At 35.7% G+C, this 72089-nt stretch overlaps 2 protein-coding genes across 2 annotated transcripts; both read left to right on the top strand.

The window, feature by feature from the left end:
- The first annotated feature begins 15866 nt into the window (after positions 1-15866).
- On the top strand, positions 15867-46329 carry NOMO1 (nodal modulator). Its single transcript, XM_051218888.1, has 20 exons — positions 15867-15899; positions 17553-17942; positions 17984-18235; positions 19879-20064; positions 20383-20625; positions 21826-21924; positions 23415-23552; positions 24759-24956; positions 27781-27960; positions 28633-29016; positions 31071-31375; positions 32461-32818; positions 33340-33763; positions 34774-34863; positions 37155-37315; positions 37827-38040; positions 42577-42779; positions 43556-43713; positions 45120-45273; positions 46066-46329. Exons 2-19 carry the CDS (start codon positions 17568-17570, stop codon positions 45271-45273), a joined length of 4122 nt encoding a protein of 1373 aa, XP_051072709.1. The 5' UTR covers positions 15867-15899; positions 17553-17567; the 3' UTR covers positions 46066-46329.
- A 1318-nt stretch (positions 46330-47647) lies between these two features.
- MS3_00010511 (uncharacterized protein) lies at positions 47648-71209 on the top strand (the record flags this gene model as incomplete). The annotated part of the gene is made up of 6 exons (XM_051218887.1): positions 47648-47668; positions 52409-52526; positions 52576-52763; positions 66086-66296; positions 70109-70297; positions 70871-71209. 6 exons carry the CDS (start codon positions 47648-47650, stop codon positions 71014-71016), a joined length of 873 nt encoding a protein of 290 aa, XP_051072708.1. The 3' UTR covers positions 71017-71209.
- Between the last annotated feature and the right edge of the window lie 880 nt (positions 71210-72089).

Below are 72089 nucleotides of genomic sequence, written 5' to 3'. Positions count from 1 at the left end.
TTATACAAACATTATTGAACCTTGTGTATAACTGTATTTCTGAAGAAAGTGTGGTGTTTTTACGAACTAGTGATTTTTTTGTACTCGATATCTGTCTGATTTTGAATTCCATATACAATACATTCGTTTGTTCTCACTTGGTTCTACCTGACTTAAATTGAGTTATTTAAGGGATTTCTAGTTTTAATAATAATTCATATACTTCTAATTATCACATTGACGTCGCGATAGAGCCTGTGATGAAATAGTTGGACATGATTTCAAATTTTGATTGTCTTGAGCATTATATGGAAAGGTTTGAAATTTGGACTATGACCAAAGATGTTGAGGATGCTAATATTGTGGATCATTTCTTTACATTATTCGGAAAAGAAGCATACAGCTCATTAAAATCTTTATTATTCCCAGATAAGCCGATTTCACTTTCCCACACAACTCTCAAAGGACTACTACTAGATCATGTTAAGTGTACAAATTCCGAATGCAGGAGGAAAATTTCATAAAATGTTTCGTCAGGACATCGAAAATTCCACTACACCAATACGTCACACCAATCTGGTGCGTACTAAAGGTTGTAAAGATAATAATTCATTGAGGAGTTGCGAAACAGATCACGAAGATGAGCACATGTTCGGTCAATGTTTGTATTGTGGCAAGTTTCACTCATTTATTTCATGTGTATTTCGTAATGCTAAGTGCTTTAGATGTGGTAAAATTGGACGCATACAGGCAAATCGTAATTATACTGTTCATGTCTTTGTAAGTAATGCCAAATTTCGTAATTCCAATCCTATTGAGTTGAGTGTTCCTAATGAGCATTCGTTCTTATACACGATTTCGAAAAGCATTATTAAGTCAAATAACAGTTTAGAATTAAATGAAGCTTTGCTAGTCTCGCATAAATGTGGTTTTTGAATGAACTAATGGTTCCTTTGTACTTGTTGAATGCTTAATTTTGAATTCTAAATACAGTACATTCGTTCGTGCTTATCTAATACTTCTTGATCCAATTGCGTTATTTCTGGGATTCTTAGTTCGTACTATAATTCAAATACTCCTTATTATCACAATGACTCTAAAGCTAAAATTCAGCTAAAATAAACATATACTTCATGTGATATTTGTCGAGAAAGCTGGAGAGACTCTTATTGAGATGTAGTGACTCACATTCATCACGAGAACACGACTGGTTTAATAAAAACAATTATTATTATAACCAACTGTACCAGTGCTTGTTTTAATGTGCTTTTGTTTGACTGTGCTAATGACAGCTATATTTTGCTTCCATTCTTTTACACACACTTTGATTGTGACTTCGCGCGAATTCGGTTACGTTCTGTAACCAAGCTTTTATCCTGGCACGATCTCGGTATCCTTTCGATGCCACGAGATCGCCAGCAAATATATATCTCGATATGGTCCATCAATTACCTTCTGGTATTTGGCTTCTCGGAGATTTTATGAGTTTCTTTGGTTACGTCCAACCTATGCCTTCTGATTTACTTGGCACGTGTTTCTTTGTAGCGGTGTTCATAGTTAACCTCAACGCGACGCCACGCTACAGAGAAAATAATTGAAGCAACACAAGGAATACAAGTGAATCAAAGGAAAGTCAAAATCATTGTGAGAAAAAAGCTTTTAGTCAATCAATTTCTTATCGGGTTTCCCATGTTATTGCACCAAATATGGTTTTTTCTAATGATCCATATATTTCTTATGAAATTTCTAATAAATTTAAGGGAAATATGTTGAATGAACGAAACCATGGTCGAAAATCTTAAACAATATATACAGATGCTGATTTTTCTAATGATCCATCATTCTTCAATCACATACATAATAAATTTAGAAAAATATTTCAAAAGAACCAAATCCTGGTGATGTCATATCAAATATTGTTTGTCTTCATAATGCATTTATTTCCTGTGGGAAACTTGTCCAATACAGTGCACGAGTCTTAAATGAGCTAGAGTTTGATTACCATTTGGGTGATTTCATATCAACTGTTGTTTATCCATATCATAAGGTCTTTTTTAGTGAATCCTCTTGTCAAAGTGAGAAATATGTTTTAAATGAGGCCATTTTATTTATAACTTAATGATATGAAGATCCAACATCATTTCGCGGGGGAGGATAGTGTTGTTAAATCTGTGGTTTAAATTCTGGATATCAGTGGTTTCAGTACACCACCGACATGTTGACCATATACAGTTCCAAGACCCAGGTGTGTCTGTTTCATTTTCAGTTGCTGATTTTAATACTAATGAGAATATTCGAGATCATACAGAGTCTATATACAATACATAGTCTAACAGACATACAATGAACCTAAGGAGAAGACGTCCAATTGATTACAGAAACTAAGATTCAAATTTAAGTTGTGGTGATGTAGTGGCATTGGACCATAACCACACAATCCTCAAAGCTGAATACGAGATTACTCGGAAAATAGATATTTAATATTTAATGCGGAGAAATACTTAACGATAGAGAGGGCGCGAACAAGGAATCGAATGAGTTGGAGTTGATCGAGTGGCATGGCTCGGCCATGCAGGCGTAGTGTCTGCTGAAGATTACCTTATATCTTTTATTCATATTAAATATATTGTTCTTTCTCTAGCCTAACCTTGTTCTTCACCATGTATTGTTAGTTATTACGATACAGTGAGTTGATGTAGACGATGATGTGACTTCCACGTAAGATCTTATAGATTAGGCAGTTATATCATGACAAATCTACAATTTCAAGATTAGGTCTATTATTGGAGCAGTACTAATATCATAGTAGACCATAATTCTACAGTGGTTGTGGTGTTTGTATGAAATAATTATTCTTTTATCCGAGATTTGACTGTTTTTGAATTTCAAATACAATACGTTCGTTTGTGCTCACTTGTTTCTTTATGATTTAAGTTGCGTTGTTTTGAGGATTCCTAGTTTGAATAATGATCTAAGTATTTCTGATCAAGGAAACATGAAACGTTTCCTTTATAACACTTACATACCAATAAGCTGTTTGTAAATAATTATGCCAACATTCGAAAGGAATCTCACAAGACGTTTCTGTGCGGAAGAAATATTGTTGTGCGGGTGTCTCGGAAAACACGGACCCCGGTTATCCAGACTACGATATTCAAAATCGCAAGTTCATAAAGTCTTACTTGAAGCGTAAGGATAGATTGTTCCAACATGTGGTGCAATAAACGGACAAAAACGGTTGTTCAAGGTCTCGGCTACTGAAGGTGAGCTCCCCATCCTCCTCATTGGCGGTTGCCACTGTGAAAACATTTCGTGTCAATAGATATGAGTTGCTAACTAGAATCCACATTAATATAAACAGGTCACATGATGCAAAGACTAGGGACGTAAGCAAATGGCCGACCTTTCTTCATATGGACTTTGGAAAAATACGTGGGAAGGACAGGGGCGAACAAGTTGAAAACCCCTGTGAGGGTGAACTAAGTAGCGTCAATAATACTAATGTAATAGAAATAAAGTATGGGCATTTTCCCAATATACGGACAACAGGCTTAGAATACTCTGCATATCTGTGTTTTGCAACGACAGAAACACAGAAATGGTTGGTGGAGCTGCAGTTTTGTAGATCGTGTTTGGTTGCGCATTACATGCACGCTCAAGAGTTTAATAATCTTGGTGAATCTGCATCGTGGGTGCTCAACCAAACTTTTCGGCGCCTCTAGATGCTTACTTAGAGTAATCTACAAGGAGACCATAGTATTTTCAAAGTCAACACCTGTACACTGGAGGTGAAAGCTCAGCTGAAGCTCAGTTCTTCAAACTCATTGACGATTTTTAGTTATTCGAAAATGTGATGTTAGCAACTCGGTGTTGAAACAGGAAGACGCTGCCACACTTAGACTATATTTACAAACGAAGAATTCCTAATTGACAACCTTTCAATCCAGGCTGACCTGTGAAAAAGTGATCACGCGGTCTATGCACTCGATTTTATCAGTATATCTGACTAAAAGGAAGCGTAGGAATTCCAAACGTTTGAAAGTATTAGTTGTACAGGACAAGCTTCAGCAGGTGGACTAGAAGGTCTGTGGCGTGTGGTCAGTGGGATTTAGGGCACATGATCTAACGCTCTACAAACCAGTCCGTCCCATAAACGGTCCCAAAAATTACAAGCGACACACAGTCATAAGGAATCGCACTTTTCGAATGACAAGACTCAAAAGGTACAACTGGGCGGGAAATAACTTAGCAACAACAAACAACACATAAGTAAATCAGAGAAGCAAGGAACCAATGTACAAATCAGATAAAAGAAGACGGGCGTCAGTGTCAGATCAAGCCAATCTATCAACAATCAGAAAAACTCATTACATCTTTCCCTCCCCCAATCGGCAATATAAAACTGAATTTTCCCAGTTGTTAGTCCCCGATGGCCTAACCAACAACGGTTGTGACGATACTGACATTTTGACAAGACTATATTTTCAAGCAGTCGCATACAAAGTGTATCAACAGTAGCTTCGCCTGCAGTTCAATGTGAACCTGAGCACTGACTTGGTGTATCAGAAATTTCAGCATCTAAAAAAGTCACACTTCTCATAGCTTAGATATTGTTCATCCTCATATACTGAGGGAAAAAGCTTCAGTCCTGGCAAAACCGCTTGGCATGATGTTCTCATATTCGCTAAGCCGAGGTACTGTACCATAAAATATAAAACTGGCGCACATCACACCAACTCTCGAAGGAGCTCAACACTGATCCTTCAAGCTACATGCAGGTAGCACTTCTTTCAATACCCTTAACATTTATGGAGTACTTGATACACGGTGGTTTATTTGAGTACTTGTTATCCATAAGCTTCCTTTCATCCTAACAGCACGGTTTCAGGAAGTGTCTCTTCTGTATAACCAACCTGTTGACCACGGTAGACACATGGACAACCACACTTGAAGAAGAATTTTGATGTCATATACCTTGGCTTCTTACAAGAGTTTGATAGGGTTGATCATATATGTCTTATCAATAAGCTCAAAAGGCTGGGTGTCAATTCACTAATAACAGATTTGAAATATTCCCATATTGTAAATTTAGAACAACATATATAAGCGAACAATATTGTTTTCGATTAGATCCCCATCAGGCTTTACTCTAATATACAGTAATATTTATATACATATACGAAATTATTAAACCAATCAAGGCAGTTTATAAGTCAATGATAACAATGGAAAAGATTACATAATAAGTAAAATGTGAAAAGTACAAATTGATGGTGTGACAAGAGGTGCATTAGTTTTTGATAAGTAATAATAATAAAGGTTCAAATCAATGTTACATAATCTGAAATAGGTCAATGATTAGAAAAATATAGGAACTGAGATAACAATTATAAAATTATAAGATGACGTAATAAGAAATGTTCAGATAATTGGACCATGAAACGTACAGTTGAGAGAAAATAAGGTGGTAGGAGGGTGTGAAGAAAAACAATAAACGAAGAGAAAGTTAGAAAAGGAATGAATAAATAAATAAATTCATTTATTACTTAAGGCCAAGGGATAGATAAGTGCAAGATCCATTTTGAATGCTTTGTGTGTTTGTGAAAATCACTCCATGTATATACTTGCACTTTGTTGCTATTGATCCTCTTAGTTGTACATTGTTAACTTTTTGACTACATTTGAGTTGTTATAATTTATACTTTATTATAGTTTTTATTTTTATTACGCCTTCACTGAGTCTCCATGTTTCTTCCCGAACTGCACTTATGTTGTTTTACTTTATACTAAGTCTGGGCGACAGCCATGTTGGTTTGTTCCTGCTTTTGATTGCTTGAACTGTGTTGACTGGAATCGTGCATTTTGGTAGTGAATTGAGGCCCTATTCCAGAATTGAAAACACTGTGTTATAGAGCGACCAATTATTACCTTTTGAACGAATCTGTACGTGATCTATCCAGACAGGATAGAATAACAGTTATTTGTGGTGATTGGTAATTTTCTTGCATCCTTTATCAACTTTCTTGTTTATTATAATTTAGATTTGATCAATTGAACAATTATTGGTTGGATAGCTGAGTGGTTATATTTGTTTAGGTAATAATGTACACTTAAATTTATGATAAATTATAGAACCTTCATCTTACCCAATTACTTTGTTTTGGTTTCAAACGGGCGAGGGCGCGTATCTAACTCATCCAGACAGCTGTCCGGCAGTCCAAACCATAGTTTGGATCTTACAATAAGGGAGTAACAAATTTCTTCTGAACACAAAGACTTGGCTTGTTGGCTCGGATTCCTATAGCTTCTGCTATGTGTAAGAGACGAGATCGAACACCATAAGGAAAACTAGTGGGAATCCGATAAATAACTTTGAACGACTTGTTTCTGTCCACTATATGACCGCTATCGATCAAGTGTGATAGAACCGAGCTGCGTATTGTTTTGACGTAACCTTTTCCTAACCACGAAGGGAGGTGTTCACTAACTCGTTGGTTCAGTTGCCTGGTAGTGCGCCCAATATAGCTTTCTCCACAGGAGCAGCTGAATTCGCAGACACACATAGAAGTGTTATAATTGTTATCATTGACTACCTTGATTGGTTTAATAATTTCGTATATGCATATAAATATTACTGTATATTAAAGCCTGATGAGGATGTAATCGAAAACAATATTGTTCGCTTATATATGTTGTTCTAAATAACAGATTTGTTCACTTTATATCTGGATAACCTGAATTCCGGCGAAATGTCTTTAAACAAGTTGATGAACTGCTATTTCAAGAGGATCTAAATCATCTTCAAACTTGGTTGGATTACGGCGGAATTAATTACAACACCTTAAGGTACGATGTAGTTCATCTGAAAGATGTTGTAGAGTACGCATCCAACTTAAGTAAATCCCCTCTAAATGTATCACAAGTTGAAAAAATCCAGGAGTCTTTGTACCCTGTGGTCTGAGGTTCTATTCTAAATTAGACAAAAATGCCTTTTTTGCAAACCTTGCACTCGTAACGTTGAAACGCATTTTCGGTCAGTTCAACTGTTCACCTTTTCACTTAAACCTCAACAGCTGTATTAAATACCATTTAAAGTATGTAAATAGAGTGCTTACTTTCTCACCCAAGTAGAGTAATAATATGCTGGAGCGAACTCACAGGCGAGCCACGAAATCAGTACGGTGACTCAAATTCAAACCAGATGAATACAACCTCAAACCAATGAACCTCTACCCATTAGAATGATTTATGAGGACGCCTTTTACTCTTTACGCGTAGTCAAGGTCTTGAATTTTTTGCCAGTTGAGGTGATCTAAGAGATTTCCCAGGAGTATTTTATAGGTAACTAGATATATTCTTAAGAACTGCATTTCAGTCTTCAGTAATAAGGATAGGAGGTCTGTCGATCTATATTAATCCTTGCAGTTTGTAATACTGTGGAGGTCCAATCTCGTTTTGAATATATTAACAGATGGTGCTGATATTACGTGTTCCGGTAGGGAATTCCAGTAATTCACTACTCGGTGCGAGAAACGGAACTCCAGACGTAAACGGTTTGATCTCGGTTTTTGAACTTTTTTCGAATGTCCTCTCAAATGATCGGTTCTAGACGGAAGCAAAAGATAAGACATGTTAATACCAAGGTCATCGTTCAGTATACGATAAGCCAATATTAGATCACCCCGTACTCTACGGTAAGATAACGGAAATAAGTTAAGGTGTCTCAGTCTGTCTTCATAAGATAGGCCAGCTAGACCTTGTACCATCTTAGTAGCTCGTCGTTGGACTCTTTCTAGCATATCTGCTTCATATTTGAAACAAGGACTCGCTGCTTGAATCCCGTATTCTAAATGTGGTCGCACATAAATCCGGTATAATAATCCAAACATTTCATCATCTAAATACTGAAAAGACCTACGAATTGACCATAATACCCTATAGCCTTTTGCAGCAGCAGCCTTACAGTGACTAGTCGTTTTGAGATCATTGCTTAATATAACTCCTAAGTCTTTATAGTTTCTTGCTTTGGGTAGCACGAATCCACGTAGTGTATAGTGATACGATTCATCAGAGTTATTTAACTGCATCACTACACTCTTATTAGGATTTACTTCTAGTGACCACCTGTCTAACCATGCCACCAAGGAGCTAAGATCGTCCTGTAATACTATTCTATTCGACATACTATGTATGGGTCTCCAAATCTTTATGTCATCAGCGAAGAGTAGAACAGATGATTTTGCTACAGTTGGCAATTCATTTACATAAAGTAGAAAGAGAAGAGGACCTAGGATTGTGCCTTGGGGAACCCCACTTTTTACAGGTACCCACGAGGAGAGAGCCCCATTAACCCTTACCCTTTGTCTCCTGTCATGGAGAAAGTTACTTATCCAATCGACGACTGTGTTATGGATTCCAAAACGTTTCAGTTTGAATTTAAGACCAGAGTGTGAAACCTTATCAAAGGCTTTACCTAGATCTATGAAAATTACATCCACAGGAGCATTCCGATCCTTTGCCGCAGCCCACTCTTCTCGTGCAATGAGAAGGTTTGTCAAGCAAGATAGGCCTTTCCGAAAACCATGTTGTGCCCTGGAGAAAAGATTTTACCCTTCAACATAGTTTATAACAGCTATCCGAATGATTTTCTCCATCAGTTTCACAACTGCACTAGTTAAGCTGACGGGTCTATAGTTACTAACTAAATCCCTACTCCCAGCCTTATACACCGGACTTATTATGGCGTCTTTCCAGTCTCTAGGAAGTCTGGACTGTCTCAGAGACATGTCGAATAGTATCGCTAATGGTTCAGCAATTTCATTTGATATGGCTTTCATAATCCTAGGATGAATATCATCGGGACCACTGGACTTGTCAGGTTTGAGATGCTGAAGTAGCCTTAAAACAGTATCTTTCTCAATGACTACAGGATCCATCAGCGAGCCGCCACGGTCACGATGAATCATTAGTCGTTCCTCATTACCGATAGAAAACACTTTACTAAAATATTCCGATAAAGCTTCAGCTTTTTCGGCATCATTCTCTGCTAAGATTAACGGATTGTCTCGTATCAAAAGTGATGGAATTCCATCGCTTCTCTTAGTTCGCCTTTTTATATACGAGAATAACCGTTTCGGACTATATCTAGAATCCCTAACCAATTGTTTTTCGTATGAATGTCTAGTCTTGCTTATTAACGCTTTACAGGCATTCTCATCTTACAATAACTGGATCTGTATTGTTCTAAGCCAGTAGAGATGAACATATTCCAGTGATTCTTCCTTTTTCTAAGGAGTTTCCTGACCGTTTTAGTTATCCATGGTGGACTATTATTCGGTCTTCGCGGTACCAGGTATGGTATGAACGGGGACGTAACTAGTCTAAATTTACCTTTAAATACAGACCATGCTTCTTCAACTGATATGCTAGTATCTACTAACCAATCTGTCTTAGCAGCGCATTCCTGAATGGCTGATATGTTAGCTTTCCATACATTTGGGCGCGGTGTAACCTGATCGTATAACATGTCCCTAGTTCTAAACGCGAATGACAAAACAGCGTGATCGCTGTTTACTAACGGTGGAAGAATATTTAAGTCGACAATATCCTCAGTCTCATGAGTGATTACCAAATCCAGCAGAGAAGAACCCTGGTTAACACCAAAACGTGTGGGTTGGGATACATGTTGCACTAGTGCATGCTCCATTATTGTTATCAGTAACCTACTATCAAAGGAGTTTATAGATCCTTCTGTGGTCATATCAGTCCAACTAATATCAGGTGCGTTAAAGTCTCCTATTATCAAGCACCTGGTATTATCACTCCAAAGATGAATGTGCTCTAAAACAAAGTCATCAGCTAAGCAGATTGGGCTCCGATAGATGACACCTAGCATAAATGTACTACATCCTATTGCCAACTTACAGCTAATGACTTCACAAGTGCCGCTATCATGGGATTCGCTAGTAGAGGAGCGGATATTTATGCCATTGGCTATATATAACAGGACGCCGCCTCCTTTTCTACATCTATGTCTATCACTCCTGATGCAATGGTATCCGGATAATTCTGGAGTAATGTCTAAGTCATGGACTAACCAAGTTTCTGTCACTGCTACTATGAGTGGCTTTAACCTGTCTACTAGTGCTTCTAGTTCATAGAACTTATTTCGTAAACTACGAGCGTTGGCATATAAAACTCCTAAGTAGAACAGCCTATCCACACAGGCCTTGGTAGCATTCGCTTCCAAGACCTGACTATCCGAAAACCCACTAGTCGGAGATTTTCCTCGCCGTTTTGCCGACGGGTTTCAAGTTCAGCTAGTGCTTTCTTCCTTTTTATTCTATCTTCGAGAGACATGTCAGGTCTAACTCGGATGTCAGAATTGTCGTGACAACGAGCGCTACTTAACAAGAGATCCCGTTGCTTCTCCGATCCTAGGATTACCTTAAGGAGTCTGCATGAACGGGGTTCAACATTGTCCTCGGTCCTCTTGCCTATTCTTAACAATTTTTTGACCTGAACTCCTTTGGAGTTATCTGGTAAAATACTACGAATGTATTCTCCTAGCTTTTCTAAGTCATGCGCGTGTCTAATTTTCGGATCAGGGTCGTTTGACTCCAGCAATTTGCTCACAATAATATTCGATGTTATTAGATTTTTCTTCTCAGTCACGCCAGGATGGGTTTCACTCTTACCTTCAGATTTTGGTAGTGCAATTTGTGGCTCACAATTTGGGTCCACCAGTGAGTTACTAACTACCTGTGTACTGCTTACAGCTTTTTTCTTTTCGTTTCGTTTCCTACGTACCGTAGTCCATTTTTCATCCCTCATAACACTGGGACTATTTGGAACGGTGACTGTTTTATCAAGATCTTCGGTTCCCACTAAAGGTGCATTATTAACAATGTCAGTACCAGGTGGTACTACTCCCCCTGTTAATGTCAACGAAGATTCCACTTTTACGTCAGAGTCGGTTGTTTGAGGCGTCGCGTAACAGCAGGTACTACACTGACACATTCGTCGCTGTCAGTGCCCGTGTTGTCGGCGCATATGCCATCCTTCATTTTACAGGCCAAAGCCAACAGGCTCATAGCCTCCTGTATTAGTAATGCCTTGTTGGCACAGCAAAACATGCAAAGCCAATGTGAGTTAGGCTTCGAGCATCTTTTGTATGCGGTGGGACTTAAGCGGCTGCAATTAAACGCAACTCAATTTCGTAAATGTGCCCTTCAGCTTAGCAACCAATCAGAATGAAGCGGGAATTATTACGTCCGCCATCTTCGTAAGCAATGGCGGTCGGCTTCCTTCGTTCTGTGCTTCTTTCAGCTATTTCTTTTGCGTAGCTATGTAATTTAATGTCTCAGTGTGCCCAAATGCCGCAGTTAGTGTAATGTTCTATATGTTGGTGTGAAGTTTATTTCGAATCAACGATGTTTTCTGGGTTTTTGCTGTTTCTACTCAAGTCAATGTATTTCTTCAGGCAATCTGGCTAGTCTTGTGTTATAAAATGTCGGCCGGCTTTCTTCGTTCTGTGTTTTTTCCGCTATTTCTTTTGTGTAGCTACAGAATTTAATGTTTCAGTGTGCTAAAATCCAAAAGTTAGTGTAATACTCTGAACGTTGGAGCAAAATTTTTCCTGATTTTGCTTTGTTTTCTGGGTTTTACCTGCTGCTACTGAAGTCACTGTATTTATTCAGCTAAGCTGGCTAGTACTAACATAAGACCTTACGTTTTTAAACGACAATCGGTTATGTTTTACCTCGTTTTCTAGATATCCAAAGCCGAAGTTCGTTTTCGTTTAGCTATAATAATTGTTGCTGCCGCCTGTGACTAACCGTTCGCCTGTTCGTTCATAACTGTCCTTTATGATGTTATCGGCAAAATGAAAGGAAACAATCTGCGTTTTTTAATTTTCTTCAGTATTATCGACACTATTCCACTAACGAGTCAAACTAATACAGAGTGCCCAGCAGTAGGGTATATCGGTACTGATTTCGAAAGGACCCAGACTTCCGACAACTATAGATGAAGTCACAAATGCTACCAATCTATTGCAGAGGGTTTGTTATGAAAAATGTGCCATATAACAGTAATAGAGGGGTTGTACTCATTACTCAGTGAGTTAAAGCAAGCTTAACATTGAAAAGCCGGAAATCTGCTACCAGTGTCTAGCGTATGTTTGCTGTTTTGGCCATAAAAGGAAGCCGAAAGGTCATGATCAGGAAGTAAAAAGGCAATTAACTGTTATTAAGCTCACTTTTTTATAGATTATATTTCACCACTCGCAAATTTGTGTTTTCTTACGGTATGATGTCAACTGGTACCTAATATGTTCACTCTTACGATGAAAAGTACCTGCAAATTTTCACCTTCATATTCGAATTATTTTTGGACAACTGTCTTACAGTCTGAGTGCTTCGTATGCCCCGAGAAACTCTATTTCTACAACATTCGTAGTTCCAGTATAACTTTCTCACGCAGTAAGATCAAATTAGACACTAGTCTTTCTAAATAAGCCTTTTAAGCTAATATCCGTATTCTCTATTTCAGTTAATCGATGAAGACATGTACCACGTGCATCTGCTGTATACTGCCATTTTACTCCAATTCTAACTGTTATATCTTTTGAATAATAAAATTGCTATATGCTGCAAACACAGACTTATTTGTTTTGATGGAGGTAGGGGGGTTCATGGGATTTTCAACAGGACCGTATTAATATTCTCACTAAAGAGCTAAGCGAGTGCGTAAACCAGTGTAAGGTACCATACGGGGCGCATTTGAGTTACTAGTGTTTCATTAGTGCGGGTAGGGGCATTGCTTGCTTGTCATATGGCATTTTAATTAGAAGCTATAAGATAAGCAGGCACAGTTAGGATGTGTAACGCGTGTCCATCCATCAGCTGGCGTGACAACCCATGGTGGTTAGAATAAGCTATGAGAGGACCCGAGTCTGTAGGTCTCCCAAGGAAATGACGAAGATATGCATTAAATCACCTTATGAAGAGCGCCTCCACTCATTATAGACGTCTTAGAGGTGACCTAATGGCTTACAATAACCTTAACACTTCTGGACATCCCCTAAAACACCTAATTAAGCTTAGTCCCAGAAACCAGCGACACAACATAGCAGAACGGACTGTAGGCACAACTTCTACTCCTTAAGAGTTGTCGAATGCTGGAATTTTCTGCCGGCTGAGCTAGTCCAAGCGACTTCCCAGGGGTCCTTTAAGAGGCAAGTGGATCTATTCTTAAGGACTAAGTATAGTATCATACTACGACTTACCAATTTCTTTTTCCTCTTTTATTGTCAACATACCTAGTTTCCTGCCTGGAGGTATCGGTGATCCCCTGCTACTAGACACGGAAGCCTGTTAAGCGAAAGCTTCTTCTATTCAGTCCACAACCATTTGAACACATGAACTAGGTGCTGAGAGGCTCGCTTCTCACAAGTTTCTTGCAACGATTAAGTAGATAAAACAAAGTAGCATTAGATTCAAAAATTTATTCAAGAACTTTCATTAAGAATCGAATATCAAACAAAGGTTTAAACCAAGTTCCCGTTTAAAAGTTGTATTGGTAATGTTAAGCTGCAGTTTTTGTTGTTTTTTTCCAAACGAAAGAGTAAAAGAAGTCAAAAAATACTGGGAGTGGTTGCGAGACTAAAATGGACGTCCAGCATCCTTTTTATAATCTGCTGTTCGTTGGGTCTCCCGTAAACAGTTCCATAGGGCCATAGTTCCAAAGGCGGAACAGTTTTTAGGGTCTGTGAAGGCTCACTCCTGTTGCATTCTAAATGAAAAAAATAGTGATGGATTTAGTCAGAAATGTGGAATAGATAAATAACCAAATCACATGTTTTTTAGCAAAGAATTTATGCAGTTGTGAGTTACCTTGAGTTCATGAATATTATATAAGGTCAGCTACTATTACTTGCGCAAAGCATAACATGGGCTTAGTACCGTATTGCAATGTTTTTATTATTTTGCTCCCATTTAAGTATTCCCATGCATCTGTAGTGACTCACATTCATCACGAGAACACGACTGGTTTAATAAAAACAATTATTATTATAACCAACTGTACCAGTGTTTGTTTTAATGTGCTTTTGTTTGACTGTGCTAATGACAGCTATATTTTGCTTCCATTCTTTTACACACTTTGATTGTGACTTCGCGCGAATTCGGTTACGTTCTGTAACCAAGCTTGTATCCTGGCACGATCTCGGTATCCTTTCGATACCACGAGATCGCCAGCAAATATATATCTCGATTTGGTCCATTAATTGCCTTCTGGTATTTGGCTTCTCGGGGATTTTATGGATCTAGTTGGTTACGTCCAACCTATGCCTTCTGATTTACTTGGCACGTGTTTCTTTGTAGCAGTGTTCATAGTCAACCGCGACTCGACGCCACGCTACACATCTGTGTCTAGTTTAACAGGAAAACATACAAGCAGAGTTAGTGTCTGATAAACCAAAAGTCCCAGTTGTCAAAAAGATTCTTAACATTTGTCCACAGCCAGCTGCATTTAATTGAGACACAGAACACTCATCTTCTAAGACTGTATACTGCTGTTTTACGGGCAATCTTGATACCGATGTTATTGCTGAAAAAATTGTTTAATGACAGTGATCATGAAATATGGTCAGTGATAGATGTACAGTTTAGAAATAAACACCAAACATACTTATCGCTATCTTATAATGTATGACAGTAACAGCATCAAAGGCACGTTTTTTTCCTATTTTCAATCGGACTGATCTGAATTTGTATACACATTAGAAACGGGCAACTCTACTTACTAAACTGATCTGTTTCGTTACAGGCTTCAAGCACTATACTTAAGTATATCATAATTCTTTCAACTAAACTGAATTATACGACAACCAAGAACACTAAACTAAGCAAGTGTCATAGTTATTGTTTCACTTGCAAAGACATGTTGCTCAAAGAAGTTAAATGGACATAATTAAGCCGATAAAACCAAAACGCGAAATATAGGCCAGTTGAACTTACCTAAGAAAAAAAGAAGGATACATATATACTACTTTCATACTGAAGACAACAGGCAGTTGTTCATAGAAACATAGTTTACAGTACAACAAACCTTTCTTCAGTATAATCATGCACTGACAGTCTATCTGGAAACAATCAACTATGTGAATAAACTCACCATGACTTGAGATATTATCCCAGCGTGCAATGGACGTACAGTGTAACGTGGGCGGACGTGGCGAATAAAAATTAAAAACAGAGAAAAATAACTACATAATCTAGTTATTTAATTAAAAATACATTATGAAATGACAAAATCTGTGGTTACTTGAACGCACAAATGACAGTGTGCGATACATGAAGTTTACATGGTTGCGTTGCGGATAAGATCACCCACGTTAGCGGGTGCACATTTTGTGGAACCGCTTATAGCATTCGTCACACTGCATCCCCTCTTCCACAGGGAACAAACAGTTTGGTTGCCCACATTTGTGAGTCTTACCAACCATTGTAATTCGATTTAAAAGGTTTAAAAACAAAAATGATAACAATGTGAACACAAGTGTTAGTCAAGGACTAAAACAGGTACTCAGGACAAAATGTAGCAAAAAATTCAAACTTTAACCAAAGAACTCTTAGTTAAAGTCGACCAAGAATGCTTTTTAGTGCAATAAGTACCAAAAGCAAGTATAATCACAACAAGTACAAAATTCACTGCCCTTTTTGAAATTGATTTATGTTGATTTACATTATTTTTCTTTTATTCGTTAAAAATACGTAAGTTATTACCCGGATACATCGCTGATCCTCTGCTACTAGATACGGAAGCCTGTCAAGCGGAAACTTCCATTTTGCCCAGATCCGTTTGAACCATCTGAACATTTGGTACCGCTGCTTACAAGTGTAGCGCTACGGAGCACGGTAAGTAAAGGCTTGTGTTGTTTTGGTCGGGAATGTGGTCTCAGATGATCTTGTTGATAATACAAAAAATCGAGTTTAGGTTTACGCATGGGGGTTCCTATTTTCTGTGGTACTGTTTGATTAGAAGTATTTTGAGCATAATTAATTGCCATTTGAGGCTTTTGACTAATTAAACCAACATGAGCGAGCCATCTTCCTGCCACAGTGGTAGGAGCTAGTATTCTGAAGGGTGAATGACTGAAAATTGTAGTCAGAGCTTCTATAGAGTTATCACCTATAAGATTAAAAAAATACAGTTTTCCCTCATCTAACAATGGTAGATCCGGAAATAACTCAGTTCTGAATGTCTCGTCATTTATAATTATAAATTGTTCTGATTGTGGATGGTTCAATAAAGAGTTCAGCGTTACGGCAGCATGGTACAGTTATACGTTGTCTGAGTATTTTAGTCTTCAGACTAATCCAATAAAGATAGGTTTGAGCTAAAAGATTTGGTTACGAACAGATTTACGGTTTTCATCACAAACTGACGTATGCTATAATACCGGAATGTTATTTTGCCATGTAAACGAATAATTTTAGCGGCAACACTCAAGCTGCTAATTGCTATAATGTTCTTACTTTCTTGAATCTTGCTAGGTTATCAATAAAATCCATTCCTTATGATAGTGCTTCTTGAGGCCCAGGACCTCTTGGCATAGTGAATTCAGTGCTTCATAAATCCGTCCTCAGTTGTTCTCCATGGTGGTTTCCTCTCTGAGTGAATCTTGTAAGGCGTTGAACCCATTTCTGAGAGCTATCTTTGATTACGTTTTTCATTATCTCATAGGAAGGCTGTGCAAAATTTTTCCAATGCTGTTTCTGCAGTTGTCCAATTCTTCTTCAGCTTCAGTTCCATCTTGGCAGCCACCAGACGGTAATCTGAAGCTGTCAGTTCCCCAATTTTCTCACGTCCTCCATAGATCCGAATTTTTCATTTATGCAAATATGACCGACCTGGTTCTCTGTGGTGTGATCCATTGAGACCTATGTAGCGTAGTGTATGTATCTGTGGGGTAATGTAGTGCCACTTATAATTGTTTCGTTGAAGACACATAAGTTTACAAATCTATCTTCATTTCTTTCTCCAAGTTCATGTCGTCCCATGGTGTTGTTAATTCCGACTGGCATCTGGGCCCCCCATCAAGATGGTCAGGTCCTTTTCTGGGAATTTCTCTACGATCGACAAATCAGACTCCACTTGGTGCTAAGTTAGACATGACAAGTGTTGCACTGTTATTTGAACTTCAAACTTCAAGCATTTGCTGCGAAAACTCGACAAACACTAGTCTTCAGCCCATAGTCTTGTTTTAGTAATATGTTGAAGCTTTTCGCGTGAGATGTATAACATTTATACTCAGGGAAATCAATTTGGGGGTCACTTTTGTCTTTACCGTCACAGTAGTACCCATGTATTATTCACCTTTCAAACTGTTTCTTAGCTCCTTTTATTCACTTTAACATAATCTTTTTCAGGGTATCATATTGTTTCACGAACTAATTAGTAATAAACTATACTTAAACCATCTGATATTATCATAGCTTGAATATAATTATAGCCTTAGAAATAATGGAAGCTATCCACAATATTGTTATTCCTATTATTTGTTTTAGGATTTCAGAAGGGAAATGGTTATTTTGTTTGTCTCCCTGTTGTTTTTCCCGACAACAATATTAACGCAACACTCAGATACTGTGGTCGGCTGTGGTGGCTTTATAAGATGGAAAGAAGCTCATCCCGATTCTGCACTTGATTTCAGAAAGCTGAAAATAAGTCTGTTCTCAGAAACTACTAGCACATTAAAAGATGTGACCGATGTTCTCCCTAACGGAGCTTATTCCGTTCCGTTATATGATGAGGGCGTTTACAGGATTAGGTTAACTACTCCTAAAGGCTGGCATATTGAACCGTCTGATGGCTACCTTTTGGACCTGGAGAAAGATCCGAGGGCTTGTTTCAAAGATTTTGACTTCAGCATAGTTGGATTCTCAATTTTCGGGCAGGTGAGTTCTTGTTTCTCTTATCATTAAAAACAACTATTTAGGTAACTACTTCTGGAATGAAGACCGGGCCACCTGGTTTATCAGTTCGATTAACTGACCCTACCTCTCACAAACCAATGCTTCATAATTTTACACAGAATCAAGGTCATTTCATGATATCTCCTGTGACTCCTGGTAACTATTTATTGACCGTCAGCAATCAAGATCGTAGTGATAAAGATCATACAAGAGCATCTATCAATATTAAAGTTCAGTCTGATAGTATCAACTTGCCAGAACCAATCATTTTACTTGTAAGAATCTATTTTTATCGAACTATGTAGTGTGAGATAACTCAGGATATAAATCCCATCCATCATTTTAATAATCAGATTGTGCACATGACAAATCAAAACCATAATCGTCAAAAATGTGATACTATTTACTCATTCACTTGGAAGTGGATGACTAATTTTGTTTTTTTCTTATGTAGCGAGATTTCAGTCATGCCACCTGTCATCATTGTTATACATCTGAATTTAAAGGCTAGTAATAAGATACTTCCGAGGATTGTCAAAATAATGGATGCATGGCTGAGTGATTAATGATATGAGGTGACATTGCTTAGCCCAGTGATTGCAGCTCACATTACCGGATTATTTAATTGATCTTCCAAATGACCAGATATCAGAAGAAGAAATAACTGACCAACAAAACAGGCTTTTTATCCAACAAAATGACATATTTAGGTAATAAAGGTAAACGTGAAATCATTTGAAACTTGCTTAATGAAGATTTGAAGACTCCGTAGGTCACTGAAGTAGCAGTTACATTAAAACATGCCTGTCAAGTTTCACTCTCGTATAATGTATCATTTAAGGCATGATCGTAATAGTAACGCAGATTCTCCTTCGTAATCACGAAGTCCTTTGAACTTGGTGTTACACGGCTTTAAAAAATCCTTAGTTGTATTAACACTGTTCTGAGGTTATACTTTATATATTGCAATATTTGAATGTTGCTAAAACATGATGTGTTATTTATGTCAAACACTTGTAAGGATCCACTTGAGTTACAGATTTCCATTTTTTTGAACAAATACTCATAATGAAGATAGATAAAATCCGAAAGGATGGGGTGCTCTGATAAACATTTCTAGCACGTCCATAGGTATTGGAATAAAGAGGTTCCCAAAGTTTATGTAGGTCTTTGGTACACCTTTTAATTACAGACACTAAACCTCTCGGTTTATGGAGTCGGTTGCAGTTCTTAAATAAAGAAATCTTACTTGTCAGCCGTCTGTAAGTGTGCCTAAGTTTCGGAAACAGATAGAGAGTGAATATTTGGTTGAAACATCTGTGATCAGATGTGGAACCAACCTGTTGTCCCATGATTTGCTCCTAACGAGCCCTAGTTAAGCGTCAGATTATTAAAAACACTAATATTTTCGATTGGATCAATTCCTTTGTGGCTATCAAAAAATATGAGGAAGGATTGATAATGGGAACTAAACAAATGTCAAAAAGTGAGAAAAAGTAAAAATGACTAACTTTAGTGTTGCTAGTTGCTGCTCATGTGGTTAGATTTCTAAATTCATCTTGCTTGGAGTTTTAACTACTTTGAACTCTTTTTCAGCTTATTTAGTTGGTAGTAGATTAGATCTTGTGACGACTAAATAATGCCTGTCTTTTTTACATTACTTATTGATGGGAAGATAGTGTTTAACAATTGAGGAAGTATATAATTAGGAGTTCAGAGACATCTCACAGTTTTGTTTTAATTTCGTTCATTATTTTAAGTTATTTTCCTCGTGAATATGATGAAAAGTATAATATTAAATACGTCTTATCTAGTATCAAGTATTTTGTTGAATATAAATGCAAGAACGAAACAAATCCATGAACATCTTTATTTCCTGTTACTGTTAATTACTGATATGTTTATTCTCTATACTTAGGGTCATTTTCTCCGTGGACGTGTGACAGACTTCAGTCAGAATCCTTTGGTCGATGCAAAAGTTTTCCTGTTATGTGATAAAGATAAGACATTATCGAAATCCTCTACCACTCTAGACAAGTCAGTATATTCACATATAGTCGAAGCACTTGGTGAAATGCATTATAAATTTTTAACAATACAAGAGGTTAGAAAATACTTTTCAAGTTCTTTTATTATTCATTTTCATTAAGTTTATTTACAACGGTTGCTAGTTTCAACAATAAATCAAAGTAACTATCACATTGTTATGAGTTAACATCAATTAGATGTTACAGCACTCTGAGAGTTGAGGACCTAGCAACCAATTGTTTGTCTGTAAAGATGTCCGTTTACACATATTTTGATACCTTGCGTATTTTGGTTTAACAAACATCACAGTTACATCCAGATCACTAGTTGTTTTGGTATCCTCTATTGTCATACTTCTTATGATGACTATGAATATATTACGTTTTTATTGTAGTCTTCAACAGACTCAGATGGCTATTTTACGTTTGATCGTCTACCGGGCGGCAGTTATCTTCTTGTACCCTTATATACGCCTAAGAAGTCCGGGGTCGTTTTTTCATTTACTCCGAAATTCCTCCCGGTAGCAATGGAGCACACAGATGTGGATCTTGGGCCTGATACGTTTACATTGCAAAGCTTCAAACTTAATCCAGGACGTATCACGTGGCCGAACGGTGTTCCGATATCATCAGCTAAGGTAAAGAAACGTTCTTAACTCTATGTTTGTAGTAATTGTTTATCCAGAAACTTCTGTTCAACGCTTTTCTTTATCCATGTATTTACGTTTACAACAGTTAAGTCTTGGGCTATTATGTGAAAGAAACAGTTGCACGTGAAGATATGTTGAACATGGTTTGATATCAATAGTACTGATGTTGATTAATGCTTGTCATGATGTTTGATTCATTTTCAAAATATTGAGAAATCTGTATTCAGAAGTTTAAATTGTATTTATCGGTTTAGGTTTCATTTAAAACTTCACGTTAGGATTTACTCTAACTAGCAGGAAATTGTTTCACTTCACTTAACTGTGGGATTTGGAAACAAGGAAAATTATATTTTTCGAAAAATACCATTGTATTTTCCTACATGAAAAAGTTAACAATAGTTGTTATATCTGTTATTTTGTTGCCTTACCATGAAGTTATTTAAAAATCTTAGTTTAGGATGTAAAATCTATATTTTTTCCTTACGTGAACTCAAAAGTTTGTTACGTACAAAATTACTGTAATATTCTTCGCTTTGAATCTCGCATTTTGCTATTAAATTCTATCTAATTCTGAAATAGTTTTTGTCAAGCTCTTTCACGGAATCGTTCATACCAGTTAGTCATAATACAGTTGACTGCACAATAATCTTTTTTACATTTGTTTATGTGGTTATTAACGTCAATCTGTCAGTTACAACTTAGGACCTGGCATGTATGTTCATTGGTTCAGGCTGCCATACTCCATTAGCACAGGGAGATTAAACTGTCCAAGATATGGCTCAAGAAAATATAAGTTACTGAAATAGAGACAAAAAAGGTCATGTGAAATTCAGGAGTTCAGAATTTGCGGGAAGAAAAGAATGGATACACCTGCGTCATTGAAAACTATTTTGAGTCATATCAAAGTTTTTGACCATTACGTTAACGTCAATATTGTGTGATTGTAAATATTTAAAAATTGGCATATAAACTTCTCCATACCTGTATTTTTGCTGTATAGTATAAATATTGCGGTCACTGTTATGCATATTTATACAATTTTAAACTATGCACTATTAAATTTCTTGTCTCAATCCATAATGGCTGAGTTCAAATTTTAAGAATAATTGTCATTAGTTATCTTTATGTTTTTACAATATTGTATTTCATAAACTTATTATACCATGTCTGAATAATTTTTACATCTAGATTACAATTACTACTAATACATCACAACAATCTGTATTAACAGATGGTAATGGATTTTATCAACTGAATCACGTAATTGCAGGGGACTATAAATTTCAGGTATATTTTAATTACTTATTATTGACTTAATATAATGATAGCAATTTTAGTGTATGTACATTGTGAATTTAATATTATCTTTGCAATTAATCATTTTCACTTGGTATTGTTTTGCTTGTATCTTCCCATTGAGGTTTAAGACTGCAGTTGATCAGTCTGTTATTGGCATATGTGCATATTGTGTGTATGCTTCGATACTGCATTAATTCACAAGCTTTTATGAGCAAAGATGGATAGTAGCTAGCAGTAGAATCCAGGACGCGCGTTTCGTCCTACTTGGGACTCGTCAGCTGTATGTACCTGCATCTCAGAGTTGATGTTCACTCTGGAACTCGAACCCAATACCATTCGCTTCAAATGCCATCGCGTTATCCACTCAGCTACTGAGTCCTGATAGCCACTTGCTTGTGCAGTGGGGTGAATTTAAATTCACTTGGTATTGTTTTGCTTGTATCTTCCCATTGAGGCTTAATTAGTCATTTTGTTTAGAATTATGTTTCTTCTTGTGTAGTGTTACATAATATAAACTGTCCGAAGAAGAAATGGACCATAGAAACTGGTTTTATTAGTAGTAATAGTATAAGCTATAGGTACGAAAAGTAATTGTAAAAATTATGGTAGCTACATAGTATGGGAGTTATTGGTGAAATGAGAGAACTATTATAATTTGGATGAATTCGCGTACTATCTGACACATATTCTCAGAGTTCCACTTTTTAGAAACAGAATAGCAAGTGTTTAACCTCTAATTTTTTCTTACTATATCTGCTCTCAAAATTCCATTGGGGAATCTAAGACATATCAAGTCAACCAGATTGGGTTTAAAACATTAACACTCTGTTAATATTTGTCTAGAATCTCTCTGTGTCACAGATCAACTTTAATTCAGAGGAAGACATATATTTGCGTTCTCACTCAATAGTCTGAAGAGATGGCGCTCTTTAAAAGACGCGGGTTTTTTAGTTAGGTCTTGTGCTGGGAGTGCGCTAAGTTAATTTAACACGTATGGTTTTCTGTCCCTGTTTATGTTACTTCCATTCGTTGTTTTAGTCGAAATAAAGCATGGCTTAGGTAAGATTTATTATATTTCGAAAAAAAGTTTTAAACCTCTGGCGGTAGTTACCAACAGTGTTAACAGTTCATACTGTTCTTATACAAGTTTCAAATTTCGATGTTTATCTAGAGATAAGGTGTATAATTCAAGGTTTTCGTCCAACGTAATTTAAACACTATCTTGTTTATCGATTGTCTGATATCGTCGTGGTGTTGGTAATCCATTTGCCAGAACATTTTTTCTGTGTTTTATTGGTTGAAATATCAGGATTTGGAAAAGATATTTCCTTTCAGATCTTGTAACTTGGTTAGAAAAAACTTACATGTACAGTGAACGACATCTCTTATAGCTTTCAGTTGGTCTTTAAGAAATACTAATATCATATTAAAATGTATTCCATTTCATTTGTATTTCGTTCCAATCCTATCAATCATAGGTCGAAGTAGAAAACGCTTTCTTTGAAACTTATTCAATAAATCTAAATCATTTACTAGAATCTCTTCCCAACTTAGTTCCTGACAAGGTTTCTGTATGTGGAAACCTAATCCTAGCTGATACATCATCAGATTTAAAAGTAAGAATACGATCCATTTATTGATAAATTTTTTAATTGTTTACTTATTACTACTGTGGTGTATGGTACTTGTATGGATTTGAAGTAGGATCTCTACTGACAGAAGAGGAACATAAGGAGGAGAGAAAGCAAATTAGAAACAGTCCGAATAGTTACAAGAATGAGAGAACGATGGAGCTTGTAAAAGACTAGTCAAGGAAGATGTAAATTATATATTCAATGTATTGTTTCCATATTTTGCAAATAGTGTGATTTTGCTGAATAAAAACTGCTTTACCCTACCCGAATCTTCGTTCATTACAGTACATGTCATATCATTTATGATTCTTTTTGTAAGTAGCTAATCTCTCATTGACTTATCAAATCCATCACATTATTTGAGTTTGCCTTATAAACCGTTTCTGTTTTTGCAAAACAATGTTCACTAAAAATTGTGTTTATCAAATATTCAATGGTGGTCGTAAGTAGATTTAATTTCGTAAATAGTTAGTTGCCAGATATTTCTTCAAAAGGTCTGTCTGCTAAAAAGTGTCTTATGAACTCAGCTCTCCAATCCCATAGTACGGTCGAGGGTGAGGCTATTCTTTACAAAATTAAAAGAAGTGAATGACCGCCTCTTAAAGAATTGGGAAAACGTGATTCCAAACTAATGGTGCACATTGGCTCCAAAATCTTGAGGGAGAAAATGGTGTATGATTCTATTGTTGGACACCGGCTACCACGAGACTGCATCTGACGTCACTCCATCGCCTTGTGAACTAGACATCTGAGTCAAAATCTTGGTGACTGGCCCCCTCGAAATACTACTTTTTCGGTTTGGGCACCCGGACAGTACTCTAGCTCACACACAAATTTAGTGGTGACTAATTTGTGTAGGACATATATATTTTGATGCTCCTCTGTGCTTATGTTTGTGTTTTGATAAATAAATAAACTTTGAGTAGATTCCTACATAATTAATTTCGTTTCTCTCACATCAGCCTTATAAAACATTTAATTTTCTGGAAATGTGCCAAACGGCATCAATACCCTTCTCACGAGAAGTGTGACTTACATAAGGTCGTACTTAGAAAATACGTTACGGCAACTTATTATATATCAGGGATAAAAGTAAATTAATGTTTTAAATTGTATGACGAGAATTTTGTTAAGTGTGTGTAATCATTGCGTTAATAAATTGCTGAATTTTCATCTTTATTCTTACAGCTTAAAGTATACATCGTTGTTCGTAGTGTTGACAACAATTCTGAAATCAATCGAGTTGAAACAAATCTAGAAGATGGGATATTCAAATTCTGTGCTTTTCTTAATCCCGAACGTTATTCATTGCATCCAGATGTTTCACTGTTTGGAGTAAATCAACATTCTGATAAAATACTACGATTCACTCCTTCAGAAATAATGGTGCGTTACCATAAAACATAGAAGGATATTTGGTTTTCAGTGTTAATAACATCAATAATATTGTGTGTTATCATTATATTCAACCTCATAATGGTAACTTATGATTTGAGTACTTGATGGTCTTCACGATTGACTAAAGTAAAAAATTTCGGAATCATTCGATCTATAAATAGTCAGTTAGTTTTAATAGAAAATAAACAATCTCGCTCCACAATGTTTTATTTATAATATATTAGTAACTTTAAGTGTTATATTACGTGGTAAAGAGATATAATCGTGTTGTTAGCAGTGAGACTTACAACGAAAATGATAAAATTATATTGTTAGTCATAAATGAAACTTAATTGGTGGAGTAACATGAATTTATTATATTTCATAACTTCTTATCAGTTGCAGATAGCTTAAATCGACAGGTACATCTAGCTAACATCTCGTAAATAGGGCGAAACGCAAGTTCTGAATTTCACTGCTAGCCACCATTCATTTTTGCTTATAATTCTTTTGAATTGATGGCAATATGAATGGAAATAAATTGTTGGCAAATGGGTAATAATCAAAGCATCCAGTTAACCTCGTAAGTAATTGTTAGTGGAATTTGTTCTTATTTTAGGCTATAAAATACCTATAAAGAGATAATTTAATCAATAAAAGTTAAAATAATATAATTATCTTATCATGGCAATGAGAGGTTTACCGCACTTAATGTCAATGGCCTTTGCAAAAAGGAACAAAAGTAATTTTCCCTGCTTGCTAGTTATTTTAGACGCCTTTGTGATTTCCACGTTGTGTACACCACCCATTGTATATCTAGTAATCGCATTTGTGACTACTTTGCATTCATTTCCGATGTTAACTTGAATTTTTATGTCAACCGGGTGTTTTGATTATTACTCACTTGTTAACAATTTCTTTTAACTCACTATAACTTCACTCTCATTTTCATGAATTTATCTTCAACATGTAAATACTAATCGCTCTCAACCCTTGTTAGCCGTTGGTGCACCAGACTGAAGATCCTGATTTTCGTTCCCGCGTGCGGTGTCGTCGATGTGCACTGCTGTGGCGTCCCATACTAGGATGAAACGGCCGTTCAGTACTTGCAGGTTTTCAATCGTGGTCTAAGATTGATCGGTTCATGATTTCAATGAACCTTAACCGTCTCCACAATTTTATACTGATATTATTAAATATATTGTCATCTCTTCTTTTTTGCTATATTGCTTCGTACTGAACTTCATTGATCACGGTATATAAGACACTACATAATAATTTAACCAATGTGAATTTGGGCCATTTTCAGCTGATGAGAAGCCATGAGATATTGTGAATTCATATTATTTTGTAAATCTTGTTCTTCTCACTTTATTTATGTACGTGTCTTGATAAAGCAATCCATACAACTGTTACTGTAGCTCAATTACTAGTTATATCTGTACAAAATATGTAACACTGTTCGACCACCCGATTGGTATTTATATTTCCAGTGTAGAGTTGTGAAGATTATTGAATTTCATTGAAGTAACGAACTGATCTAAGTTAGATCACCATTGAAATCTTGGAAGCACTGAACGGCCCTTTCACCCTAGTATCGTAGTAGTGTACATCCACGGGAATCAAACCCAGGACCTTCGGTCTTGCGCACTAACGCTTAGCTTCTAGAGCACCGATCCAGCATCTAGTACTTCGTAGTTTCCAATGGTTGTCTAACTTAGATCGGTTCTTGACTTGAATGATATTTATGTGGCTGAAGTGGTTGTTTTCTGTGGTTGAATTTAATGAAAAAGTTGATTGTAACCAATTGAATGTGCTCACAAAAGACTGGTACTAATTAGCAGAAACTTACTATAAAGACCGTAGAAGATTCATGACCACAATGAGTGATTATTATTGAGACTTATATGTCATGGTAATACCGTTATCTCTGACGATACAACCCTCTAGGCAATGAGATTGTTGAATAAAATCTACTGCAATATCTGCATCAAGTTACTTAGTGCACTAAGCTTTCGTACTAGAATCTGACTAATAAAGATTCTATTGATGAATGCATAAAATACATTTATTTGGAATTATACGAACTTATTGTGGCTAACTAACATCAACTCGTGTTAGCGAACATGTACTGTAGTGAACAAGAACACACAACCAAATGTGTTTTGATACAACAGTACAGGATATCGTGGTAAAAACTGAAAACCATTCAGTTATACTTCATCTGCAAAACATCTATCAATTGTCTCGGATTTTATTGTTCCTTCGTTTCCACGTCATTGATTCTCTGTTCTCGTCCTCTTCTATTGGGTCTTCTTAACTCACTATCGCCATACATTTCACTTCCGACTGATAATACATACTACTTATATCTGTCGACACCAGTAGCGCACACCCCAGTATAACATCCAATGTTAAAATGTACTTGTAGGTTTTCCTTGACTTTGTGACGTTTTTAACTGAATAGCTAAATTACCATTAAATAATATATCTATCATAATATTAATTGTTTTCTCAATGTACAGAAAAGATTTGAAATTGTGTGAAGATTTTGCTTTATCTAACTCAAGTAAATTTAATTAGTCTATACTTCATTGAAATATGAAATTATCAACTTAGATTTGTCACCACATGCATCAGCTTTTATTTATTAATATTTTTCTATCGGATGTGCCTAATTCATATTTCATGAAAAAAAGGCTATTGAAATACCCATGGGTTTTATTCAGTCTGTATATTGCTCGTATCAGCATCCAAATATTGTAATCTTTTACATCATAGAATGCTAATACAATATGAAGCTATTGTTTTAACATTTATTTTCTCTCTCTAGGTTGATATAACTGGTTCTCCTGTAGTCAATGTAACATTTTCTCAGTTTCGTGCTAAATTGTTTGGGAGAATTAATTGTTTACTTCCATGCGCTTATTATAAGACACCGGTTTATGCTCAACTGACTTCACTGCACTCAAATACAATTCAGCCAAAACTATATGAATTTATACCTAGCAAAGTAAGTGATAACAACATTTTCACGAAATGTTTCTTGAGAATCTAAAATAAACGGTTAAAATCACTCCGATCCGTTTGCATGTTACTTAGTATCGATGTTGTAATTAGCTAGTTATTCACTGGCCAACCTCGATAGGCAATACTTAGGTAGCATAAAAGCAGATGCGTAGAAATATAAGTGGAGATGTACTAAGAAACACCAAACACAAAGTCGTTGACCTTAAATGTGTTGAGAAGTGCAGAAAAGAGCTTGAAATTCGCGAAGCAGTCATAATTTATGGTTGGGAAAGACTCGAAATTGGTTACCTTTTCCTGCATCAGTACATTAATTTTTACTGAGCGGTGGATTTTGCTGGTTGATTTCAGTAATAGCTTAGTGGTTAGGACATTAGACTTTCAGTCACTAAGTTTCAGATTCGAACGCCGCTCCACCCATTTCGGCTTTGGCAGCATGGCAGTATCATTAGCCTTTACACTTAGATTATGGCTCATACTCAAGTGCCTGGTGAATGTGTTCATTAGTTTTTTTTACAACAGTTGGTTCGTTTCCCTTAATTGATGTCACATTCATTTGAAGTCTGTTGTTTCAAGGTTTGACTGAAAAAGTCACTAAATTCATGTACCGGTGAACTCACGTCTGTTAATTGTATTGTCGTTTTGTTTTGTTACATAGACTGACTTGCATGTAGCTTTTTTCAAAGCTGAAGAGATGCTTCCAGGTGATTATGCTATTCAGGTTGTTTTCTATACGGGCTCTTCACTTACTACAATAGACAGTTGGTGTTGGGATCACCATGAAAAGACAGATAGTGGGGAATTTCAACCGATTGAATCTTCCAAGAGAATTCTTCATATACGTTCTGATGATTTACATTATGATAATGAATCAGCTCTTGATTTTCGTCAAACCGGGTTTCTTATTCCAGTACAATTTGAATTACCGAATTATGTTACAAGAGTGCCTACTGTGCTTTTGTTTGCTTCAAATTACTTCAAGGAAAATAATACGACAGTTAAAAGTTCCATAGTATGGAATTTAACTAAAACATGTAACAGAGTAAGTTAATGTTCGCACTTTAATCTCGTTTCGCTTCATATTTATATTATCTTTTTTTCTGTGTAATCTCAAGCAATACTCTTTCTTCAACTATAAGCTGTTCATTTGTTATATTCTATCATCAGTTATTGAAATAATTAATCTACTCAACTAGATTTAAATACTCAGTGTCATGCCGTTGTCTTGCAGTCACCTACTGTTCAAATTGGAGTTAGTGGAGGTTTTTAGCCCGAGAACTCACAAAATCAACTGCGTACAAACTTTATTCAAGACGGCAAAAGCACACTGCAGCTTGGAAAAATGAAGAAACATCCTTCAAAAGAACGGCTATTCTCACAACTTCATAATATATTAAACCAACAGAAGCAAAATCAAGTACAGAAACCAACAAACGGATCATCCTACCATGCATAAAAGGCATATCAGAAACTACAAAAAGATTGTTGAAACCTTTTGGAATAGGTGTAGCACGTAAACCAACAAAATCAAGGCAACCAATCCTACGCAAACCAAAAGACGAAATGATAAGAGAAAAACCGTACATCATCTACAAGATAAATCGTTCCAATTGCGAAAAACACTACATCGGACAAGGCGGACGCCCTCTTCATTTTCGCCTACATGAACGTCAACTAGCGGTCAAACGCCACAACATATCCTCACTTGTATCGATGCATGTGGACAACTGTGGACATATATTTAACTGGGAAAATGATGAGGTCTCGAATAGAGGCAATTCTAAAAGCACCAGAGAATTTCCTAAAGTTTGTCACTCAGGTCAATCAACAAACACATTGAAATCGATCCATTTTATTAACCAATCAGAAAGATTGTGGAGAAATAGAGGACCGAAAACCAAATCATTGGGAGATACAGTCAAAATAAAGAAGTAAACAATGACAGGTTTAAGGTCAACAATAACCAATCGAAGTCGAGGTGTCAGTTACATGTGGAAAAATCCGAACACCTAACTTCTACCAGACGTTTATGCTGATGATGTTGTTTAGAAGAATAATGAAATTTTCATGGCCGAACCATCCAGCTCAGAGGACGAAACCTAGCCAAAATTACTCAATTTAGCCTCTACATACCAATACTACTTAAACGTTTCATAATAGTCTAGTTATACTACAAACTAATAATCGTATGTAGAAAACAAAGAGCTAATACAAGAATTATATGGAATGAAGCTGTATTTTATCGTGCAAAAATTTTAAGAATGAGAAGCAATTTTTGTTACTGTTTACAGAAATTTATTTATTTATTTGAACACATAAATATTGGTACAAAGGAGGCACCGAATACATATGTGCCACACAAGTCACTTGATTTGTGTATGAGCTGTGATATTGCCCGGGTACCCAGACCGAAGCAGGTGGTTTTCTTAGTAGATCACTCCCCGAGCCTCCGACCTAAATGTCTGATCCACAAGGCAGTGGAGCAACGTCAGGAAATGCAGTCCCATCGTAGCCGGTGACCAACGATTGGTTCATAGGCCATTTGTTCCTTTAAGATACTGGAACCCATGTGCACCACTGGTTTGGAATCAGGGTTTCCCCCCCTAGGAGGATTCTTCGTGTCCACCAACCCGGTTAGATCGCCTGACATCCGCTTATCGTCCTCTCATTTTTATAAACAATAGTAATGCCCCGAGAAGGCAGTGAGTAAGGCTTCCTTAGCAGTAGCTGTATACGTGTGGCCATGTGAGAGCATTTCGAGAGGGAGAAAGGACTCTCTCCACTCTCGGTCGTTCCAGGGCATTTGGGGGCTTACAGAAATTAGTATAAGAATTATATGTAATACTGGAAAAAATATTGATCATCCACGAACAAATACTTTTCATAGACATCAACTACTTTCTGATTGCGTTCTTATATATTCACCTCAACATTCCATGACGTCAATATATATATATATATTTGATCAGTATTCAAGTGAATAAACTCATGAATTCAATATTTCATGTCAAATGTAACTTACCGCAATATTATTCGTTACCTCGTTCTTATACTCAATTGAAGATTTTTTTTGAAAAATCTTAATATTTTTTTCAGATTTGTCTACCTTCTCCTGAAAAAGTTTATAAAATTAGCTTATCTAGCACATGCACTCGAGTCAGACTATTACAAGCCACTGAAATAAATCCATCAAAAGATTGTCACCTTACACTTAATTCTAGCGCTAGGATCCGCATCGGCGTAGAAGAACTGCCTGTTGTTATTCATCTAAAACTCGATGAAGTGGCCGCAAGATTTTTCGATGATCTCAAGGAAGTTTTCGATTCTCCTTATTCATTCCAAATAGAAGATTTTACTTCTAATACATCTGTAACACCTCGATCAAAACTAGTTGAAACATTGTAAGTGATTGACTTAATCGTTTACATTTCGTAACTGTACACTTTATTACTCAGATTAAATGTTGTGGTGAAATAATCCTGCGTGCAGGATCGTAGATGCGCACCGTCGATGAGTCCCTTACTAGGACGAAACGGCCGTCCGCTGCTTCTAGATTTTCAACGGTGGTCTAGCTTGAATCAACTCATGAATTCAACTATTAAAATAATTAATTACGTATAATCAAACATTATGATACGCAATATTCCAGCTTGAAGTACCTCAGATTTTTAATATTTCAATCCCCAGGTGTTTCGAAGAATAGTGTTCGATAAATCAGAGGTAGTGTATGATTTTGTACATGAGAAATTCAGTAGGATTAGCGAGGAATCTGTGTAATACAGGTTTAAATCTCCTGGAAAGAATTAGTTTTCTCAAGGCTGCAACCACGCCTTGCTCTCACGAAAGCTAGATCCTGCGTTTACTACCCACTACTTGTAATGACCACCTAACATCTCAACATTGTTCATGAGTTATTCAGTCATTGAGAATTCGATCAACTCAAAGGATTGAACAAATGTGACATTGGTTATTACTCCATCTTCAAGCAATCAAGTTAATGAAGTCGATTGATGTAGTACTTCGCCATATGCTATAGCTCATTAACTAGTTCTATAGTAAAAAGCACACAGTAATCTTGCTTAATTATGTTACATTTTTGACGATATTCTAGTTCTCATTTATTTTAGCCTACAATGCAGCTCGAGAGTGTTTAATTTTAGTTTTCTCGGATACAGACATACAAGCGCTCATTACAAATTACAACTGGATTACATTACACAAATGACCAGATTGTTTTCATTTTATAAACCACATTCCTTATAATTCCACTGAACTTGTGTGTTATAAGTATTCAACGTCAACGAATTTTAAATACGTGTATTTTCCTGTTATATCAATAGATGAAAACAGTATAATACATCTTATTTTTTCATAATTTTCTAGTTTAATGAATTAATTTGTCATTTTTAATTTTCTTATGTTATTTAATGATATACACAAATAGTGATTCGAGTGTTCATAAACTTTTATCTTTTTCACTTCATAGTTGGTCTAAATCATCTCAAAACATCGAGTCGGTATCTGCAACAGGAGTGTTCTGGCTTAATATCAGAAACACAATTCGCGTTACTCCTAAATCACTGAATTTAAAGCAAAATCATATGGTTCATTTGATAACATATCCGTCTAGTCAAGATATTAATCTTCAATCCGACTCTGAACAACAACAAAAACAAATTGATGATATTTCATGTAGTTTAACTATCCCTATAGTTAACCCCTCTAAATCTACTGTAAATGATGTACATACATTATGTTTATCACTTTTTGTTGGACAAAATGTTGAATTCAGCCTCACGATCTCTGTCAATCTTAGGGGTCGTATCGATCCGCCTACTGAGAGGGTGAGAGAATATTGCTTATTTTTAACAAATCAACACTTATAAGTGAATTTCACTTGTCTTCACTGTATTGTGTTCCCTTGTCCTGTTATTTTAGTCGTTCTATTCAAAGCATAAATTAACTTAAGTTATAGATCAATCTCCGATGCATCATTGCACCACTGTCTGTTGGCTTATCAATCAGTATTGTTCATTTCTATATGGTTTCATTATGATCGTTTACAAGTATGTTTAAGGATCTCTTTACTATCTCACAAAGTGATTATTGTAATAATAATGTTAAGTAAATTATTTACGACTGTTCCAGAATGCAGTAAAGGAATCTGTCAATAAAAAGTTGTCTTTACATTTATGTGTGACCGATTTTTATGTACTAATAAAATCCTCTAAACTAGGACAATTAATATATGGTTAGTTATCCGAAAAAATGTAAAATGAAATCTATCTTTTTCTTCTAATGATTTTGTTGACATGACATTAATTTTCCTCATTTCTAAGTTTTCAATAATTTTCTATGTGTTTAGGTTAATATTGAATTATTCAAGAAATTGCCTCAAATGTCAGAAAAGTCTCCAACTTCTGTCGAACACGATCATCTCTTACTACCTGTGAATAGTGAATCCGAATTGGTAACTAAAACAGAAAAAGAAACTAACTCATCTGAACCAATTGCAGTCACTCAGTCGGATAGTCAAGGTTTATTCTCTTTTAATGCCCTACCTTTAACAGATTACGAAGTATTCAATATTAAATCTATATTTGAGGTTTCTAAAATGTATCAGATTTTATTATCTAAAGCTGGTTACAAGTTCGATATCATTAATAAAACAGATGTAAAACACCAATTGACAGGTTTCGACTGGTATGTAAAGTCAACTAGACTTTCTCTTGTTGAAGTGTTTGTCTATAACTATCCTGTCTCAGAGGATTCACGTCAACCATTACCAGGTAAATCCACTCGTTTCTGAATATTTAATGATGTTTAAAATTTCACTCCTTTGTGTGTAAAACTATTTTTTCCAGTGCATATACCTAATGTTTTCGGTCATAACCATTTATGGGTACAGTTGTTTTATGTAGCAGCATTAATTGAAAATAAGCTATTGAAATTTCAACTAAACCTGACAGTTTAAGAGTGTGTTCATAGCAGAATATCATTTCGAACCTTTATTATGCTACTTATAATTAAACCACAATTATTGACAATTAAAAAAATTGAGTCTTCACTAATCTTTAATTCATACTAATATTAATACTATGTTCATATAAAAAATAAGATGGGTTCAATTTAAACCTTAAAATAACAGGTCTAAAAACAGCTTATAATGTGTTTTCGTTGTTAAGCCCCAAATGCCCTGGTACGACCGAGAGTGGAAATGCTCTCACATGGCCACACGTATACAGCTACTGCTAAGGAAGCCTTACTCACTGCCTCCTCGGGGCATTACTGTTGTTTATAAAAATGAGAGGACGATAAGCGGATGTCAGGCGATCTAACCGGGTTGGTGGACACGAAGAATCCTCCTAGGGGGGGGAAACCCTGATTCCAAACCAGTGGTGCACATGGGTTCCAGTATCTTAAAGGAACAAATGGCCTATGAACCAATCGTTGGTCACCGGCTACGATGGGACTGCATTTCCTGACGTTGCTCCACTGCCTTGTGGATCAGACATTTAGGTCGGAGGCTCGGGGAGTGATCTACTAAGAAAACCACCTGCTTCGGTCTGGGTACCCGGGCAATATCACAGCTCATACACAAATCAAGTGACTTGTGTGGCACATATGTATTCGGTGCCTCCTTTGTACCAATATTTATGTGTTCAAATAAATAAATATTTTGTTAAGCGCTCATTATTCATTGTTCATAATACTAATAAATTTTGTTTTGTCCTAAATCATGACTGATAATGTTCAAGTTAGGATTTTAGTATTCCTGATCAATTCCTTTATATTTCAGCTGTATTGATTTCCATTATTGGAGAAGGACATCGTGCAAATCATTTAACAAATGATGAAGGCGTTGTACGCTTTGTCGGTTTATCTCCTGGTATGTTCAGTTTATATATATATATTTACATATTGTTTTACTCGTATGTCTTTTGTAGTTAAACTGAATGGTTTTCTTCATCTTACCAGTTAAACCTTCAAATGCTTTTGTATTATATTTTGATGGGCATCTTTTCAGATGTCTACGAGTTATGAGTAGTTATGGAATTGTTACATATATGGTGTTAATGTTCTGAAACTAATTGCTTTCTTTATGGGGGTATACCGATTTAAATTTTCTTAGAACTGTTTCATATTATTTTAGTCACCATCAGTTTATGTTGCGTTCTTCCTTTCGTTGTACTTTTTTATCATTACACTTCTCTCAATTTAACACAAATCAGAACAACATTAGGGTTGAGAACTTGGTTTAGTCGGAATGTCCAAGCGTACAGTTTGTACAGAATGTACATAAAAAACATCTAGGACATTCTAGGTACATCCACCAATATACCAATAACTGTATTAGGACTCTACACTAAATGTGCTGTGATTAGCATTGTGTCCATCAGACAATTTAGGTTTTCTTATAATTGTTTATATCTAGTTAGTCTTGACTGCTCCTTACTTATTGACTCTATTATATCATCAGTCTTATTGCTTAGACTTAACAATCGGAGACCACTACAGTTGTCACAACGCAAGGTTAAAGCACAGAGAACTAATGCAACGGGAATTTAGTGACTTCCCGAAAACACTATTCCATGCACGTCTTAAAATCATACCATCATTAGACTAAAATTCAGTCATTTACATACTAATTTTTACACACAAAAGACAATACATTGAGTTACTATTTGAAAAAAACACTAAACTTAGTTCGCACCTGTCATCCATACTGAAATTCGTAAAGGACTAATACAAAAGTATTAACCTAAACAATGTCTTCTTATCCCGTCATATCAACAATGTCTGTTTATTACTGTATCATTATTTAATCATGGTAAAATGTAAACCATAATTATTAATAACTCCGTTCAGTTTGGAACTACATAAACACTTTTAATTCTTAAATTATTCCGTTAGAATCACTGCTTCAATTAATATTATGATGAGTAAGCTGAAATTCAAAGTGATGCGATACGACAAAACAGTGATTGGTTAGAGGACCAAACGCATGGATTTGATTCCTTCGTAAATCCACATCGTTATCATCATGTTTAATTTCTTTCATTCGACTAATAAGAACTGTAAGACTTCTGGTAATTAGACTGATTACAATCTATTTCGGTAGTATTGAAAAATATAAACATCAGTCTTTTGGACGTTACTCAGATTTTATGACGAAATAGAAAGCTTTGTTTCCTGGCTTTATAATAGATGCCACTTTTTTGTATCTGAGATCCTATTGTCTCTTGCCAATTCTTATTTTTCATGTAAATTCTTAAAATTACTCTGTTTTCATTCTTACCTTTAATTATCTGAAATTAAAATCGTACTTTTTATATCGTCTAATTTATTTGTTTCCAACAAATAACCACTTATGAAGTTTATGTCCATCTCTGTCAATGTGAGCAGTCTTATAACTATCTTACATGTATTGGCCCTGTTAAATTCGTTTTCATTTTGTCTTTATTCTCCCCTGATCTGATTCTCTTTTATGTACCACTTTATATTACTTACTAACATTCAGTAACCGGTCTCAATTCTTATACCTTTTGATGAGCTTATAACGTGTTCTCTTCATCCGTGACTGTGTAAAGTTTTAGACTATTTACATATACCAACATCATTCAGTTTATTTATAAACGTAACTGCATTTTTTTTTAAATGCACACAACATACACTTTTAGTTCTATTTTATCCGTTGAACTTTTTTTTTAGTGTTACGCTTTCCATATTTGATGTTCTACCTTCTCACTTTGACATTCCCTGCCATTGTAATTTAGATACGCTTGTTAGCTGTCGTGTATTGTTATTATTAACTCTATGTATTTTTTTTAAGAGGCGGTCTTCTCTGATTGTACACAAACTCAGTGGATATTTCAGACTTCTTACCAGTTGGGGTTTGTATACATTCCACATATTTTCGTAATAACGGTACCATATTAGCAGAATATGTTGTGATTTTTGTCACCGTATTTTACCTGTCACCCGATTGTGTGCTTAAAATCTCGATAATATTTTGCAGAATTTATTTAAATAAAATAACGATCTTTCCTGTTTAGCTTGATGGTTGGCTATTTTTTATATGATAATTGTAAAATGTAACATAAAGGAAAAGACTTTTTTGACCATCTGAATTCCGTTATTTCGTAGATTTTTAAAGTGTTCTCCTACTCCACACTTTAGGACAGTATTATGTACGTCCAATGATGAAGGAGTATTCATTTACTGTTAAATCTCCTGATCAGTCTGAATCTGGTCAAGCTATTCCTGTGCAGATAGAAGAAGGAAAATCGGCTGTCATCATATTGTCTGCACTTCGAATTGCTTTTTCCGCTTCAGGAGTTGTAAGTCAGTAATTTTTTCTCTTCGAGTAGTTTGAATTTAGAAACATAAAGGTTAACTATTTATGTCACTGCTTAATGTTCTTAGTATAACGGAAAACTGGAATAGTAAGCGTTTTCTGCTAACTGTTAACCTACTTCATCGCTTGAAGCTAAATCTTCTGTTCAAATCAATACATACTAGCAACAAGGAAATCAAAACATTAAGTATATTAAAACCATTGACAACCAAAAATAGATCTAATTAGCTGGTCCGTTATTTAAATACAAAATCAAATCATGTACACTTTGCTAAGATTGTGAAAAAATGCATCCAGTTTTGTGTGGAACACAATGTCTTCAATCAAGCCGAACTTAAAAAATCATCCATTATTACACTTTATCTTTCAATTGTTGACTGAATTGTAAGGCTGTTATTCCACTATGTGATTAGTAATTGTTATATATTTTAAGTTTGTATTTTTGTTATGTTTGTTTATTTTCTGAACCTTCACTTTAACTTCGGTACTTAAAGGTTACTTCGTTAGCTGGTATCCCAGAATCTGGTGTTTTAGTTGAAGCTTCCTGGTTACCTGGAACACAAAATACTGTACATAACGATTTGTTGCACTTAAAATCAAATAGCAACATGACGTGTCAACTTCGATATGATCAAATTAATATTATTCCACGGGAACAATCTGTAACGGATTCAAATGGCAATTTTCGTATTAGAGGTCTTATACCAGGTTGGTTTAATAAGTCATTTTTTCACTCCCCCTCACGTTTTGTTGTAAAATGTGTACATTTTACACATAATGTACCGTTAGAGACAACCACTGGAACAGGTGTACATAAACTGATCCCTGAAGTTATAGACGTTATCACTTTATTTAATTACGGAAATTCCATCAGTTGGAGCTAGCTGCTACCTTGACGCGGTGGTCGGGCTTGCCTATCGTGATGACCCGACCAAGCTATATTGGCTGGAACATATGTTCCTGTAGGTTCTACCATGCCAGGCAGGTCGATTGGAGAACGGTAAGACTAAAAGCAGCAACTCAAGGTCTGAGGGCGAATTCGTACTGCTGACTGTAGAGGGCTGTGGCAGCAGTAAGGTGTTTCCCTCAGACCATCAGCATCTGCTGCCTTCCCACAAGGAGGGGTGGGGTTAGAAGAGGTCGATCCTAAAAATGTCACACCTCACCTTACCTCACGGATTTCCGTCCCCGAGGATAAGGCCCTTTGAAGAACGGAGCTAACACATTAAAAACCTCCCACGAAAGGGCCGTGTGCGACCGGCCTCAGGCAGTTGTCCCTTGGGCTCTGCGGTCACGCTCCGAGGCTGTTAAGGCCAACATTAATCCAACTCCCTTTTCAGGTTCCTCAAGAAATATCTTTCCACAGTGTTGGCAGCCGGGAAGTGATATCAGCCCTCATACACGTAACAACACACGAGACCAAGTTGGTCACATTCAAATCCTTCCTACACCTCCTTATACCTCTCTTATCTCCATGACTAACCCTTCTCACGTCCCTTCATCACCTCTCACCGCTAGGGCAAACGACCCGAGTCCTAGGGCAGAACTAGCTCTCTTAGACTGGACCCCAGTAGACAATCGTTTGTGCGCAGTCCGACTGAACAGAACAGTAAGGACTCGGAAAGATAGGGACACTCTTCGTCGCCTCTGCCTATCCTCCCACTGACTGCAGCTCAGATGATGTTAAAGATGAGTTTTACAGAAAACTTTCCGACTTTCTCCGGAAAGATAGGCGCTGTGATGTAGTAATAGTGGCTGGTGACTTTAATACTCAAATTATATTTATTTATTTGAACACATAAATATTGGTACAAGGGGGTACCAAATATACATGTGCCATACAAAACAATGAGAATTTGAAGAGAAGGAAAAAAAGGTAAGGAGTGTAAAAAAGAACAATAACGAACAGATTGATGTAAGGTAGTGTAATAATAATAATAGTAATAATGGAGGAACGGAAAGGTACAATCAGAAGAAATCTTCCAGTTAAGGAAGACACAACAACTTTTTTTTATGAAGAAAGTAAAAGAAGGTTACAGCAGGATCGCCACTGGCTTCTATTCTAAGCCATATTTGATTACGTCTCTAGCCACTGTGTTGCACCATCTCTAGGACCCCAACCACGGAGTCGTGAAGGACCAACACAAGCCAGACCTCTGCAGCTTTCTTTTATACCACGACACCATGTCATACACTGACCACATCTTTGCTTCTTCCAACCAGTCCAAGAGTCGGCAAGTAATGCACAACGTGGAATTCTCTGGGACGACATTCGTAGAACATGTCCAGGCCACCAAAGTCGGTGTTTCAAGATGGTGACACCAATTAGATTTTCGTCTCTGTGCCCGAACACACGATGCCGGACCTCTGAATTACTAACATGGTGTTGCCACTGAATGTCAGCAATCCTTCGGAGACAACGATGATCAAAAACAGAAAGTCGTTTAACGTCCTCTCCTCGGAGAAGCCAGGTTTCACAAGCATAGAGCAAAACTGCTCTCACCGACGCGTTGTAGATCCGACCTTTTACAGCCAGACTAACATCACGAAGGCGCCAAAGATGGCCCAGATTGGCGCGTATTTGTCTGCGTCCTACAGGACGTAGGAAAGACACTGCAAGGAAACTTCTTAGGGCCCTACTTAATGATAGTCAAGCTAAGAGTATATTTCAGGAACAACTAGAAAAACAGTTAGGCAGCCATGTAGGCGAAGCCCACCCTGAGGCAGCATGGAATGATATCCGAGAAGCTGTGGAAAAAGCAGTGATATCTGCTAGTACGATAAACCACAAGGTTAGGGAGCAGCACTGGATCTCAGCAACATCTACCGCACTGATAGATGCTCGAAAACTCATTCCATCTGGATCTGAACATAACGAAGAGCGGAGTCAGCTCAAGCGCAAGCTGACAAGAAGCCTACACAATGATCGCGAACAGTGGTGGGTAGCGAAAGCAAGAGAGATGGAAAAGGCAGCGGCAATAGATAACAGCAGACAATTGTTCAGACTTGTTGAGGAAACCGGTATTATGAACCCAATTGTTAGTGAACCAATCTCAGAGAAACATGGACATATACATTCTCAATCCAGGAGATTGGATCGATGGGCAGAACACTTTAGGGATCAGTTTAGCTAACCTTCATCCACACTTCGGTTTCCCACAATCTCTAGTCAACCTGAATGACAAGTTAATGTAGGTCCTCCGACTGTTTACGAAGTTGAAAAAGCTAAAGGAAATCTGAAGCGAGGGAGAGCAGCAGGCCCTGACAGGTTTACTCCTGAGATTTTTAAGGATGGTGGTCCAGTATTAGCAGTGAGATTAACTGAGGTCTTAGGTAGAATTTGGGAACTCGACGTAATCCCATATGACTGGTCTCAATCACTGATTGTGCCAGTCTATAAGAAAGGACATAAGTCCTCTTGTGACAATCATAGAGGAATCAGTTTGACAAATATAGTATCTAAAATATTAGCTTCAATAATACTTCGACGCCTAACTAAAGCTCGTAAAGAGCAGACTAGGGAAAACTAGGCTGGTTTTCGACCTGGACGTGGTTGTATAGACCAGATATCCACACTACGTCAAATCCTAGAACATAGACACACATTCAGACGCACCACAATGGTAGTGTTTTTCGACCTTAAGGTGGCATTCGACTCTGTTGATCGTGAGGTTCTATGGCAGTATTTGTCACTGAAAGGAGTACCAAAGAAGTACATCCACCTTATAAAGGCTCTCTACTCGAACACAACTGGTCGAGTGAGAGCTTATGGAGAACTGTCATCAGAATTGATTACCTCAAGTGGTGTTCGTCAGGGCTGTCCACTCTCCCCATTCTTGTATAACTTTGTCATTGACGTACTTTTAGAGATAACACTTTCCTCATCTAAATTTACAGGAGTTGAACTTCTACCGGGAGATTCACTTGTTGACTTAGAATATGCTGATGACATAGTTTTATTTGGTGAAGACGCTGACAAAATGCAGAGTCTTCTGACCACTCTAAGCAACAATGCAAGCATGTTCGGGATGCGATTCTCCCTCTCGAAATTTAAAATGTTGCTTCAGGATTGGGTTGCATCGACACCCGAACTAATGATAGGGAGTGAAGTAGTTGAGCGTGTCGATCGCTTCATTTATCTTGGAAGTGTCATCAGCCCTTGTGGTTTGGTGTGTGACGAAATCTCAGCACGGATACAGAAGGCTCGACTAGCTTTTGCCAACTTGCGTCATTTATGGAGTAGGTGAGATATCCGTCTATCAACCAAAGGACGGGTTTACTGCGCAGCAGTTCGTTCCGTCCTACTTTATGGCAGTTAAACATGGCCGGTAAGAGTAGATGATATTCGTAGGTTACTAGTATTTGATCATAGGTGTCTTCGAAGCATTGCTCGTATATCCTGGGACCACCGAGTAAGTAACGCAGTTGTTAGGAAACGGGTACTAGGTAAGGATGGCAAATCAATTGATGACGTAGTGAAACTTCATCAGTTGAGATGGCTGGGACACGTGTTACGTATGCCCAACGACCGACTGCCTCGACGTGCGATGTTCAGTGGTATAGGAGAAGGTTGGGAGAAAGCTAGGGGCGGCCAGACCAAAACATAGCACAAGTCCATGAAGTCGCTGACAAGTGGACTGAGTCATGTTGGTATGTGTAGACTACCTGGTTGGGGACCGCGAGGTGATAGCAACCGATGGTTAGAGACCCTGAATGACATGGCTCAAAATCGTTTGCAATGGCGCAGGTGCATCCATTCTTTGTGTTCTCCCAAATTCTGATCTCCTGAATCCGTCTTGTCTCTTTTTTTTCTCTTCCCAAATTTATTTCACTGGATTATACTCCTTGAATAACATCTTCAAACCCTAATTTTCCCGATTACTACTTATATTCTTACCACCTCCACCACTACGGGATTCGATACGACAACTGCATCTCTGTGCTAATGTGATATGGCAACTCGAACTGATGTACGTACGTACGAAGTTCTACGTTGTTACTGACTGACTGACTCGGGCAAAACTGAAACTAGTTTTCTCGATTGTGACTGGCTCCTTAGTAAGCAACAACACACCTAGATGATTTTGTAATCATTACACTAATCTGATTCATTTTAGCAATTATTGTTGTAAATGGCCATTTTCATCTAATTTACAATAAAATGGTACACTTGTTTTTTTATTTTTGCGCTACTATGTTTAAAGATGGATAAACAAGAAATATAATGTAATTTATTTTATTCAGGTTGTGTATACAGGATCTCTGTACATATAAATCCTAATATTTTATCAAATCTTATATTGGATCAAGTGACAAGGGAGTCAAGTAAACTATCTTCTCGCAATGATGTTGAACATGCAGTTCCTGATCATGTAAATTTGCAGATGCTAACCACTGACACAAATGGACTACATTTCTACATAATTCGTCACCTTTGTACTTCTTTGGTATGTTTGATTCTAAAGCATTTCTTGTTTAAATATAACATTGAGTGTATCCAAGATCTGTACTTCAACAGTATGCCTATTTCATGTAACTAATATGTTATCCATTTATTTCCTATACAGCGACTCATCGCTGTTATTCTTGTTGTCCATATTCCCTTCTATAGACGTCAGTTAAGATCGGTCCCAATGGACGGGTCAGAGCAATATGGTCCGTAGGATAGATCAGTTGGTTTTAAATAGTGTGTTATCTTACTGACCGACCAACCCTACAACGCTTCAAAAATATTTACTTTTCAATTTGTTAATATAACTATCAAATCCACTGAACGAGTATAAAGAAAGGTTTACGACATCAGTCGGAATTTTTTCAGACGTACTTAACCATTGGTGTTTTCTGCAAGTTCACCTACTTCAACTACGTTTTCCTTTATTATACAATGTGCCGTAATTTTAACATTATGCTTTCTGATTATGTTAAAAGAGTTGTAAAAAGAAAGCTTACCGAAAACTCTTGTGTTTCTATATAAGTTCTCTAATATTTAATACCACATAATTCTGATTAGCTTCGTCTTATTGGATAATGTAAGTACAAAAGTATGAATCCAATAGGTATTTTCATGATTTGCTGAAGCATAGTTCGACTGTTATACCCAATGACTTATGTTTTAGTCTTTTACGAATGGTTCAAAATTTTATGAACTAATTGGTACATAGTAGTAATTCTCTCCTATTTCATTACTCGAAATTCTTTTTTTTTCTCTCCGTTTATCCTATAGATTACTGTTAATGTCCAAACTCCTGATATTTACCTGCCTACTTTACGATTAATCGTATTTCCTGTTGGTCATCCAGAAAATATTGTTGCTAAACATGACTTCGGTATAGATTCTTCATTATTCAGTTTGTCCGGATCAAAACTTATTCCAATGATTGGGTGTGTTAACAAATATTTGTATATCCATCCACTTTATCTTAAACTTTTGTGCGTATCAATGTTACAATGTAATCTCCTCTTATTGTTTCATACCTAGCTAGAGCAATCATTAAAAGACATATTTGCGTGTGCTCCAAATAAACTCCATGCTTCTTATATTCGTTTCAGTCTAACAGTGTTTAGTAGGTACAGGAACTTAATACGTGCTATAAAAAACTTACAGAATGCATCTACGTTATTTTGACTTATTTTTGATCTCCACCCTGACTTAAGTGACGTGACACTGACGTATTCAGATCTATGTTTTCTTTCTATTGACTAATATGTATTTTTACTTTGTTACGTTGTACTATTTAAACTTATTTATTTATTTTAACACATAGATATTGGTACAAGGAGGCACCAAATACATATGCGCCACACATATCTCATTTGATATGTGTGAGGGCTGTGATACTGCCCGGGTGCCCAAACCGAGGCAGGTGATTTACTTAGGAGGCCACACCCCGAGCCTTTGACCTGAGGGTCTGACCCACAAGGCAGTGGGGCATCGTGAGGAGGTGCAGTCCCATGGTAGTCGGTGACCAACGATTGGTTCATACGCCATTTGTTCCCTCAGGATACTGGAGCCCATGTGCACCATTGGTTTGGGATCCGGTTTGAGCGCCGGACATTCGATTTTCGTCCTCTCAATTTCGTAAACAACAGTAATGCCCCGAGAAGGCAGTGAGTAGGACTTCTCTGGAAGAGGCTGTATACGCGTGGCCATGTGAGAGCATTTCGAGAGGAAGAGCGGACTCTCCCCACTCTCAGCCGTACCAGGACATTTGGGGGCATTTAAACTTAAATACATTTAATTTGTTTGTCCTGTCAAAACATGGCTTATATTGAATCAAGAAAAGTTAAAATGTCTTATTTTCTACTCATTGGAATTTTACATGTATATCATTATTTTTATTATTGACTATCTACTTAATCCTCAGTTTATCTAAAATTATCAGGTCATACCTTGATAATCATACCAACATGATTACAGTCATCCTTCTAACTTATAATTAACTAGTTTCTTCATTCATTATAAGAAATGTTACCTTACAAAATCATTATTCTATACTACCCCATACACTGTTACTACTTCTGCTACTATGACATATGTTTTAATATCGTGTGATAACGTGAACCGTTACACCTTTGTATTAGACTCTACTTTACATAAAACTGATTCACTAGAAGAAGTATATATCAGTTAGTGTAATTACATTCAAAGAATTAATTAGTTATACTTTTTTTTTTGAATTAGATTTTTCCTCACATTAAATCACCATCATTTACAACCAAGCTAATTTATAGTTTCATTAATGCCTGAATAGTAACGCTTTTTTTTTTTTTCTAAATTTATTTTATAGACGAGAATATGTGATACGTTTAATATCAGATCTTGAACCTAAGTTTTATATCAATGCTAATGTACAGAATATTATTTTCAAACCAAAATGGAATGTTAGTGAACATTTTAATTTTCAATTCCATCCTAAACTACGTACTACACTAAGTGATTAGGTATGTATTGTTATTCATAGTTTGTTTGTCTATTTTTTTTGTTTGTTAAAATGAATATTTAGAAGGATATTGCTTCATCTAAAATTTATTCTTTTTATTTCGTAAAGTACATAAATGTAGATTGAATGTTGTTTTTAGATTGTCTTTGAATGTAATAACTGAAGAAATATGTATATCATACTATCATTAATAATCTTTTATTCAATTCCTCTAGATAAAAAGAAATTCTAAAGTACAATAATGTTCAGTGTTTTAGAAATTGTTTCTGTTAAGATATGACGTTGTATGTGATTAGTACATCTCATTGAATAATTTGTTTTAAAAAATTTTTATAACTGTTTCTTCAACATAAAGCATTAGACATGTTCTACAATATTTGTTTCACATTTTCTTAAATCTATTATACGTCTCAAACGATACAAATAAAAGTTGTAGAGAACTGCACATAATGTTTGTTGTTGTTGATCGACAGTTTTCATCTATAGTTTTCGATATTGGGTCTTTCTTAGTAATACACAGCTACTTAATTAGTGAGAGATATAAAGAATGAAGTTAGTGTCATTCAACCACTAAACAATCCTCCAGTTTGTATGTTTCTTTTTCAAGGGAAATATATTAAAATGCCCATGAAATCTTTTTTCAAAGCTTAAAGCATTACACAACAGATCATGTTTCTAATACATGGTTATTACTGTTTAAATCATTGACAAAATAAAGTACATTTCCAACGATCAATGTTAGTTTTTTTTTGTTTTTCATTGCAAATTTTATGTTATTTTCACGATATTTTAGGTTAATATCTTCAATAATGGATTGTCTTACCCATCTAATTGTCGATCTATGCCTACTATTTGTATGTTTCTTACCTTGTGCTTAATAAATTGTTCTTTTTTTCTGTATAATCTGGTTATTTTTTCTTCCGACCCAATATACGTGTGTACAAATATATGAAACTTGTTTTATTTTATCAAATAATAATTTATAACTGTCTAGTTGTTCTTTATTGTTGTAAAGTGTGTGCGGTAAATATACGCATGTGTATAGTTTTCTTGCGTTCACTCATTTTTTCTCCTTTTAACCTGAGTGAATTAACTACTTGTGTTTTATTGTTCAAGCTATATTGTTTATCACAAGTCTACTTATCAAACATAACTCCATAGTCTATCATATTCATTAAATTCGAATAATGGTATGATTGAAGCGGTTTATCTGTTTTTTTTTGTGTGTGTTAGAAACAGTTTCTTTCTTATGATAAATAAATTAATGAAAGAAGTAAATATCTTGCTTAGGTTGTTTTATATATTAAAAAGGAAACTGGCTTTTGTCTACAGATCGATTCCTAGTGAAATCAGGTGTTTTTTAGGAATAATTTACTGTACGGGAGGGTTTAGTCTTGGAGCTTTCATCATTCTTCTGAACGACATCATCAGCACAAACTTCAGGTAGAAGTCTTCCATCAAAATCGTCCACCTGAGCTACAAAGCTTCTCCATTATCTCAAGACTTACTGTACTCTAGCAGACACTACTTAAGTTATCGACAAGTAGATGATCATTTCAATCAGCAATAAACATTACTTCAACTATTGTCAAGGTGCACCTGTTTTTCGTCTATTTACTTTAACATTAATCGTCGCATGTACAAACCAAAATTCTTGCAATAAATTAAGTAATAATCCGACCTAATAGTTAGACCGTTCACGCATGAACTAGCAAGTTTAAACCCCGTTCGACATCAGTCTGATAAAACTGATAATATTGCCAGGTCACACACATAGAGTGGGGTTCAAAAACAAGTAATCTAATCCGTATCTGGTGGGTTTTAGACGGTTAGTAACATCTCTATGTTTATCAGATTAAATACACAGAAACCTTTGTCTTGAGTACGGTGATCTGGAACAGTAGAAGGTGATTAGCTGCGTAAATAAGTGTAATTTATTTAGAGTAGAATAACAGTTTCAACAAAGTTGTCTCAGATGATCTAGCTGAAGGCATCATAGAATATAGTCTGTAGTCTAACCTAGTTATTACAACCATTTTTTTAACACTAGATATACGAAATAGGACATTCCATTCCTCAGCGAGTGTTTTCTGTTATCGTAAAAATCATAACTGATTTGAGTTAAAAAACCATACGAAGATGTGCTGAACGCGTATATTCAGACCGTGTAACATACCAGAGATTTAATCGGTTACTTGTGTTGCTCGATTGCAGAATACTACTATTCACATACCCGAAGTAATTAAAATCTAACATATTTTTCATAAACAAAAAATCTGAAACTCATCTTGTATAAATAGTATATTTTCAATAAGTGTTTGATTCAATTATCTTTCTGAAACTACTTACTTCATTTTCTCAGATCGTAGGATCACATGGCAAGAAATTATTCGAAGGTAACGTTCGCCACATATTCTTGTGATGTGATTATGCGAATGAAGTTCTGAGTAGTCGATAAAAAAGTCGCAATGATATTAATCCCCCTGCTGTGTATTGTAACCATCGAGTTCTTCGGTTTTCTCCCGACTTTATTCCGATAATTTTAATTTTCTCCTTATGATACGACAGGGTACTCAAAATATGAGATACAAAACTAAGTGATAATATTCCAAAGAGACAATTGTAAGAAGAATTATGAAGTTCATTGATGAATGAGCAAAATAAGGACTCCGTCCAACAACTTTATTGAAGAAGACACAAGCAAGATAGATTTATTTCAGTTCAGATTGTTTGTCTAACTTAGGTAAAATACCTAGTGACCCCAATTGTTAGCCATGTTTGATAACGCTCAAGCTACTGATTTGTATAACCTTTAGGACTACATCTGATTATTTGTAATGACTGCCTTTAAAACCTCATTCTGGCTTTGGCACATAACACGATAAAATGACGTACATAATCAATACCCATTTTCATTGAGTGATACCTGTTACACTGTCGTCAATGCTTCCAGATAACCATTGTGCGACCATAGAATAACGTGAATATGACTATTAATAATAAGGAAAATGAACCACTTTACGTGCTGCTCGTAAAAATATCCAGTTAGACCGCGAACATACCCATAGTAATCTGATTCTAAATGCCACAAACAAACATGTAGGTTGAAAAATAATAAAGGGCAGCTCATCTTGAATACCGAGTTGTTATTTACTCTGAGGTAAACGATAGGTTGAATCGCTGAAAACAGTAGATATGATGGTAGTCAAAATCCTTGTTTCCGATGCCCCCTCAGTGTCAATTTGTATACAAACAAAAAGATGTTAAAAAATCACATTCTATCAAAATTAGATAAAAGTTGTAAATTGCTTTAACCAATTTCTAAGTTGGCGGTTTCAATGAATAAACAGCCGTTCCCATACTAAATGTTCCAATCATTTCAAATGTGCAGAATAGCATTTTATACATTGAGAAGCGCGATGTAGTTCACACAAATGTTGAGAATAGTATATCATTCACTGTCACATAAATTTAAAGCTTTAACCCAAAGACATCTCTACCACAATGGACATATGTAATATTTTGTCGACTACATATAGCAATTATGATTTAGTAATGTATCACAAAGAAAAAAGTGTTTACATGTGACTCTTTAAAATATTTCTGTCAGGAGTAATCAATAATTTTGACTATCTTTAGAAAAGACTAACTTATTCATACAATCATAGTATACATTACTCTCAATTTCATTGAATAGGTAAACACAACTAATTATGAAGTAAGCACCTCCAATATCAGAATACATCATTATTGTATTTATTATCAATCATTTCAAATAATAACCAAAGTGATTACAATCATGACAATCACAAAGAATGAAAAACAAATAATTTCTCATAGTCTCTCATTGATTACTCTGTATAAAAATAGAATTAGGTAGCACACCACAATGAATCCAACTAAATATCAATCGATTCGAATTGATTGATTTGCAATTTTGTGAGTGATGAAATGCGGATTATTCAACACTGTGACGAATTCGATAATTGCAACAGAAGTAATAAAAGTACTATTTCCCAACATGTTATGACAAGCTCGTATCACAGAATGAAATCTACATTAGTTGGAGTCCCACAAAACTGGTGAACTGAGTGTTACAATTCGGAGAGTGAAATATGTGACACTACATTCATTCTGCTGACAATGAAATAATCAGGTGAGTTGTCTGAAAAGCATTCTTGTGAGATGACTTTATAAAAGTATGTTGGGAGTGTCGAAATTACTGGTTTCAGTTGAACAGATCAGTCACATGTGGTACATGTAAGTAACATCCACACTTGAGTGACTTTCAAATGTAAAAGTACTAGTGAATAAATAACCAAGTCGGCCTGCTTGAATATCTGGGCTACGTGTTCCTGCCATCTGGTTATTTTAACAAGTTATCTGTTACCTCGTTCGTTTTAATACATTATGCTTATTATTCGTATAACCTATTCAGATGCGTTTGTGGAAATTTTGCATTTCGATATACAATTTACAAAAGAGCCCAATCGGTGACATCGTGATTTCTGGCAATATTCATGGAAAAGAATATACTTTAATTAGATGTCAATCCCTGAAACGCTAACATTTAACTGGCGTCCACCTAATGTTTATCGCACGGTTCGATTAAGAAATAATTTTTAAAAAAGTAGTTGAATTACTTTGTCCTGAGAATTCTATTTTGTACCAAAAATATAATGTTAAATAAAGTCACTAATTGACTGTTTCGAACACTAAGTGAATACAGCATTACCGAATAATCTTCGAATTTTGTCATAAAAATTTTCATTGGAACAGATTTGAATCTCTATCCTCTAACATATGAGCTTGACAATACAAAGCTTTTCATTTTGAGTAATATTGAATCATGTTTGTTTGGTGGAAATTTTATGCAGTCCTAGTGCATTCTTCACCTAAAATATAAATTTTTGTGCACTAGCTGTTCTCTTTCTGATATTCTTCATTTCAAAGGCTTCTTTAAAAGAAAATATGATAGTAGTGATCATTGGTGAACATGTCTTTAAAGACCATATCACCTAAGCGAATTGAACCATACTTGCTTCTGTTCTATTTTTAAATGCAAATGGTGTTCTTTCCCAAACTAAACAAGTGATGTATGACGAGTAAAATCCCTGGCATTGAAAAAATAACTGTATTCGAACACTAATAATTATCACTGAATAGATTCATGCAAGCGAATGTTCAATCTCAGCCAAAATATATTTGTATTCAAATAATATATCCACTAATTATAGCAGCTTGATGTTGTAGATCACCAACGTAGATGATCTATGTCGAATGATCAGAGGCCTACTCGAGTTAGATGGGACTGGTGTGACGGACCAGCTAACTTCGAATTCACACCCCGCGGTCAATATCTAACGTGGATTACCCCTTCGACGTATCAAAGTACTATGGCTGCTTTGAAGACCGTATAACACAAAGGACGTTATTATGGAAATATATTAGTAAGAATTAGTACAGAGACCACCACCGTATGCACCAGTCCATGACATACGATTAGCTGATGTGCTTTGGTTATCCTTGACGTGGAATTGTGATCTTTTTGATATTCAGTGACCCAACTGCCGAATGATTTGGCTAGGGCTCAGTGACATTCCACTGGCCCTAAAACGTGTTTAATCGATTTGACTAGGCTTCATATAATTGTCATTTAGGATCTGCAGTGATATCATTATGTTCGAATAATTATTATTACGGTGTCAATTTCTTATCTATCTCATGAATATGTCATTCCATCATGATAACAACTGGCAAGTTCTAACCTCTCATGTACCTTGAAGAATATACATTTCCGCCTCCGGAAAACAAATTTTGTCTTGTAATATTGCAGTTAGGGCTTTGCGAAAATATTCATTAGAAACCATATACCTGAAGTAAATTAGTCAAATAATAAACTAATATTTCATAATGTTTTGATTTAAGACGTAACTACGATTGTTATACTTCCTTTTCTTATAGTCAAGGGTTTCCTATTAAAATTTCTTACACTAAATCTATTTGAAATGCATCGATGAGTTGTCATATCAATAAAGTTAATTGAAATTCAACTGGTGGCTAAAATAGAATTTGATGATATCTTCATTTTAAATTTTAAGAAAAGTAATACTGAAATGATTATCAGTTTTAAATGTAATCCACTAATAATTATCAATGTTACTCCTCGTGGAGGAGCATAGGCCACCCACCAACATTCTCCATCCAACCCTGTCCTGGGCAATCCTTTCCAGCTCCTTTCAGTTGTTGTTTATCTTCTTCATATCTGCTTCTATTATCCGACGCAATGTGTTCTTTGGCCTTCCTCTTTTTCGCTTCCCTTCACCATTCCGAGTTAGGGCTTGCCTCGTTATGCAGTTTGACGATTTGCGTAATGTATGTCCTATCCATTTCCATCGTTTTTTCCTAATTTCTTCTTCAGCTGGAAATTGGTTTGTTCTCTCCCACAGAAGGCTATTGCTGATGGTATCCGGCCAATGGATATTGAGTATCTTGCGTAGACAGCTATTTATAAATACTTGCACCTTCCTGATGATGGTTGTAGTAGTTCTCCAAGTTTCAGCTCCATACAGTAGAACTGCCTTGACGTTCGTATTGAAGATTCTCACTTTGATATTGGTTGAAAGTTGTTTTGAGTTCCATATATTCTTCGACTGTAGGAATGCGACCCTTGCTTTGCCAATCCTCGCCTTTACGTCTGCATCTGAATTATTGCCTTCAATGAATATGTACATAACTTTTGATTTATCATAAAATATTCTTAAAGAAAATCACATACTGAACAGTATAAATAATGAATAAAATTTGATTACATAATAATCTGTCATTCAACTAAATGTATTAAACTGTATACTTTTATTTTTAAGACAAATAGGCTTTCAATGGTTAAGATCATGAGTCAGTTGAAGCTAGACCATTGAAATTACTACAATCTCTGCAAAATCCATCTGATATTAAACAAATAAGCTTATCGTATATTTCTTTTTAAAATAAAATAATGTAATCCTATTACAATATTAGAATTGAAATGACATTTAACACTAACAATAGACATTATTGTTAACCAATCAAATGTTAGAAACTTCATTCAATTCTTAATAATCTTGTTTAACAAATTTGTTTTAATTTATGACAAGAATAAAATTAAAGTCAGTTGTCAATTCAATTTTTTTTTTTTATTAGATTATTATTTTATGAAACAAAATAATTATTTTAATTATCATGTGCATTTATTATATTTCATTGTAATCTTATGTAAGCTGATTTGTATAGAATGTAATTATTAAAATAAAATATTATCTAGTCAACAATAATACAAATGTTCAATCAGCTTGGTTTTATTCAGAAACTACAAATATGGAAAAAACTACACCGAATCCTTTTGATACTTCAGAGAATGTAGGAAAAATACAGAAAATATATTATCTTAAATCTGATAATAATATATGCTTTATTATGAAAGCAGAGATTAAACTTGTTATCCCTTTAAACGTAAGTCAATTAACTTTTCATTGTTCTAAGTAAAATACAATTGGGGCCATTTGATGATACAAGTCTGAATTCTATGGTAAGTTTCAAATGCATTAGGATTGTAAATATGACCAATTGATGAATGACAATTAACATAAATGCTAAATTTATAGCTTCCTGTTAATTGTTTTCAACCATTCGGTAAATTAACATCTATTTAGAAATTTCATAGGTTGAAATCATGAGTCGATTGAAGCTAGACCACCATGGAAAACCTGGAAGCATTGGACGGCCGTTTCGTCCTAGTATGGGCCGTCCAGTGCTTCCAGGTTTTCCATGGTGGTCTAGCTTCAATCGACTCATGATTTCAACCTATGAAATTTCTAAAAAACTCTCCACAAAACCCATTCTGATAACATCTATCTATCACATTGGAAAGTATTATGAAGGCATCAAAATATTTTGAGAATAGTAGAAATAACTAATTATATCATGTTAAATGAGTAAGCTGTACAAAATTTCTTTAAATCAACAAACATCAGGTTAATAAATATCTATTTTTATGGCTTCGGTTGTTTGTAAGAAATTAATTTTGGAAGTGTAAGTTATGTTCGATGGGAATCTTGTAGCTAAACTTCAAGGCTGAATTATATTATTATGGTTACCATAAAATGTTGAACGTTACTAACAATACTGCCTAAAAGCAATAAGCAGCAGAGAGTTCCACGGGATTTGCTTTGGTCGACAGCGAAGGACAGGACGTCTCAGAAAGCTGAAACCACGGTGGTTCAGAATGCTTGTGAGACCTGAAGTGAAGCTAGACAAGACAGTCTACAACCAGCTTGGGTAGCGGAGCACATAAATGATACAAATTTAAGATTGAAGACTAACTGTATTTATTTCACGAACAATTTGTGTTCCCTACGGACGTGACTTGTTCATACATTACACATGTAAAGCCTATTATCATCATATACTGACGATGCAAGATGATGTTCAGAAGTACGAAAATGTAATTGATGTTGTATACCGACTAGTCATAAAATTTGTGAGTGAATAGCAAAACTATTCTGGTATTCAAATAAAAGTCAATAACCGTTTTCTTGACTAATTATCACATTAGTTTATTAAAATTTCAAATACGAAACAGTTGTATTGATCGCATTCTATTGTTATTTGTTGGCTATCAAAATGTTCATTAACCTATTGATTTTTAATGGTACAACAGTTAATAAGCTTCATCTCTCCGTAATAAGAGTAACCCAACTCTCAACAACTGAACCAATGAGCCTACCAAATAAGTTTCTGCTATGACTAAAAGTATTTGAACTAGGAATCCCAGACTAACGCAATTTAGACCAAATAGAAATAGATGAGCACAAACGAACGTATTGTATTTGAAATCAGAGATCAGGCAGTCATCAAGTACAAAGGAACCATTAGTTCATACAAACACTGCAGTTTCACTACTCTGTATCCATTTCTTCTCTCTCACTCTGTTATATGCAGATCAGGTATGATGAAAGTTTATACTCACTTTCATCCACTGTTTCAAATCAACTGTGAGATGACCTTTAATTATTATACTTGATGATTTTCATTTCACAGCCATTCAAAAACAGTTTTCAAAAACTTCAAATGGTCACGGTGAGAACTTCAAAGATATAAAGTTCATCCGATATCGTCTTGATGTTGACGGAACACAGACTAACTGTGTTCCAAACAGCGATTTGTTAATCAACCTTCAGTAAAGTAATGGTGTGTTTTCACATTTGAAAGTCACTCAAGTGTGGATGTTACTTACATGTACCACATGTGACTGATCTGTTCAACTGAAACCAGTAATTTCGACACTCCCAACATACTTTTATAAAGTCATCTCACAAGAATGCTTTTCAGACAACTCACCTGATTATTTCATTGTCAGCAGAATGAATGTAGTGTCACATATTTCACTCTCCGAATTGTAACACTCAGTTCACCAGTTTTGTGGGACTCCAACTAATGTAGATTTCATTCTGTGATACGAGCTTGTCATAACATGTTGGGAAATAGTACTTTTATTACTTCTGTTGCAATTATCGAATTCGTCACAGTGTTGAATAATCCGCATTTCATCACTCACAAAATTGCAAATCAATCAATTCGAATCGATTGATATTTAGTTGGATTCATTGTGGTGTGCTACCTAATTCTATTTTTATACAGAGTAATCAATGAGAGACTATGAGAAATTATTTGTTTTTCATTCTTTGTGATTGTCATGATTGTAATCACTTTGGTTATTATTTGAAATGATTGATAATAAATACAATAATGATGTATTCTGATATTGGAGGTGCTTACTTCATAATTAGTTGTGTTTACCTATTCAATGAAATTGAGAGTAATGTATACTATGATTGTATGAATAAGTTAGTCTTTTCTAAAGATAGTCAAAATTATTGATGACATAAGCACTTTTTTCCTTGAGATGGTAGAAAAGATTTGTAGCTCAGGTAAATGATGTTGATGGGGTTTTGTTCTCTGATCTGGATGATTTCGTCGGGGAGCTTACATGTTTCTTCTAAACAACATCATCAGCAAAAACTGCAGGTAAAAATGGAATGTTCGAATTTCTCCACATATAATTCACAGCTTGTCTCGTAGACCTTGATGTCGATTGGTTATTGTTGACCTTAAACCAGTCATTGTTTACTTCTTTATTTCGATTGTATCTCACATTGACTTGATTCTTGGTTCTATATTTCTCCATAATCTTTTTAATTGTTTGATAATTTGGATCACTTTTATTGTGTTTGTTGACTGTTGATTGATATGAGTGTTAAGCTTCTGAAAATTCTCTGGTGCTTTTGGAATTGCCTCTATCCAAGTGCTCAGCATTTTCCTAGTCGAATATATGTCCACAGTTATCCACATGCATTGATATAGGCGAGGATATGTCGTGGTGTTTGACCACTAATTGATGTTCAAGCAAGTGAAAATAAAGGGGGTTTGCACTTTGTTCTATCCAGTGTTTTTCGCAATTGGAACAATTTATCTTGTAGATGATGTACGGTTTTTCTTTTATCATTTCCTCTTTTGGTTTGCATAGGATTGATTGCCTTGATTTTGTTGGTTTACGTGCTACACCTATTTCAAAAGGTTTCAAAAATTGTGATGTGGTTTCTGATATGCCTTTTATGCATGATAGGATGATCCGTTTATTTGTCTCCGTACTTCACTTTGTTCCTGATGGTGCGTTTGTCTGATATTTTTTCTTTTCTTTTTTCTTTGTAATACCTTCGTAAATTGTAGTTATGTCATATGTGGTTGACAAAATATTAATTATCTTAACGATAGAAAAAAAGTGTTTAGTTTGTAAATTTGTACTTTATGTGGCGGTGAACTATATGCTCTTCTTATCTCTAATAGGAATCAGTGAAATATTAAGGTTATTTACGTAACGGTTAGTTAGCAGTTTATGCAAATTTAGAAATCCACTAGACTTATGTAGTTCTGTTTAGCACTTTACTGCATATTATATAGTAGATAGTGTTCATCGGGTAATTCACTGTCTACTAACTCTTGATCAATAGTCTTAATGTTAATAGGTTGTATCGGTATGGCTTCAACTTGAAATAATAATCAACGTTTTGGATAAGTTAGTTTGAAAAAATTAATGTAAGACAACTTTTCCACGTTCTCTGTTTTTCAGCATTTCATTAAATTATCAGACAGTTGCTTAAACATCGTTCAAATTATAACTTCATATAAAAGATATAATTATGAATTAGTGCTGAAAAGAATTTCAAATTTCCTATAGAATACTCACTGTATTATTCGATAGTGGCTAGGGTTTTATTTTATTTTGATCTATATCAAACAAATCAACTAATTGATTGCTCACTTCAATGTATTGTTGTTGGGCTGGATCGTTGTTTTTCTTGTAGTCTTTGTTTCGAAAGCATTTCTTTCCTCGAACAATTATTAACAGAGCTTACAATTTTATTTTATTTCAATCGATGGAGGCTGAATGGATCATCTTTGTTGTTATGTGATAAAGAAAGTTCTATATTTAAAAATATATGCACCAGCTATTCCATCCTATAGAAAAGTAAGCTTAACAAAAGATAACAAAATCAAAAACAACTAATTATTAAGAAATATAACAGAGGTAAAGCATAGTGGAACTCATCGTAGCGACGTTACATGACTGTTTTATCTCTACTCGTTCCTCTAATTTGACCCATTACGTCAAATCTGTGATGAAATTTTCATTTTCACAATGTATTGAATCATAATTTTAACTACCATCAATGAATTGATGTATTATTTTGATGTAGTACCTGGTAAACTATAAGAATATTGATGAATCGGAGACGATTCTAATCATGAAATCCAGATATCCAGCTTCAAAAGCTGGTTTCACTAATATTTTGATTTATGGTGGCTCGAAAATTTGATAAAGCAACGAGATTAACATAATGGTTAACCTGATAAATTCCGTCATCCAACCTATCTCTTAATCACAGCCGTATAGTTTACAGAATAAAAAGTCAGTGACTAAATACATAAATATATGTAAACTTATGGTTTGTGTATCACAAATTATTTGACTACATTGGTATGGAAATAATTTCATTTTTAGTTGGCCAATGAATAGTGAAGAAGAGCCATAATTGACCATAAAAGCAACGACTTTTCACTTTCTTCTACTAACAGCTGTTTTGTGCTTTCTGACTTTGTGAACTGACTATTTTATAAAATAAATTTATGCACTTTAACATCATATAGCGATTCCATCATGTTTTAAGTGATTTCTTCTGCATATCTTCATTTAAAATAAACGTAATCTGCTTATCAAATGCGACAGATTAAAATATGATTGTATGATACAGTATTTAAGACGGTTTTTAATTAATTTACTGGCTATATGATCAGGCTTTTATTCCACATTCTTGATTTAAATCAACTTCGGTACTTTAGCGAAATTCTGTCTGATACATTACATCAGCACCAAATATATTAGGAGACTTTGACGCTGAGAGGTATCCGTAAATCAAAAAGACACTAATTGAAACAAAGAAAATCATCAATTCCAATACTAACTTTGATAGAAATGTTTCTATGATTGTGTGTTTTGAGGTTACTTTTTATATCTACGATTAGCATATAGCGACTCACGTGCAAATGGGTTTATTCTCATTTAACTCAGTTAAGCCCTTTTGCTAACTTATTTAGCGGACAAAGCCATCCGCACTATAACAATTTATTGTACCCTTATTATTATTTTGTGCTTGTATGAAATACGCATGCTTGAATATTGCTTACGGCCTACGCATTTGTTCACTCTGCTAGTCTCACTACTAACCGCTTATTTGATTCGATTACTCATTAATTTCACATGCTATATATATGTGTCCATGTTATTTATATGGTTGGCTCTGCTTTCTCGCTCGCTTGATTGTACTCGATTACTTACATTCGCTCAGTCGCTCGCTTGCCTGTTTGCCGTTCGACACAACTCTTAATGCTCGTTTAATGCATCTGTAAATTTTGGACATCTGTGTGTGTGGTCTCGAAATAAACGTAACCAACGCTTCGTATTCGCCTTCTGAATAATATACCGTTGGGGGTTAAATAGGACGGTTATCAAGACGAATTGTATACGAAGTTTAAGGGATATATCGAATACCGACCACCACAAGCATTATGTAGAATAGAAAATGACCCGGTTTTTTCATGATTTAAATCATTCTAAGTTTTATTATTAACAAAAAGTTAATTTACTATTTAGGTCTTATTCACATAACATACTTCTTCAGCCAATTATTACCAGACGTATCATATACAAATATATACTCAAAATAATGTGCCGCATAATACTTAATTAGTTGATCATTACTGGACCTTAATTGGTTGAATATGACAGTCTATAAACGTCGGAACTATGTTTCATTCTCTATAGTATTATTCATTTGGAAATATTTGTACCAGAAAGGGAACTTTACTCTTTGTATAAACTGAAATTCTCTTGTTGTGCTTCTTTTAGTTGGTTTATTCGTTCATAAAAAGAACCTTTATGTTCAGTCACTATTTAAGAAATGGCAGTTAGATGTTAGGTATTCTTCAAAGAAAGAATTTAAATTCTTTGAAGAAAAAAAAACGCTTAAATTCACTAATTCTTATTAATAAATCTATGCATATAAATGCATTTGTCATTTCATTAGCAGATCTGAGTTAACATAGTCTACTACTGTTTTACAAGAGATTTGATAGTTTAATTAGGTTTAATGTTTAACCAACTACTACCTATTTATGTATTTGATCAAATGACCAACATATTTTATGATAATGTTTAAAATGCTTCTTTTCGTTTTTTATTCTTATCATATGATCTCATGGTTACAAAAAAAGAATAATAGTTAATTTCTTTTTTTAAAGTTGAATGAATTAAATACACACTGTATATACATGAGCCATTGCAACTTTATTGTTTTCCAGCAAGATTGTTTACAATATGAATAAAACTTAACATGTATATTATAGTTTTCTACAATCATGAAACATATGGAAATTACATGAATACAGAGTCATAGAAATCCTTATCATATCACGCAGCTTATATATATACAATTAGATTGCATTGATTGGTCAAATATCAATTTGAAGTTCGTCATAACTTATCATACGGAATATTACATCGATATCTTAACCCTCCTTTAAATATACATATTCATATTGGAAGATAAATTACTTCTCAGAACTCCTCTAATTTTGAAAACGAAATTCTACTATTTGTTCCAAATAAATCAACTTAAATAAGTACTAATACAATCAAAAGTGATGTTTCCGAAGTCGTTTTTTTTGTTAATAGCTTCTTGTTACCTTAACTCTATCACACTTTTCACATATTTAATGGATTACCATAGGAAAAGCCATAAATACTTACTAAAGAATGGAATCTTCTATTTTTAGATTGTAAAAATCAAATCATAATGTGGTAGACAATTTATTACTCGTAAATTCTTTTAGGCTACAAAATAAATTTAGTGCCCTCTTAAATCAATTTCTTTTTGTTACCCCTTTTATGGAATAAAAAACTTGATAGTTTAAACTAATGATCCTGTTATGCCAGTTACCCTTTGTAGAGTATATGCTACCGACCAGCATTCTCCAGCAAAATCTGTTATGAGCTATCCTTTCCAGTTGTTTCCTGTTGCTATTATTCATGCTTTTGATGTTTGTCTCAATCTAATGCAATGTGTTCCTTGGTTTTCCACTTCTAATTTCTCCTTCAAGATCCCAAGTCTGGGCTTGCCTCGTGACCCACTTTGATGATTTCCTTAACATGTATCCTATGCACTTCCAAAACTCCGCCTGTAGCTCTTATAGGGTTGCTGTCGGTCCCAAGCCCGGGTAAAGGAGGAGGGTTGGGCATGGGGTTAGCGTCCCCATCCCGTAGAAAACTAACTCGCTAAAAAAACGCTTACCAGAAAAAATAATCCAAACCATTTTAACTCTGCCCTGGGAGTTAGAAGGTCTTCATTTAGAAGAATTATGACGCTTCATGGTGAAAGCCGAGTTCCTTCGGAAGCCACGAGGCCGATGCCCCTTCTAACAACCAGAGCAAAAATTTTTATAGGTACATGGAACGTTCGAACAATGTGGGAAACCGGGAAGACCAGTCAAATAGCAACGGAAATGAGGAGATACAATTTAGCAGTACTGGGAATCAGCGAAACCCACTGGACCCAAGCTGGACAGAAAAGGCTAGCTACGGGAGAGATGCTGCTATACTCCGGTCACGAAGAGGACAATGCTCCACACACTCAGGAGTCGCTCTTATGCTGTCCAAAGTAGCACGAAATGCACTTGTAGGATGGGAATCTCACGGATCCAGAATCATCAAAGCATCATTCAAAACAAAGAAGGAGGGGATCTTAATGAATATTATCCAATGTTATGCACCCACCAATGATAGCAACGACGACATTAAAGATCAATTCTACGAGCGGCTGCAGTCAATCATTGAGAAATGCCCAAGGAAGGACCTAACTATTCTGATGGGAGATCTAAATGCCAAAGTCGGAATAGACAACACTGGATATGAAGATATTATGGGACGACATGGACTGGGAGAGAGGAACGAAAATGGAGAAAGATTTGCAAATCTATGTGCATTCAACAAATTGGTCATAGGAGGCACAATATTTCCACACAAGCGTATACACAAGGCTACATGGATCTCACCGGACCACACTACAGAGAACCAAATAGATCATGTTTGCATCAACAAAAAATTCCGAAGGACAATGGAAGATGTGAGAACCAGGAGAGGTGCTGACGTAGCTTCAGATCACCACCTAGTTGTAGCCAATTTAAAACTGAAGCTAAAAAAGAACTGGACAAGTGGACAAACAGCAACACAAAGGTTCAATACAGCCTTCCTTCGAGATACTGACAAACTCAATGAATTCAAGATAGCTCTCAACAACAGGTTCCAAGCCTTACAAGATCTACTGAAAGAAGAAGAAACTACTATGGAGGACAACTGGAAAGGTATCAAAGAATCATTAACTTCAACGTGTCAAGAGGTTCTCGGTCTAAAGACATACCATCATAAGGAATGGATCTCTACAGAAACACTGGACAAGATCAAAGAAAGGAAGAACGAGAAGGCAGTAATAAACAACAGCCGAACACGAGCAGAGAAAGTCCAAGCACAAGCTGAATACATAGAAGCAAACAAACAAGTGAAGAGGAGCATTAGAGCCGACAAGAAGAAATACGTTGAAGAACTAGCAACGACGGCAGAAAAGCTGCTAGAGAAGGAAATATGAAACAGCTTCACGATACAACGAAGAAACTAGCAAGGAAATACAGTAAACCAGAGAGACCGGTCAAAGACAAAGAAGGCAGGAAAATCACCGAAATTCAACAACAGCGTAACAGATGGGTAAAGTACTTCGAGGAACTCCTGAATAGGCCGGCTCCAATGAATCCACCGAACATCGAAGCAGCACACATAGATCTTCCTATAGATGTCAATCCACCAACTACGGAAGAAATTAGAATGGCCGTCAGACAAATCAAGAACGGGAAAGCAGCAGGACCCGACAACATACCAGCTGAAGCACTGAAATCAGACATCGAAGCAACCACAAGCATGCTTTATCTTCTATTCAAAAAGATTTGGGAGGAGGAACAAGTGCCGATGGACTGGAAAGAAGGACACCTCGTCAAGATTCCAAAGAAAGGAGATCTGAGCAAATGTGAAAACTACAGAGGCATTACACTACTGTCAATACCAGGGAAAGTCTTCAACAGAGTGTTGCTTAACCGGATGAAGGATGCAGTAGATGCCCAACTTCGAGATCAACAAGCTGGATTCCGTAAGGATCGGTCGTGCACAGACCAAATTGCAACACTACGGATCATCGTCGAACAATCAGTTGAGTGGAACTCATCACTATACATCAACTTCATTGATTATGAAAAGGCATTCGACAGTGTAGATAGGAGGACATTATGGAAACTTCTTCGACACTACGGAGTTCCTGAGAAGATTGTCAATATTATCCGGGACTCATACGACGGAGGACAGCTGACAGATGCATTCCAAGTAAGGACCGGAGTCAGACAAGGCTGTTAACTCTCTCCATTCCTCTTTCTTCTGGTGGTCGACTGGATTATGAAGACCTCAACATCTGAAGGAAAACACGGAATACAATGGACAGCTCAGAACCAATTAGACGATTTGGACTTCGCAGATGACCTAGCCCTCCTATCACGTACACACGAACAGATGCAGATGAAGACAGCCAGTGTAGCAGCAGTCTCTGCATCAGTAGGCCTCAGCATACACAAAGGGAAAACTAAGGTCCTCAAATTCAAAGCGGAGAACAGCAATCCAATCACCCTTGATGGCGAAACTCTGGAAGATGTAGAATTCTTCACATACCTGGGAAGCATCATCGATGAACAAGGAGGATCCGATGCAGACGTAAAGGCGAGGATCGGCAAAGCAAGGGTCGCATTCCTACAATTGAAGAACATATGGAACTCAAAACAACTTTCAACCAATATCAAAGTGAGAATCTTCAATACGAACGTCAAGGCAGTTCTACTGTATGGAGCTGAAACTTGGAGAACTACAACAACCACAATCAAGAAAGTACAAGTATTTATAAATAGCTGTCTACGCAAGATACTCAACATCCATTGGCCGGATACCATCAGCAATAGCCTTCTGTGGGAGAGAACAAACCAATTTCCAGCTGAAGAAGAAATTAGGAAAAGACGATGGAAATGGATAGGACCTACATTACGCAAATCGTCAAACTGCATAACGAGGCAAGCCCTAACTCGGAATGGTGAAGGGAAGCGAAAAAGAGGAAGGCCAAAGAACACATTGCGTCGGATAATAGAAGCAGATATGAAAACGATGAATGACAACTGAAAGGAGCTAGAAAGGATTGCCCAGTACAGAATTGGATGGAGAATGCTGGTGAGCGGCCTATGCTCCTTCACGAGGAGTAACAGGCGTAAGTAAGTATGCACTTCCAAGGTCCTTTTTTAATTTACTCTTCAGTTAGAATATAGTTTGTTTTCTCTCAGGGCAGGCGATTGCTGATGGTATCCGGCCGACGGATTTGAGGCATCTCGTAGAGATAACTGTCTGTAAATTCTTGTGCGTTTTTGATTATGGTTGTAGTAGTTCTCCAAGTTTCAGCTCCGTATAGTTGAACTGTCTTGACGTTTGTATTGAAGACTGTGACTTTGATATTGGTTGACAGTTGTTTTGAGTTCTGAATGTTCTTCAATATTAATAGAATTTATATTAATAGTTTACTATCGATAATCGAAAATACTGAACATCTATCACTAGCATATTAATGAAGAGCTCACAAGTGCGATAGAAAATTTACTTACAAATTAGTAGACAAAGATGACAAATCCACTTAGTCAGTCTTAGTTTATTTCATTATGATATATTTAAGTGTGTTAATCTAGAAATTCTTATTTATGAACTGCGCAACCGCTTTCGTTTAGTTATAAATTATTTGTATATACTCATTTTCTGTGCAACTCCGCCTGGAGCCCCTCTGGGGTTACTGACGATCCCAAGCCCGGATGAAGAAAGAGGGTTGGGCATGGGGTTAGCGTCCCCATCCCGTAGAAAAATAACTCACTAAAAAACGCTAATCAGAAAAAATTACTCAAACCACTTAAACTCTGCCCTTGGAATCAGAAGGTCTTCATTTAGTAGAGTTATGACGCTTCGTGATGAAAACCGAGTTCCTTCGAAAGTCCGATTCCCCTTCTGAAAACCAGAGCAACCATTTATTTAAGTACATGGAATTCTCGCACAATGTGGGAGACTGGGAGAGTCTTCCAAATTGCTGCAGAAATGAGGAAATACAACCTGTAGTTGCTTGGGATCAGTGAAACACATTGGACACAAGTTGGACAACAACGACTAGCTTCAGGAGAGCTTTTGTTATACTCTGACCATGAAGAGGAAAATGACCCACATACCAAAGGAGTTGCATTGATGAACAGAAAAACAGAGCACTTCAAGAAACTCTTGAATTGACCAGCCCCACTGAACCCACCCAACATCGAAGCAGCACCCACAGACCTCCCAATCGATGTTGGCCCACCAACAATTGAAGAGATTAGTATGGCCATCAGACAAATCAAGAGCGGCACAGCAACAGGATTAGACAACATTCTGGCAGAGGCATTGAAAGCAGATGTAGCAGTAACTGTAAAGATACTCCCCATTCTCTTCAATAAGATTTGGGATGAGGAACAAGTACCAACAGAATGGAAAGAAGGACTCCTGATCAAAATAACAATGAAAAGCGATCTCACCAACTGTGATAACTACAAGGGCATCACTCTTCTCTCAATGCCAGGAAAAGTCTTCAACAGGGTGTTGTCAAACAGAATGAAGGACTCCGTAGTCGACCAACTTCGAGGCCAACAGGCTGGATTCCGTAAGCATCAATCGTGTACATACCAAATCACAACACTACGGATCACTGTGGAACAATCAATCGGATGGATCTCATCACCCTACATCAACTTCATTGACTACGAGAAAGCATTTGACAGTGTGGACAGAACGACACTACGGAAGCTTCCCTGACACTGTGGTGTGCCTCAGAAGATAGTCAATAACATACGGAATTCCTATGATGGATTAAACTGCAAAATCGTGCACGGAGGACAGTTGACAGACTAGTTCGAAATAAAGACCGGTGTCAGGCAAGGTTGCTTACTCTCACCCTTTCTCTTTCTCCTGGTGATCGACTGGATCATGAAGAAATCAACATCTGTGGAGAAGCGTGGGATACAATGGACGTCCAGGATGCAGCTGGACGACTTAGACTTCGCAGATGACCTGGCTATTCGATCGCACACGCAACAACAATTGCGGGAGAAAACCATCAGTGTAGCAGTAGTCTCAGCAGCACTAGGTCTCAACATACACAAAGGGAAAATAAAGATACTCCGATACAACACAGCATGCACCAATCCAGTCACAATTGACCGAGAAGATTTGGAAGATGTAAAAACCTTTACATATGTGGGCAGCATCATTGATGAACACGGTGGATCTGATGCAGATGTGAAAGCGCGGATCGGAAAAGCAAGAGCAGCATATTCACAACTGAACAACATCTGGAACTCAAAACAACTGTCAACCAACACCAAGGTCAGAAATTTCAGTACAAATGTCAAGACAGTTCTACTGTCTACTGGGGCGGCAACCTGGAGAACTACGAAATCCGTCATCCAGAAGATACAAGTGCTTAGTAACAGTTGTCTACGCAAAATACTTCGAATCCGTTGGCCAGACACGATCAGCAACAACCTATTGTGGGAGAGAACAAACTAGATCTCAGTGGAGGAATAGATCAGGAAGAAGCGCTGGAAGTGGATAGGACACACATTGACGAAAGCACCGAACTGCGTCACAAGACGAGCCCTCACATGGAATCCTGAAGTCCAAAGGCAAAGAGGAAGACCAAAGAACACATTACGCCGGGAAATGGAGATAGACATGAGAAAAATGAACAAGAATTGGATAGAACTGGAAAGGAAAGCTGAGGACAGAGTGGGTTGTAGAATGCTGGTCGTCTGTCTATGCTCCACTGGGATTAACAGGCGTAAGTAAGTAAGTAAGTAATTCCTGTGCAATAATAATTATTAGTTAATGCATTTTGTATTCATTAGGTTTATACAATCAGTAAGATGTATTAAAATGTCTTGTATTTTGCATGTTTATATTCTATTAATATCTGGCATTTTAATCATAATATTTCCTGTCTAACTTTTCATTAATCTAGGGATCAAAGGAAAATATTACATCCCATTTGGATTCTACAACTAAAAATATCGAGTTTTCTGGATTCTGTGATTCTACTTTAACTCATTTATCAGTGAAATGGATACATTTAAGTCAAAAATCTCCATGGCTGTTAACATTTATTTTCAAATTATACGCAAATGATTATTATACATTTGATTCAACTAATTTTAATTATGTATTGAATGATGGTAGGTTATATATTTTATACACATAGTTCCCTTTATTATCTTAAATAGAGCAAGAACAAAGATTGGTGCAGAATAATAAATGGATTCATTTTATTTCGTTAGGTTCTCATCAGCTGCTTACAACCTAAATTATTTGAAATTCAACATTATTACAGATATTGACATATTTATACATAAGAATGTGATGAAGGATCAATACATGTGTATGATGATGTAGCGAAGATTCAGATAGAGTTAATGAGCTCATAAAATGTTTGATTCGAATAAATAAATAAAGTTTGAGAGGGAAAGTTCTGGAACATTGAAATAGTGATTAGAACTCATGAAAATAGATTAACGGTAATAAAGAAAATATGAATTGAAATCAATCATTTATGTATGATGTAATTTAAAAGAGTTGGAGTAATGACGCAATAAATAAATAGAGAAATAAATGAATAAAAGGGGTTATTGTTACCAGGGTAAAGAAAGATTTATTACTGTCTCTTTTTGTATACATAGATCTGGTTTTAAACGTTTGATTGTTATTGCTTCAGCAAATTTCAAAAGGTTGGAGTTTGATTGCTTGTTAATCACCTTGAAGGATTTCAGTATATCAACTTCATGTCCTGTATCAAGGATATGTCTTGCGACGGCACTGTTGAATGCGTTCAATCCATTTAATCTTAGACTTTTCGGAATATGTTCTTTGAATCGGACGTAGGCTCTCCTTTCTGTTCTACCAATGTAACTGCTTTGGCAGGTACATGTAAATTTGTATACACAGTTGGTGGTAACATGAAAGGGATACCTGTCGACCTTGAATTGTGTCAAAGAACATGTTGTTTTGGACAGGACAATCAATTTCGCTGCAGGATAAGTTCTTGTCAGTGCAGTTTTTAGTCTCATATTGATTGATCCTGTGACATCGTCACCTTTGAATTGAAGTTGAGTAAAAATAGACTTTTTATTTGCTGTAATTTCTCTGGGTTTCTTATCTTCACATTTGCCGTATTTCTCGATAAATTTCAGTGGGTATCCGTTATTCTTTAAACATTTTTTAACATTCATAACTTCCTCTTCTAGTGTATCGGAAGTACATATTCTTTCTGTTCTGTGAAACATTGTTTTGACCAGTGCCTTTTTGTAACTGATTGGACAAAAGCTATTGAACTTGAGATAATTTCCATTCCATGTGTCTTATAAAGTGAACGTTGAACTGTACCATCTTTTCTTCTTTTCATCGCGATATCGAGAAAATGGAACTTGTTTTCCTTTTCATGTTCCATAGTGAAATGGATATTCGGATGTGCTTCGTTGAAAAACTTTAGCAATTTTATTGCATGTTGTTTATTATTACATACGATGAAGGTATCATCAACATATCTCGAATAATACGTCATTTCATCAATCGCTCGTTTGAGTTTGGTTCTTTCGAGGTTAGCCATGAAAATGTCTGCTAGGACAGGACCTAACGGACTTCCCATCGCTACACCATCGGTTTGTTTGTATATGATATCGTTGAACTGGAACTGAACATCTTTTGTACAAATGAGTAATAGTCGTTTGAATTCTGGTACTGGTAGAGGTAGGATGTCAGAATGTTGACAAATTATGTCTATGGTCTCAAGAAGTGGTATTTTTGTAAACAAAGATGTTACATCAAAAGAAACCATAAACTTACCGGCAATATTTATGTGATTCATGCTCTATTTATATATTTTATTTGTATATGTGTGCTAGGATACTATCTACGTGTTTAAACCAGTTAATATCATGGCTGATAGTGTTTAAGTTCAAGACGTTTATAGACATTATGTAAGAATTTTTAAAATTCATTTTCTGAGTTTAATAACGAAAGAATAATAAGTGATCAGAAATTATGAATAGTGATCAGCAGTGGGATATATGTTATATCTTAGCGAAGATTAAACTACGAGTAACTTCTGAGAACTATTAATGGGCCAATATTATATATATATATATATATATATATATTCTTATTGTATAACCGTTTAGTAACTAGATTATGTACATCTATATTCCTCTTATTATAAGCTTCATTTCAACCTATAGATCATTATTATACGATTTACTGTTCTTAAGTTATGTTCAGTTTATTGATTATAGTCTCCCACGTTCTCAGCCACATTTTCACTTGATTTTGTATAAATGTTATATTTTATGAAGTGATGCGGTTTGTTTGGCTGGTATATAAACCAAGTATGTTTGAAATAAATGATTCGCATAGTGGAAGCTGTTGTTGGTGTTCTGAACTCAAATGGACGGGTTAGGCGAACAAAGGACCAATAAGGTCGCTAGGCTGCTCATACCGTTCGAACGTCATTGATTTAGCACAGTACTAAGAGTGAATAAGTCGTATTCCGATTGGCGAATAAATTACATGATAACTAGCCGAGCCTAAAGTCACAACAATATGCAGCATTTGTTTCATTATATTTCAATTTTTTAGTTTGATATACTTATAGTAGAATTGATATTCTTACTATAATTCAAGCTCAATACTCATCGCTTTAAACGTCAAAGGTATATATTATCAGCACAGTCATCTGCTTACTATGAAGTACATCAGAAGAGTTAAAGCTTTTGTTACTACAAAATACTTACTTGTTTTAAATAATTTTACAACATAGTGGAAATTCCCATTTTAACTTCTAGACCACTGGGCCAGTATCCATCGGTGTACATGCCATACTTTAGTCAATCGCGATATTGTGCGAGCAGTATCCATTGTATTCAGCTGGTACCTTTCTCATACCCAAAAAGATTAAACTCCACTGGCGGATGTACGCCCCTGCGAAGTCCTATACTACGATGAACCAACAGTTCAGGGCCTCTAGGTTTCAAACAATTATCTAACTTAGATCGGTTCATGATCAATAACCCAACAGTGTGTCAGTAATTTTCACAGCCGCCATAATGATAAAACTATGATATCTTTTCTTGGAAAGTTAAAATGAATCAATTCTGTTCACCATATAAGAATTAATTTTAAAAAATGATGAATTGTTCATTCACTAACACAGGCCATCAGGCCTCCTGTCCTTCCCAAACTAAAACTGAAACTGAATTGTTCATTCACGTTGTCGATTATCAAAAATACCAGAAATACATTAATCGCAAAAGCTGTCGTACAGTTATCATTGTAAAATAATTTTTTTGTATTCTCATACATTCTACTCATTTTAATTGTGTTTGAACATATGAACTTCTGAAGATGTAAGATGAACTAAATATGATACAACAAGTTACCTCATTAAACTCTTTTACATCAAATCAGTACCTGGTATCGATCCCTTACGTCATTATCCAAATCATAATTGTCCTAATCGATAATCTTAGAAATGACTCAAAAGCAGGTCTAAGATTTTCCTATCTCATTTAAAAATTTAAAAACACAATACAATTGATTTAGTCTACTTTATGAATACTGTATAATTAATGTCTTCTGTTAAATATTTGATTGAAGCTAGAACGTCCGCACTTTACGACCATCACATTAAGCTCTGCCACTGAGTTTATTTAATCCAGTGATTAGTCTTTACAGTTTAAGTCAGTTCTCCAAAAATAAACTTTTATCTCCTGTTGCTAGAGGTTATCTGCCACAATTGATATATAATTTACTCTACTTAGCATAAATCGCTATCCTAACTCCAAGACATCCGTAGAAAAGCAAGTAGCCAACCATCATTTAGTAACCGTTATTTAGAAAATCCGATTGGTGCTTTCAGTTTACTCAATCTTAACAATTAACGTCTTGACTTTATAACTCATTGACCTTCTAAATTTTTATTATACGTTTGCTCCTTTAGAGGAAATTTATTCATCATCAAGCGATCAAGTATTTTCTGTTCAAAAAGATCAATATTACAATTGTACTAAAACAATAAAAATTGAACTTCACCCTTCGGACCGAAATTATAGTACAGTACGCTTAATATTCAAAAGTCTTGAAGTCGAAGCCTTTCGGGAAAGTCCTGGAACTAGTTACGTTGGCAAAGGTTAGTTTTAATTGTGAAAAATAATCTAAAAGCGCTCTTTATCGATAGTTTTCCAATAATCTCTTTTCTATAGTGTAATAATAAGATAGGGTTGATCTACAATAATGTGACATATCTGTGTCATAAATTTGAAAGTTTGGCCACATGTGTACTTGATATGGCATTTATGTATAAAAACAATGACCTCAGATTAAATATACATTTAATAAACAAAGTAGTGATTGGAAACGAATAATGGAAATGTATAAGATGGTATGGAAAATATTAGTTGTAGTCACTCTGTGACTAAGAATAGAGAACCAAGGTAGAATCAATGTTAGAACAATCTGTATCCACGGTCATAAAGGTAGTATGAGTTTTCTGACTACCAAAGCTTTTTTTAGTCGTAGGAACGTTCTATCACTCCTCTCTGTGTTTGTTTGTTCACCCATACATATGAATTGAGTAATGCAGTGTTCTGTGATGTAATCTTTTACGAACAATATCTTGAAAACCATGCGAAATTTAATACAAGTAAACGGTATTTTAATTTTTAAATTCAGTTTTACGTTTCATGTCTTCACTATTAAATAGAATCACATTGTTCCAGTGATGATAAAGAAAGTTTGACATACATCATTGTGAGTATATCTATCTTCATTATGGCTGTGGTCATGATATTCGTCTTGTGCTTAAGCAATGATGAAACTCAAGTAGTTGGAGTTGATCATTATAGATAATACAATACTTTAAATTACTGACTAACTTATCGAATGATGAACCTGTTCTCTTAATGCAACCAATTTATTTCAATAATTGTATTTTATCAGTTTGTATTTAGACGTGTACGTTGTTTTACTTACTAAACATTTACGTCTAGTATCTTTCATACGTTACAAATTATTCAATTTATATATAAACTTATTGTTTGAATCCCTGCATTTTCGATATCATGTTATTCAGTTTAGATAAAGCTGAAAGTTTTTTCAAAATCAGTTACCAGTTGATTGCTTTTTCAAATTTCTGTGAAATTGAATCAGTAATGAGTGAGATAGTCAAATAATAACAGCACCGAATGATTTCCATTCCAAACAATGAATTGTACATTAGCGTACTGTTTGAATGATCTGATACTCATATTGTGATAACAATTTCTCAGCTTGATCCATGTAGGTTATTAAGTGGACACAATCGAGGATTCTAAAGTTAGAGAGTAAGAGAGATTCAATTTTGCATAGATTTAAATAGTCTTTCAATTTATATTTATACACGATAAAAACTACATACTCACAAGATAGGGATCTCCAAATACTACTTAAATAAATCTAATATCACCTTCTAAACACAACATTTTTGAGAAAATTCTTATAGTTTATATGGGCTATATCCGTATAAAACAAATTAGGTTTTTAGTTTCTTACTGTGAGAAAATAACACTGGATAAATCATAGGAATTAATAAATCATGAATGATATGAAGTTTCATGATGAATTTCCACTTCTAGGATAACTTACGCCTGTTACTCCTAACGGAGCATAGACAGACGACCAGCATTCTACAACCCACTCTGTCCTCAGCTTTCCTTTCCAGTTCCATCCAATTCTTGTTCATTTTTCTCATGTCTATCTCCGTTTCCCGGCGTAATGTGTTCTTTGGTCTTCCTCTTTGCCTTTGGACTTCAGGATTCCATGTGAGGGCTCGTCCTGTGACGCAGTTCGGTGCTTTCGTCAATGTGTGTCCTATCCACTTCCAGCGCTTCTTCCTGATCTATTCCTCCACTGAGATCTAGTTTGTTCTCTCCCACAATAGGTTG

The sequence above is a fragment of the Schistosoma haematobium genome, chromosome ZW (assembly GCF_000699445.3).
Source record: "Schistosoma haematobium chromosome ZW, whole genome shotgun sequence".
In the NCBI taxonomy this organism is placed as follows: domain Eukaryota; kingdom Metazoa; phylum Platyhelminthes; class Trematoda; order Strigeidida; family Schistosomatidae; genus Schistosoma; species Schistosoma haematobium.
This window is presented reverse-complemented; position numbering and strand designations above follow the sequence as displayed.

Coding starts and splice junctions, on each gene's coding strand:
- NOMO1 (XM_051218888.1), top strand. CDS start 17,568: ATGGTTATTTTGTTTGTCTCCCTGTTGTTTTTCCCGACAACAATATTA. Junction 24,957..27,780: donor TCACTCCTTCAGAAATAATG/GTGCGTTACCAT, acceptor TTCTCTCTCTAG/GTTGATATAACTGGTTCTCC. Junction 43,714..45,119: donor AAACTTATTCCAATGATTGG/GTGTGTTAACAA, acceptor TTTATTTTATAG/ACGAGAATATGTGATACGTT.